Source organism: Aythya marila, assembly GCF_965140915.1.
Source record: "Aythya marila genome assembly, chromosome: 4".
NCBI lineage: Eukaryota > Metazoa > Chordata > Aves > Anseriformes > Anatidae > Aythya > Aythya marila.
The window spans coordinates 74,212,839-74,283,408 of record NC_139045.1 but is presented as its reverse complement, the minus strand read 5'-3'; the positions used below and the strand labels follow the sequence as shown (position 1 = coordinate 74,283,408).

The following is a 70,570-nucleotide window of genomic DNA, read 5'->3' as shown; positions in this document are numbered from 1 at the left end:
GTGCGCCCAGGCTGGCGGTGATGAAACCCAGTGCCAATGAATTATACAAATGCTCATGCAATTAGAAAGGAGCCACAGCCCAGAAATAGCCAGCGCAGGACCTGCCTGCCTTCACATCGCGTTAGGAGAGAGCTCCCAGGGCTGCCAACAACAAAATATCCCTGCCTGCCAACGCTGGAGGGCAACGTGGCTCAAGGGTGAAGCACTCAGCTGTCCCTACACCTTTCTACTGGGGAAAATCCTGCGCCCAAGGCTCGTGTCCCCCCCTCTGGGGCACAGGAGAGGCCCTTTCCAGCTCCTGTCCCACTGAAGAGGAGCAGGAGGAGGAGAAAAGGGTTTATTTCTGCTTTGAGCCAAGATCTTGGGGTCTTGCAAAGAAGACCATGGTGGTGCTGCTGAGTCCTGGTAGATATTTCTCAAGTCTTTCCTTGCATCCGTGACATTTCATGATTTTTATATGAAAATTGAGAGCCCAGGACTGAGGGAGCAGCTCAGAAGAGGTGTTTTTGTGCAATATCTTCACCCAGCCATCCCCACCTGACCCTTGCAGACCATCCAGTAAAGGCTCCTAGACCACGACACAAACAGCACATATTTCCTGCAGCATACACCTAATCTCTCTTGGGCCTTGAGGAGTTACATTGACTGATGATTAGAATAAGAAGCATCCAGGAAGATAGGTGTGCCGAGAGAGGCTGACATTTAATAGCTGATAACCTTTTTTTTTTCCCATTTTCTCCTTGTCCCAGTGACCCAGCATCCCTCCGCAGAGCTGATGGCCAGGTTGTGGTCATGTTTTTTAAATGAAACACGAATCTACCCCCAAATCCATTTGTGAGCGTTAAAGAGGGGGCCAGCAGCTGTTTTAAGCACAATGCCCTCAGTAGATTTGGGTTCAAATAGCTTTGCAATCTCACCATTGAAATTCCAACTGGTTACAGCACTCGCAGGTGTCAGGCTGGGAGCGGGGAGATACTGCAAAGTGATTTATGGCTGGCATCAGCCCAGGTAGCTGGGTGTGCTCGTAGCTCCGTGCGACAAGAAATGTCATAGGAGCAGGAGCCGGTGACCTTCCCCGAGTCGGAGCCATGCTGATCTTCTGGCACAGCGTACAGAAATACCAAGGAGACTTTATGATCAGGGGAAGAAAAGTGAGGCTTGAGGTAGCTGCAATTGCACCACAGCCTGCTCCCTGCCACCTCTTGGCATTTTCCCTACAGCAGCAAGTGAAAGGATGATCCTTTCCTGGAAAATCGTGTTCCTTCTATGATATGTTTTCCTTTCTCTCCCAGATTTAGTGTTGTTTGGCATCTGGGATGTGGGGCAGGAGGCTGGTGCTCAGATTAATTAAATGGGGAGCAGCAAATGATGACCCTGAAATCCTCCCCTACGTGTCAAGACCTCAAGCTACGAAAGCTATGAAAGTAAGATGTACAAGACCATGGGATGTCCTCGGTCATGAGTCAATAGTGACCTACAGGGTAGACTTATATAGCCAATAAAGAAGAGAAAATGTTTCTGGGGTGCAAATTATCTCCCTCTAAAGTTGATGCCCCAGTCAGGTGAGTCAGAGCTGGCTGTTCCTAAACCTGGATGACCACCTAAAACATTGGTGTCTCCAGATTCAATGTTTAAAACCAGGGGAGGCAGGTTCCCCATTGCGACTAACCTGGATCAGTGCTCTCCAGCCCAAGCAGCGTGAGAGATCTGGGTGGCCAGGGTGTTTTTTTCGGAGGGGAATTTTGATATTTACTCTGGGATACCAGGGAGTTTAGTCTGCATTTACTGCAGTCTTCCAGAAGGGATTTGTAGAGCCTCACCCTCTGTCCTGGCCAGAGCACGGGTAGGAGCTTGAAGGAGAAAGGAAGCAGAAGCTCCATCTGGGCTTGGCAGAGATGCTCCTGAGATCCTTGTTCTTGGCAAGTGCCAGCACGGCTGAGGCCTTCCAGGATGAAGTGGCAGCAGACCAAGCGCACCGACTCAGCTGCACTTGGCCCAGAAGGGGTGGCCGGGGGCCAGAAATGCTCTGAGAGCCCGTGGACGTCGCCAGAGATCTCGAATCCTTCCTGGCAGTGGTGCTGCTGCCAGAGGGCGGCTCCGAGGTGATGGAGGAGCCTGGCAATGGGAATGTGGCTAGGAGGTACGCGCCATCCTTGAACAAGTTGGTGAAAAAAGGCTGAATGATGAGCTGGATGATGGGGAAGCAAATGGTCATCACCAGGTCTTCTGCTGGTCCACCACAAATTGGGAATTACCCCATGGACACCTCATCTTCCACAGGGCACAGGTTGAAAGCCGATGAAAGCAACAGCCACAGGGAGGCTCGTAGGTGGCAGCTGGTCCTAGAGGTGCAATCCTAGCTGGGAAGCCTCCCCTGACCACCTGCATCCCACCTCCCAGATGGATGAAGGCATCTTGGATAGCTCCTGGCACCATGCTCAGGCAACCAAATTAATGGGGACACCGTGGTGTGGGTGTCCTCATGTCAGCCAGACCCCACGTTTCCAAAGGTGGTGGTGGCACCAGGATAAATCACCCTGTCCTTAAATAATACACATAATATAGGAAAATAAGATTCCTGGGGATTTTTGGTGGTCACCCATTGCAATGTTTCACGTCTCAGTTTTCCCAGGAATAAAACAGAGGCTCCAAGCCCTGCACCTGAGAACGTGTTTGCTGTTTGGAAGCAGTAGGTGTTGCATCCAGCCAGCCTGCCAGGGAATTTATGTTGAAGTTTTGCTCATGGAAAAAACATATTGTGGTAGATAATGTTCTCACTGACAAGCCAGATGTCAAAACATGGCAGGATAATGTTACTGAAAGCCTCGGCTGCTATAAAAGCGAAGCGAAGAGACGATTGTTCCTTCGTTAGACATCAAAATTTGATGGCATAGCACTGTCACTGAAAGGCTCATGAATGCTCAAAATAAAGCAGGGCTAAAAGTTCCCCAGGAGATCGTGTGGGGAGTTTCACGGAGGTGCCAGCGCCCTTTGGTGACACCCTTGGGTGCGTGCTCACAGCCGGGAGGTGCGTGGGGTTGTTGTTGTTTTTCTTCTTTTTTTTTTTCTTTTTTTTTTCTTTTTTCTTTCTTTTTTTCTGAACAATTGTCTTCTTATTTAACCTCACTTTTACATGCAGACCTCTTTAAGTGAGGGCTTCATGGGAGAAGGTCTCCCAGCTCCTTTGGGCATTGGATAGCTTCTCACAAGTCCTTCTTTGTAGACCAACTCATAGACGGCGCTGCCACTCAGATGGGAAGTTATTGGCGATGGGAGAAATTGCCTGCCTGGTCTGGCAGAAAGCCCTTTGCTCTGTGAAAATGCAAAGGCACAAAAAGCCCACGCCTCCACCCAAATTTGTTGCCCGGGTCATTTCCCTGCTGAGCCCCGCTGCTCATAGATTGATGTCTGGGCTCACTGGGTGGATGGTGCTGGAAGGATTACACCGGACAGATGGACATAAAACACAGCTGAATCCTGCCCAAAACAACGGGCAGAAACATCTCCTGTGATTTACAGGCAGAGAAACACAGAGAGGCTCAGGTTTGGTCACCACCAAGGACCAGGGGTGGCACCTTGCGGTGCCATTGATTTTTGATGCCCAATTCCCCATCACTTTCCGCTCAGACCGATGTGCAAAAAGCCACCCTTAGCTCTGCCATGAAAAACACAGCTCGAGGGAGCCATCCAGAGCTGTTATCCTCTCCTCTTTACGCCTCACAAGGACAAGCAGGGACTGTTCAGATTGCTCCTGAACGTTGCTGGTATCATTTATCTATGCTCAACGCTCCGAGCCCCATCTGTCTCGCGGAGATTTTCTCTTGACATCAGCCTCGCGTGGCCGTTCTTTATCAACTTCGTTGTGTCTTGCAGCACAAAGGCGTCCTGCCACGACTCTTCCAGGAGGCTTTGTAGCGAAAGAAAATGAAAACGCTCCTCTTCGTAACACTCTGCCTGCTTCAAGAGTGATTTATGGGCGTTGTTGGATGCACGCGTCGCTCACAGATGTAAAAGGCTCGTCTCCTGAATGCCTTTTAATTAGGGAAGGAGGAAAAATCCAAACAAAAAAAAAAAATGGAACAGAGAACATCACAAAATAAGGGGGGTTCTTTGGGTAGCTCATCCTCTGCAGGATCCCAGGACCTGCTCAATTACTGTCACCTCCCCATTTCACAGGTGAGCAAACACGGGGAAGGAGAGGTGAAATACTGCTCCTGTTTGCATTTGTTAACTGATTTTTTAAAATCTCACATTGGCACAGTTTTGGAGACCCCTTCATTGCGTAGAACAAAAAGCAATGGACTGTACTCTAGGACTGAGTTTCATTGCTAGTCCCCATGTCCTTGCAAGCCCACCTGGACCATCTCCTTTGTCACACATCATAAAGCAAAGCAACACTCGCTGCTCTTTCTCACTTTATTCAGCACTGGCTTCTCTCTGCACACCAGGAAGCCTCCCACCGTGACGAATGGCTCTTTGGGCACTACCAGCTCCTGTTGGTGCTCTCAGGGGAGAGCAGAGCAGGAGCACAAGGAAGGATTTGGTGCTTTTATTCCTAAAATGATCTACTGGGTTTGAATGACTTAGGAATACACAACCCCGTAACCTTCTCCAAACACTTTCAATGTGCGAGCCCTAAAACAGTCGGCAGATCATTTTCCCTGTTTTGCAATGATGAAGAGCAGTTTATTCTTCAGCTGTCACTTTTTATCACTTCCTTTTAGACACCTTTTTCAGGAAAATAAATGTGGGAACGCTCTTAATAACCCGCAAGCTTGATTAGTGGCTATTAGGTGGAGCTGGGAAGGTGACACCCCGCCACATCCTCGCTCTGCAGTTGGGGATCAAGAGGAGAAGTGATGGATATGGGGTCATCCAGGCTGGCTCTGGAGGGAGCAGGACACGAGGCCAGGTCTTTGGAGGCCGTGGAGATGGCTGAATTACAGGCTCTGCTCCTCTCCCTGCCTCCGAGGACACGTCCCCGCTCCATCATTACTCTGTGCCGACCACAAAAATTGTCCTTAGCGGACAGAGGTCCAAGAAGGGATGAGGCTGAAAACACCAAAACCTTCCCCATCCAGCTCTGATTTTTAAAGAGTCTCCTCGGCGTGGCCTTCCGCACACCTCACCCACGCAGCCCAGAAGATAAAAGCAAACCGGGCAGATCATGCTGAAAAGCAATCCTCCGCGTTCAGCGCTGATAAATTAAAAGCTCCTCGGCCTCGGAGTGAAAGGAAGTTTTCCCACACAATAGTTCAGAGCCCATTAGAGCAATGACAAGCAACCACTTTGTGCTTCGCTTCAAATTTAGCCGGGAGGGAAAATATTACTTCGGGTGGCAGGAAGAGATTGCTTTTAATTGAAGCTCGTTCTGTGCCGAGCCGCTGTTGACACTTAGTTTGCAATTAGCAGTTCCCCGGGTTTTCAGCTCGGTTCTGCAAGGCAAGGCTGCAAAGTGAGAAAAAAAAATAAAAAATCAAATCAGATCTTCTGGCTCATCTCGGAGAAATTCAAACTGAGTTCCTGCTCCTTGTCTTATATGTTTGATTATATCCGTTGTTCTCTATATATTTATAGATTATGTTTGTTTGTTTTTTTTTTATCTCTTTTTTACCACTAAAACCACCTTTGGCCATTTTTTTGGACCACTTTTCCTGCACTCATTTACTGACCACAGTTTACCCATAGCCTCGGGGTCTCCAGTACCCATCCGTTACCATCCCCTGCCAGCCCTCCCGTACCCCATATCTCCACTTCCCAGGTGCTTCACACACATGATTAATTCAAGAAATTTCTGTCAGGGCTATAGTGTCGGTGAGACACCCCAGGGAGGGCTGGTGGCCCTGGAAATTTGCCCTCAATCTTCCTGAGCCATTGTTTTCCCATTCTCTGCTTTTTTTCCTTAAAGTTTTATACCATTTTGCACAATTTTCACCCTTGACTCCTCAAGCTGCTCTCAACAGCTCAGCGATCATGCTTCTGCCTGGTTTTACTCTTCTTCTCTTGCGGGGCTTTAGCTCATGCATTTTTTTTCACACCTTAAATATGTCTCAGGCAATCTGAGCCAAGACCCGCTGCTTTGCCACGCCAAACTAGGTCTTGGGTTGGAATAACTCCAAGGCTACTGGGTGCCCTGGCTGAGTGTGAGGCACATCTCCCACCTCTCAGCTTTTGGGGTGTTCTGCCTCGCTCACACGTCGGGGAGCCACCACACACCTCACCCATGGGACAGGAGGGGCTGAACCCTGCTCGGAGATCCCAAACCTGCACACCTGGGAGCTTGGAGCAACGTGTTTCTTATGGGGGGTTGCAAAAAGTGCCCATAAATTGCTTTTGAGCAGGGATCGGTGGTTGTGGGATGGAGAAGCCAGATTTTGGCAAGGTGTCTGCAGTCAACCTTGTCCAAGCCATCCTCCTGGAAAGAGGCTTGGGGTTAGATTTCCCTTCCTTCAAAGGTTTATTGCTCCACACATGAAAAAACCTTCGCCATCCAGCATGGCCAAGGGAGGGCACTTCCAACAGGCTGCTGGAGGAGAAGGAGAAGGAGAAGGAGAAGGAGAAGGAGAAGGAGAAGGAGAAGGAGAAGGAGAAGGAGAAGGAGAAGGAGAAGGAGAAGGAGAAGGAGAAGGAGAAGGAGAAGGAGAAGGAGAAGGAGAAGGAGAAGGAGAAGGAGAAGGAGAAGGAGAAGGAGAAGGAGAAGGAGAAGGAGAAGGAGAAGGAGAAGGAGAAGGAGACGAGCAGCCCCTGCAAAGCCAGGCTGCTTGACAGAGCTCAAGTGGTCCAAGCTGCAGTCGGCAAGTCTTCCCAAAGACATTAATCTTCTCATTACGGCCTGACTTAAGCACTCGAGCTTTTATTGTCTTCAGTCCCTAGAGGTCAATAGAAGGAACGGCCTGATTGTTGGGCAATTTATTTGACTCGATGTAATAACATTTAAATGGGCCGTGAAGACAAAACAAGACGCTCCGCGCTTAAATCTATCCGGAGGCTGCCTGCGTCCTTCTTTTTCCCCCCCCCCCCCCATCCCTGGTGATAAAAGTGTAACTCTCACAGGTCTTTCAAGCTGTTTGTTCTGATATATTACCAGTCACACTGGGGATAAGTGCAACTCCGCTGATCTTTATTGTTTTGGTGCGGATTTTGGGGAGGGATGAGAAAAGGAGGAGTTGATTTTTGGGGTGTTTTTAATTCCCTTTAGTGAAAAGGGATGATTTAGAGATTGTGCTGGTGAGGATTACGTACCACATGCAGTCAGGGATGTTCATATAGATTTAGAGCTGGCCTTGCTCTTGATCTAGACAAATTGTACATCCTACTGGCATTTCAGCCCTCTGCAAACCAGGACACCCAGGTTCTGTTCCCAGCCCTGCCAGCGACTCTTCCCATGCCCCTGAGAAGGTCACCAGACTTAGATTTGGTTGGGAAAACTCACAATTGACCTATGTCTTGCTTTATGAGTGGTTAGAAAGAGGACTGACCCAGCTGAGAAGCCAGATCACCTCCTGATCGAGGCCGGGCCATCTTCTGACCTAGCAGATTGTCCACGGGGATGTCCAGCCCTTTGGAGTATCTGTGAGGACAGGGAGCCCACAGCCCCTCTGAGTCCCTTGCCAATGTTTGAGTGCCCTAATGATGATGAATTTTGTTCCTCGCATCTCTTTGGGGTTGTTTGCTGCCTCCCATCCTTTCCTTGCACCTCCGAGAAGAGCCTGGCTCCATCCCATTACCTTCCTCTAGGTGCCTGGAGCCCCACGGAGATCCAGATCCTGACTTTTTCTTATTAATTTTATGAGCCACGGGAACACAGGGCATCTCTTTTGGCTCTTCTGGGTTTAAGCTTTCTTGCCAACCTTCACAATTAGCTCTGCAGCATACGGTGAGGTTATGAAGAGCTGGTATTTGGCACGTGTCTGGGTGTTGGTGGCCTTCCAAGCAACAAAGTCCAGTCCACCTGATTTATTCTCTGGATGCAAAGCAGGCAGAGAGAAAGAAAAATAAAAATGAAGGGGAAAAAAAAGCAAAGCAAGGGAGATGGGAATATCAGCAGGGGAAGTTTTAACGGGTTGTGACAAATGTGTTGGCTCAGCTCTTATCTGGACTTCATCTTCCTTTTGAGTTTGAACGGGGAAGGATATCGCTCGCTGTGGGATTCTGGTTTTGGTGTCCGGCGTGGGTGGGAGAAGATGTGCGAGATTAGAGAGCTCTGAAGCTAAGAGCAAATTTTGGAAAGAGTTTGCAAGCTGTGATTAGAAACGGAGGTGGATTTGCCCTGGAGATGGGGGAGAAGGGAGATGAGGTGTGTGGCACGGGCAGAAGCATCCCCATGCCTCCTGCACACTTGTGCCAGGGCTGCTCGGCTGCTCCCGGAGGCTTTGTCCACACTTTCCCCTTCCCAAAAGGAAAAAAAAAAGACTTGTTTTGGCTGCTTATTTTTTTTTAACATGGCCTAACAAAGCTCCAGATAATGACAAACAAGTGAGCAAGACTTCTGGCACAAGCCAAGGAGATTTAATCTTGTCGGCCAGTGGGCGGATGAAGCAGGATGGTGCTGGCTGCGCTCTCTTAAGGTGGCTCCTTCGATCCCTGGAGCTGCTTAAAATAGAGCAGAAGGGAATACAGAATTATCCCCAGCGCTGACATACGCTGCTTCATCCCGAGGGCGTTGCTTTTGGTGGGGCCTCAGATCCCACACATTATATCCACGGTGGTGTCGGAGCCCCTAGCGCGTCCTGGGGCTCACCGAGGTGCATTGGGAGGACAAGCTCAGGGCAAAACCCCAGAGAGAGGGCAGAAAGCAGGGGCAGGGGTGACAAGGGAAGGGCCACCGAGCTACCCGAGGGAGCAGGAGGAAGATGGAGGCTATGACCACAGAGGGTAAAAATTTGGATAGGTGTCCGTAGGCTCCTTGGGGGACTTTGGAGGAAAATGGGTGCAGGATCTGGCCAGTTTGGCCCCAGCTGGAACCAGCTGGGAGCAAGGGAGCTCTTGCAGCATCCTTCCAGGCAGGTTTTATCATCCCCATTTTGCACCTGGGGAAGCCGAGGCACGGAAAGCAGAGCAAGCATCAGAATGAGACGAGCAGCTTTTCTTCTGCCTCCCTGCTTGCATCCTTTCAGAGTCTATGGGGAGATTTTTAAAGGTTTTTAGGGTTCTGTGGGGATTTTGGGAGCCAGCCTCTCAGCACCCAGCCCAGTACATCCCCGTGCTGCAGAGGAGCAGCCCCCAAGCCCTTTCCCTTTGCCTCGGTGGCTTCAAAAGGCAACGACCACAGGATGGCAGCAAAATCCATCACCGGGAGGTCTCCAAAATGAATTTTCCCAGTTCTCGGCTGGGCGCTGCTGATGGCACCAGGAGACACTCCATGTGGGTGCTGAACCCAGCGACGGCTGCAAAGGGAAAGGGCTGAAGGGAGGTAAAATAAAAATAAAAAATAAAAAATAAAAAATAAAAAATAAAAAATAAAAAATAAAAAATAAAAAATAAAAAATAAAAAATAAAAAATAAAAAATAAAAAATAAAATGGCATTTGGGGATTTTCCTGCCTGGGAACAGGAGTCTGCTTTCAGCTTCACTGTTCAGGGCTATTTTTGCTCTTCTGTTGAAATGCAAATCCTCAAAAAAAAAAAAAAAAAAAAAAAAAAAAAAAAAAAAGAAAGAAACCACACACTACAATATAACTGCAAAAACACGCCAGGATATTTCCACTTCTTTTTTGGCTGAATCCCCTCGGATGTGTCCTGAGGACGGGGAAAGATGGATGGGAAGGCTGAAACATAAAAAATGTTTACAAAAGCAGGCTTTTCCTTTCTTTTTCCTTTTTTTTTTTCCCCAAAAATTAATCTATATAAATGTGGCAAGGCGTGAGACCAAGGGGAGGACCTCGGCACGCGCAGGGCAGGGAGAACGGGTTGTTCTGATGGGCATGCGGAGAGCTGCGGCTAACGAGCTGGCCTCCTTTCCAGGAGGGCTGCCAGGATGAAACGGGGTCTCTCCTCCACTTATTCATCCGAATTGGCTGGTTAAAACCTCTCCATCTGTGCCATCTCTGTGATGAAAAAGAAAAAGGAAAAAAGAAATGGGAAGAAAAGGAAGGCACTTCCATTTTTCTCTTGGTAGGAATTTTGTCTGAACCCCATTAAAACTGAGGTAAATGAGGCTTTTTATCAGGGCTTTTTATCAGGGTTTTCTAAACCAATATCTACCTGTCATTCTTCCTCTTGCTATCCTTTTTTATAGAGCAAATAAGACAGAGAAGGAGGAAGGAAAAGAAATCTAGAGATGTCTTTCTCCTTTTTAAGCAGGACATTTTAGGGGTGAAATATATACATTTTTAAATGTACAAAATAAACATTTCCTGCTATTTCCTGCTGGACTACCCTTCCCTTTTATCCACCCTAAATCTATTGAATCCACAGAGCTGTAAGGGCTGAGTTCTGAGTTTGATCCAGGGCATCTCCCAAAGCCAGGGCAATGCAGGGAGCCCAATTCGCTCTTGGTGGGCACGGTGGGGATGTGGGTGTCCAAAAGGATGATGGGGATGAAAAGGAGGCAGATGCAGGGAATAAACCCTGCAGGGAATAAACCCTGCAGAGAGGCAAGAAGCCTTTACATCACCCAGAGAGCCCCAGCTTGGTTTGGGACAAGAGCAGAGCAAGCCGCAAGCACCAGCGCAGATGTTATCCACCCAAGACTTGAAATGGAAGGACAGCAAAGCTGCGTTATGTTGGAGGAGGAAAGCAGGGAAGGAGAAAGCTGTTTGAAATTCCCCTTGCACCAAAACATCCTTGGCTCTGGCAAAAAAAAAGAAGTTTTTCCCAGCAGGAGCTGTTTGGCCACCTCTGGTCAGTTGTCCCCTCTGCGTGCCATTTTCTGACACCGGGCTCTGCAGTGGGTGACACTTCAGCCTCATGGCTGTTAATTTATTTGATTTTTTTACACATATCTTCACCATGGGGTGAAACGGAAGCTATTATAAGGGAGGCTGGTAACCACCAGTGGGGTCTTAAAGGCTGCCCCCAGCCCCAAACCCGACAGATCCAGCTCAGAACCGGAGCAAAACCCCTTCCTTCTCCCACCGGCCATAACAATTACTTAGCACCTCAAGCGGAGCTCGGGGACAGGACATTTTCTCCCTGCCCTTTGCAGTTTCCAGAAAAGGATGGTTTTGGTTCCAGTGCAGTCTCCTTTAGCAGAGGGTGCAGCACGGGAGCAGCCCTGCTGCAAGGGGATGGCTTCGCCGCATCGCCTTGCGGGGTCAGCGCGCATCCAAATCAAACGCCCGCGCCTCCGGTGCTGAGAGATCTCTTAGGACCGTAGGGTGAGGATTGAAGAGCCTAATAAGGGGAAAGAATTAAGCCTGCAATCACTTGGACTGATTTAAATTAGCTTTTTTTTTTTTTTTTCTCCTCTTGCTTTGATTAAAGTAAGCCGATTTGCCTTTCCACCTGTGTTTCTCACGCAGGCAGAATTTCCATTAACTCCACTCCATGGTTTTTCAACTTTCTGAAGCTAAAAACTTCACGGCGTCCCTTCATCTGGTTGCCAGAGCTCCCTTAGCACATTGTGGCTCCTGGGATATTCATTATAACAGCTCACCGCCTCACATACCAGCCACCTCCGTAACCGAACAGACCTCCTGCGTGCCTTTCTGCTGTCCTATTAAGGAGCACTGACCTTCGTTAAAGAATTATAATGAATATTCATTGCTGAAAAGCCATTGTATTGAGCTCACGATGTCCCCAGGAAGATTTAGATCAGATATTAAGGAGATCCTTACTGCAACAGGGACCAGGATGGGCTGCGAGGGTTTGGGGTGGCACTGGGCAGGCTCCTGGCAGACAAAGAGGGTTGGACATCCTCCAGTAGCTTCCCCCGATAGCAATCCAAAAAAAGGAACAGCACAATGTCTAACAGCCTCATCCTGCTCATCCAGTGATTAAATTAAAGCAAAGAGTGTGTAATCTGGGCTGTCACCAGCAGCCATCGATCTGCTCCTCCTGCCCCATGTGAATGGCACGAGGACACCACCTCTGCCCGTCTCCAAAACCTTGATGTCCTTGTTCATCTCTGTGCGAGGCACTTTGCTGGGCTGTACCCAGAATAACGCCCAGAGACGGGATGAGATGTGCCCAAAAACCAGGCTGGGACTTCAGGGGTGAATTTGCAGGACAGGATTTTAGGAGCCCTCCATCCTCTGGCTGTGCTGACCGCTCTCCTGCCTCCTCTTACAGCAGGTTTTCCTGTAAATGGGTTCGAAAGCAAAGATGCAAACACAGGGAGGAAAAGTCCATCAAGGGCACTCACGGAAAAAACCTCAGGTCTTCTCCTGATTCCTAAAAGTAGGGGAAACGTCCTCACATGGCCAAGAGCTGACCACAAAAAAGCTGCAAAAGGAGCTGGCACACAGCAGAGCCTCAGCCATGCAACAGGGGGCTGCCCTCCCCATCTGATCCAGCCCCCGAGAGTCAGCACCTTTTGGGAACAAAGCTGGGAATCAGATTTTTATTTTTTTCTTGTGTTTCCAGCAGGAAAAAGAAAAAGGAGTTTCGTGTTGTTCCACCTCCTACCAGTGAAATAAACGGTGGCTGGGTTGTGAGAAGTCTGGCAAAATGGAACCGATTCCCAGGGCTGATATTTTGCATGGGGAAAAAAAAATAATACTAATAATAATCCTGCCACGGAGGTTGAAGTATTACCTTCAAATGAGTTAGTACTGCGGGAGTTGGAAAGCATAACTGAGCCCCGGGCTCTGGTTGTTGTTCTCAGAGAGCTTCTCGTAGCCACCAGCACACTCTGAAGCATGCCTACACCAGCTACGCTACATCTTCCCCAAGCAGGGTTTTATTTTAGATGAGAGCTTTTATTTTAGAGGAGAGCGGGAAACTCCGAAGCTGCTATCTCTGCATTGGGAGCCAGGAGCCCTCTGCCACCCTGAGCCAGCAGCTCCTCCCGAAAAGGGCTGGGGTGGTGGAGAGCCAGGGAGCTTCTTCGTGTGCCTGGTGTGAACCCAGATTTTTCCTCTTGTTTTTAATGTTTTAATTGTTGTTTTTTTTTTTTGTTTGGTTGGTTTTAGCAAAGACCCCTTTTGGCCCCAACCCCAAAACTTCTTGCAGGGCTTTCCCCCCGCCGACCTCTCCAATTCTGTAGGTGACATCTGCAGCCTCAGCACAGAAAAGCACAAAAGCCTCCGTGGACAGAAAAGCACAAATGCCATGCTGGATTTCTCCAGGCATATCAAATAATTTCCTGCCAGCTTTCTGGAAACGTCTCTTGGATCGTGCTTAAAATTCAGGAGGTTCCCATCCGTCTTCGTCTTGCACCTTGTGCTAATTGTCAGCCCTCATCAGCCCGGCGAATTAACTAATCAGGGAACAGATCCAGCAGACATCAAGCCATGGATTTGCCCCAGAGATGTGTCACGGAAAATATCCCTCGGAAAGCTTATTGCAAAAAAGCTGCAGGTAAACATTTGCCTTCAGTCAGACGAGAGCAAGCAGAAACGCTCCCATCACCGCCAGCCGGTGACAGCCCATAATAAACAACAGATCAAGTACGTATTTGCCCCCGGGGACTTGTTACCTTTGAAAATTATAACGGGGAAAGCGGGCATCAAGCTTTTATTTCTCAACACAACACAAAGCATGTATGCACAGCGCCAGGGTGCGTGTTCTTGTTTCAGATCATTCTAAGGAAGATGAGAAAATAAGGGAAAAACTTCAAACCCTCATGTAATTTTCCCTCCTAACCCCGAGCACAGATCCCAGGAATAAAAGAAATAACACTTTCTATGTTATTTTAAATAAAATAAAAAAAAATAAATAAAAAATTAAAAAAATAATAATTAAAAAAAATAATTAAAAAATAAATTCATTATTATTTTGATTTTAGTGATGTAATTGTGCATGATTGAACTTTATGCTGGAAAGAGGCGTTTCCCTTCCCTTCTAGTGCTGCCCCAAATCTTCCTCCTGCTACCGTGCTTCCCCTCTAAGCCAACAACAGCTACCGAAGCTTTGGGGTCTCTTCTTGCCTGTCTTGCCCATATGAGCCTACCAAATATTAATATTTTGGTATTTTTCCACCTTGGGGGATATTTCCTGGGGGTGACAACCTGCCTGCAGCACAGGGAGGATGCTCAGTGCCTGGGGCATTCGAACAGGTGCTCAGCAAGGGGTGGGCTATGCAGAAATCGACCTTCATACACCGCTTTTTCCCTAATTATTCAGTTTTAACTGGCAGATGAAACCCAGTGTGTGTCTCTTGTGGGGCTGCTGGTTTTCTGTCTCTCTCCAGGGGATCTGGTTCAACTTCTTCTCCTTTAGGCTCTGCTGCCCGAAACAAGGATCATTTCTAAGCAACTTGACCCCTGCTGAAGATAGATCTCTGCAGAAACAGATCCTGGCAGAAGCACTGCTGTGACTGCTTTGGGGGACAAATGGTGCCTGGGATTCCCTGTTCTTCTTTTGGTTGGTTGTTTTTTTTTTTTTAGAGGCTCCAGGCTTTCATGATTCGGTGCACACCGCGCATGTAAACCACACACAGGCAGCAAAAGGCTCCTGGTAGCCCCTGGCAAAGGGGCCACGGATCCATCCTGATCCCTTCCCACTTAATTGCTAGAGACCCTCTGAAACTGATCCCAATCTCTGCAAGGAAGGCAGGCAGGCAATATTTCGGGGAAAGGGGCTGAAATAATCGAGGCTTCCTCCAAATCCTTCTGCACAGCTCCTGAAATGACCGCTGGAAATGTGCCGTGCCAGGCACCAGCTAACCCTGAGCCTAATCCTGCCCGACAGTCCTTACAGTCCTATATCCCCCCGTTTATCCACGGGTCGGGCACAGCACAGACAGCAGGATTGGGAGCTCCAGGAGCCGGCCACACTGCCAAATTAATGCTAGCCAGGAGCACCCCTTGTTGGAGAGAGAAGGCAGCTCCGCCGAGACGCACGGCACGGGATGAACACGGTGCCAGCCAGCTCCTGCAGCTCCCAGTCATGCTGGGTGCTTTGATTTTAAGGATTGTTTTCCTAAATAAAGCCGCTCTGCCTTCTCCTGCTCTCCCCCAGCTCCCTCCTGCCATCTATACGGATTAGCTCCAGGGGGAGGACGGCAGCCTGCCGGCTCTCCAAGCTATGTGGACTCCACGCAGCTCAAGCAGAAGAGCAAATATTCCACCCTGGTGATGCCGCGTGCTTAGCGAGGAGCAGTCGAGGTGGAATAGCGGTATTTAAAAGCACATCCTGCCTTCGTCTCTCCTTGCACGTCGGGATCATTTGCAGAAAATAAAAATGCCCGAGTGTTTCGGACAAAAGGCACCTAAGGAGGTCTGCAGCCCAACCCCTCACTCAAGAAAGGGTCGACTTCAAAATTAACCCAGGGAAAATTAACTCAGAGCCTTGTCTGGCTGAGTTCTGGATACCTCCAGGAGAAGCTATGTCCCCTCCTCTGTGGGCCGGTGCTCCAGCATCTCACCAACCTCACGGTGAAAGCATTTTTCCTTCTGTCTCAGTGGAATTTCCCTCGCTGCAGCTTGCGCCCTTTGCCTGTTGGCCTTGGGCTGTGCACCTCTGCTTAATTCTTTTGGTGATAAAAACGCTGTCAGGAGCCTGGATCATTTCCCTGGCCTGTGCCATCCCTTGGTCCTGTGTGCAGAGGGAAGGCACGGGCACAGAGAGAAAGGCAAGAAGCCCTGGAAGTGACATTTGGGAGCAGCACAACTTAGCCTTGAGCCAAGGCGATGTAAAAAACATCTCCTTGTGCATCCCGAAGAGAAATGCAGGCTGTGACTCAAGCTGCTAATGCTGAAACCGCGATGCCAAACGGTGAGCCACACTCGCATTAAGTGGGTTTGCAATCCAGCTCAGCGCACTCGATGTGAGTAACTTGGCTAGGAGAACATATTTTTTTTTTTGCAGCGAGAGCCTTACCGCGAGCAGCAATCACATTAGATTTGCAAATTCCCCTCCGTCCCCGGGGACAGCCCGAGAGACACCACTGCGTGACAGCAGCCGCCCTCCTTCAGGTCAGGGCAGGTGGTGGCGGATTTTCTCCGCCTGCCCACGCTCCGCAAAGGAGCCAAGCTGAGTTTTGACATCTCTCTGCTTTTCTTTTCCTTCGTGGATGTGCTGAGGGAGGAGAAGAGCTTTCCATAATTTCCATCGCCGTGCTGGTCACTCACGTGGCTTCGTCGCTCGCTCCATCCAAACGGCGGTGGCTGCCCCGAGACCAAGACAGCTTTTTTAATTAAATGGCTTTTAATGGAAACAAGTGAAGCGACCGATGAAATTAAACCGGGGCTGCAGCGACAGCCTTCTGAACTAATGCCTCCAAAAGTGGCCACGATTTACATTCTGAAAAGACACGGGGAGCTCATTAAGGCTCTAGACAAACAGCTCGGCAGGCCGGGGTGCCGAGAGGAGGGCTGTGCAAGCCACGCTGTAAGGAAAAAGATCCCCAGAATGATATAGCAACCACCAAACCTTAATAACACCACTTGTCCTCACCGGGACTGGCTTCCTGAAGAAGGTCAGTAGTTTTCTCTTTGATTTTCAGCCACAAATGGCCAGGCACAGGAAAGGAACCGGCTTGGTGCTGGGGCCGAGCTCAGCTGCACGGAGTCAGGCACGGGTGGTTTCCAGCAGAAAGCTCTCCAGAAGGGCAACCTCCTGTTTGGGAACACCTCTACTCACGTTTAACTTCAGTTAGGAGCCGTCCTGTATAATTTACGGCCAAAAGAGATGAAGAAAACAATGTGGATGAGTTGTGGATGAGTTGTTAGAAGGACACCATGTGGTCCCAACCACTGGGTTTGGTGCATTAAAATTTCAGACTCCAAATTTCAGCCTCAGGGATTTTGCTTCTCCAATGTTGTGGGGTTTTTTTGTTGTTTTTTTTTTGTTTGTTTGTTTTGTTTTGTTTTGTTTTGTTTTGTTTTGTTTTTGTTTGTTTTCTCTAATCCTCTATTTACACAGCAGTCTCCCTCCCCAAATACTTCTGAAGGCCCGCTCGAGGAAATCCTTAGCCTCACCGCATGGCTCTTCATTTTACATTTTTATTGGCCTTATTTGTCTCAAATCTTCGACCAGCTTTTCAAGGCGAAGGAGGCTTTCATCCGATCTCCAAATCTCACTCCCTGCCTCTCCCAGCCTTTAATACCTGCCCCGGGAGCTGTGTTTGGACCAGGCATTTGGATCTGCAGAGCAGAAACGAGCTGCTGCAAAACCCAATGCAGCAGGACAACCCCCAGGGTGGCTTCTTACTTTTATTTAGATTTTTCTGCTTAAGATAAATCTGAAGGTTGCCTCGAGCACCTCCAAGCCATACCCTTTCGCTTTAAACAAGACATCCAAGTGGAGCAGGGAGAACACACCTCCCAAAACCTGATCCTGCAATCCCCTGAGTGCTTCCTGGAAGGAGCTGGAGACTTTCTGTGCCCACTGGCACAAAGCAGAGGGTTCAGAAACATTTCTGTTCACTAACACTCTTACAGGAAAGCACTTGGAAGAACACCAGACGTCCCCATCCAGGAGGCAGGGAGCAGGCAGGCAGAAAAGCCTTATTTTGCCCCATAAATATATTTTTTACACAAAGATTACACGCATGCCGCAAATCCGGGCATGCCCAAGCCCTGCAAAGTAATCATCCATGTGGGAAAATTGTTAGAAAGTTCCCCGGCATAAATTTGGGCGTTAATTTGCTTTTTCCTGGATAATTCCCAGGCACGGTTGAAGGCACAGAGCAGTCCAGGAACCACTCCCCGTGCTCCCTTTGCATCCAGCCGCCCTCTTCTGGAAGGCAAAACATTTTTACTAGCAAGGAAGAGGGCATTTTGTGCCAGTTGGCCACGGGGCTCAGCATACATTTCGTTGCTGGCTGCACATCATTTATTAGCACAGACAAAGCCGAATTGCCTCTGCTTAGGGTCTCATTATCAGACATCAGTGCAGGATGGCACCGTAAACTGAATTCAACCCTCAAGAACTGCACTGCCCGCTGGGTTAATGGATGGTGGTATTGCAAAGCACTGATCATTCACGAAAATATACATAATTCTTGCATAAAACGAGACATTTTTTGGAGGGGGAGGGAATGTGCTGCTTGAGCTTTTGTCAAAATAAGGAATAAGTTGAGAAGTCCCGTATTTACCCACAAAACTGCCTGTTTTGGGATCAAGCACTGCCTACAAGTTGACCAAGGAAATCGCTTGGGTTTGCAGGTTTGGGGTTACTACAGTCCCACCGTAGTGCAGCATTTGCAGGAGAGAATGGGATGAGTTTTACTGCAGCTGGTGGTCCTCTAACTCGCTAACACCCACAGCCTCACACGGCCCTGGCACCTCACATGTATTTCCCTGGTGTCTCAGTAGAGAGCCAGCCCCCAAATCCTTCAAAAAGTCCACGGTTATTAAAAGAACCGGAGGGGGTTTTCCAGATCCAAACTAGAGGAAATATAAAAAGGCACCCAAGAAATACAGCCCCGGGGATGTAAAATGTTTCTGAACAAACCCTCGCGGCGCAAAGCGAGCTGAGCAACCAAGCGATTCTCTTTCATCTCCTGTAGAATTTGAGCTGCTTCTACACGGCATAATGGTGACACCTACAGGAAAAAAACTCATCCTCTAGCTCTGCAGCCCTAATAGTGTCGGATGACATCACATCTTTAATATCATCGCTTTATTGAAGGCTGTATGAGCTCGGTGCAGAGCACAAGCCACTGCTTCGCCAGGCTGTGCCCGCTTGCTATTTTCTCAGCAGTGTTACTGAACTTGATACAGGACTGCAGGACAGCAAAGATTACTCAGATGCCTAATTTAAGACTCGGTCATATTTCGTAGGACGTTTAGGATGATCTCTAATCAAAATTAATTTTGATGAAGTGATTGAGTTATAGCTTTAGTTCTGTCAAAAAGCTATTTAACATTTGAGAGAGGAGGAGATAATCGAACTATTTTAGCCCCAAGTATTACTTTCATGTATTCTTGCGTTATCTCAAATTCAAAAATTATCTGATGTTAGGAGATTGAGGCAAATGACTCCTTTTAGAAACCAGGGTCATTCTCCTCATCACATTTCACTTCATCTGTGTCAGGATTTGCACTTTATTCAGCATCTGGCTACTGACAAGTGAAACATTCTGCAGATAAAATAACTAAAACCAGTGTTTTAAACTTCCATTAAATAGTCTCCACTTTTCAATTTTGCAGGCAAAGTTGTGGAAGAAAAATACAGACATTTTTCATTCATTCATTTGGATTTTATTTTTAAAACCAATCCTGACCCTTATATAAGACATAAAATAACCATCCACTGAAGCATACCCTGAAGATAACCACCAGGAAAGCTGTAGCTCATTATTTATCTGATTGTGTGTATGTGCAATTTTCCCAGTGCTTGAAAAGCTAGCAGAAGAAGCATTCTCTCCGACCAAACAGTGAGCTGCAGAATAACCCAGTAAGACAGAAACAGACCACAGAGAATTCAGTTTGAGCAAAGCGTTAACAAAGGGGCACTGTCGTTGTTTTTCAAAATGAGATTTGAAAGATTATTATTAAAATAAAACTTTGTAATAAAACATTCAGCCTATAGTTTAGTTTCTTCTGGAGACCTTCCCGCTGTATCACTGGCTCTATGTTATTAGCAATTTCTTAGTAATATCTGGTTGCTCTGTGGCAGAGAGATCTGCATTTATCTCAAGCACGTGATGGGATGTGCAGGCAGTGCTGTAGACCACAACAATGACTAATTAGCAAGCAGCTCTTCTGATTACGTCCAGTTGTCCAATAGCCTTTAATATCCATTTTCAACTCATTAAAACATTTCCCCCAAAAAAACATAATCCCTCCAACAACAAACAATTTTTAATAGGCTACACTAAAGCGCTCTAAGGCAAGAAGGGGCTAGATCAGTCAGAATGCTAAAACCACAATGCAAGTCAAAACCAGCAAAGCCTAAAATACTTTTCTCCTCTCTCACGCAAGGACTGGGGCTGAGCCCAACAAAGTTTCGGATCTAAGAGCAGGCAACTTCTTAAAGCAAGGGGAGAGTTTGCTCTCCCCTCCCCAGCTCCAAGTTCCTGCAGTATCTTTCATGTCGATGTTCGTTCTGGCTACAAAAAAAAAAAAAAAAAAAAAAAAAAAAACGCAGAAAAAAAAACAATAAGATAATAAATAAATAAATAATATATTCCATGCTCTGGAGCATTGCACGGTCACAGAGCAAGGGGAAACGACAGGAGGCAGGTCCTCCATTTGGCTGCACATTGGCCTTGGATGAGCTTAGAGCAGTTCTTGGGCTACAGCCAAAGGTTGCACAGCTAGCACTAGCTCTACAGGGATCAATGCAAACATGAGTTGAAAAAAAATATATATATATATATTTCTCTGAGCAGACCAGTTTTCTCCACTTTTACCGAATTAAGCCAGTTTACTACGTGAGACAAGTAGCTTTGGGTGGGTTCAGGGTCAGCATCTCTTTTTGCAAAGTTGATGCCGTTCAGGACATGTCACCACAGCATCTCTCCAGCTACATTAGCACTGCAGAGCCAGACAGCTCCAACCTGAGCACATTTCAGCTCCTTTACATCCCACACACCAAAATGGGGACAGAAAAAGCTCCTCAGGGGTGCAAGGCAAGCTTACACCCTGGTGTAACAGCAAGGGAGACACCTCAGTAGTGACCCCAGTGTTGGCAGGGAGTCGTACCCTACAGCCAGGCCTTCATTTATAAGTGATTTTCCCTCATAACTTTGAGGGTTTTCCCCTCGTTTTGGGGGAACTGGGGGGGGTTTGGGCTGGAGGAGGCTCAGGGCAGAGCTCATTGCTCTCTGCTACTGCCTGAAGGGAGCTGTGGGGAGCTGGGGGTCGGCCTCTGCTCACAGGTAATGGTGGTAGGACTGAGGGAATGGCCTCAAGTTGTGCCAGGGGAGGTTCGGGTGGGAAATGAGGCGACATTTCTGTCAGAAAGAGCAGTCAGGGGTGGGGACGGGGTGACAGGGAGGTGGTGGCGTCCCCATCCCTGGGGGTGTTCGAGGGAAGGTGCTTGGTGACATAGTTCAGTGGGTGACAGCGGTGGTAGAGGGGTGATTAGACCAGACGATCTCGGAGTGCTTAATGTATTTAATGTATTTAATGTATTTAATGTATTTAATTTATTTGATTTATTTAATCTATTTATTATTCCCTGACCCCGCCCCTCCACAACCCCACCTCAGCCCCGCCCTGAGGCGGCACCGCCCGCCTCTTCCCCGCCCCTCCCCTCTGGACCGTACCAAGTCCCGTGTCTCCCCCCCCCTCCTTCCCTCCTTATCTCCCCCCACCCCACAGCCTCAATGGTCGGTGCCGGGGCGGGCTGTGGCCATGGCCGCCCTGCTGCTGGCGGCGGCCGCCGCTCTCCTCGCCGCCCTCCTCTTCCTCGCCGCCCGCTTCCTCCGCCGGCCCGGCCCAGGTGGGTCTCGGCTCCGGTTCTCCCTCAATTCCCTTCCCCGGGGGCTTCTCCGGTTCTTCCCTTTCCTCCCCGTCCCGTTTCAGAGGGGCTCGGGCCCCTTCAGGCCCTGCTCCCGCCTGAAGGAGGGGGGGGTGGGGGGGGCGTCTCCATGGCAACCGCGAGGCGGGAAGGGAGGGGGCGTCGCCATGGCAACCGTGAGGGGGGGGGAGCGCCTCGCCTCAGGCCTTCCCCTGAGGGAAAAGGGGGTGGGGGGGGATCTATTTGGGATCCCCTGGGATCTTTTAGGATCCCGCAGCCCCCCCGAGGTGCTCCCCAGGCGTGGAGCCCCCCTGGATGCGGCCCCTGCTGGCGGCTCGGCCCCGCTGCTCCCCTCAGGAACCGTGGGGGGGGTGTGGAAGTGCGTTGGGGTCCCCCTCTCAGAGCCCGGCGAGCTCCTTTGGAGACCTTTTGAGGGGAAAAGGATTTAATAGGATCCTTCCCCAGCTATTATTGATCCCCTGAGATCTCCTGGAGCGCCCTGCCAAGCGTCCCCCTGAATGTGGAGCCGATATTCCCCTCACACACCCCCAGGGCCTCACGCCCAGCCAGCCTTACCCAAATTTTGCAGAATTTGCCCTGCTTCCCCGGCCAGCCCCACGCTGTGGGGTGATGCAGCGCTTCCAAACGCTGCTAGGGAAGACGTTAGATATTTATTTCTTCGGTAAGCTCACCGACACAGCTGTATTTCCAGAGGGAGTGAAGGGAAACACTGCGAGGACTCGTGCTCAGATGTTTAGCCAGGACAGCCACTGAAGCCTTTGGTTTTTGGTTATATAATAACACTAGTCCCAGAATTTGGGGCGTTTTGTGTCTGTTTCAGGTTGGTTTTGGTGTTTGGGTTCTGTCTTGGGGGGGGTAAGGTAGCTTTGATAGTTGTTTTTCTTTCTTTTTTTTTTTTTTTTTTTTTTAATAGGTAAACAAACAAAAAAACCACAACAATATAAACATAGTCACACTACTGCAAGAGTATATGCCGGTAAGGACTTTGTGTTAAAACCAGTTCTTACCCATTAAAAACTAAAGTTTCCAGCGTGTTTCTTTTACGCTGTTTCTTGCACAGACCTGCTCTAAGTCTTTCTTTCTCAGCAGCATGGAAACTGATGAAATTTCATCTGGTTTCTAGTTACTAGGGGCTGAGCTTCTGGTAAAAGCAAGCAATGAACGTCCCGGAGAAATGAGACTGCTGGAGATGTTTTATTTCCTCAGCTTTGCTCGTATCGTGACTTAAGCAAATCAGAAGCTTTGAGGTTGAGGAGGATTTCTTCTTCTTTTCAAGCGTATAAAATTCTAACGAAAGTGAAGGCCAAACAGGCATTTTAAATGATCTGAATTCTCCAGAAGCCTTAATGCTATTTTTGAGCAGCCTGGTTAAAGTTAGCTTTGTTTCAGGATAATTGTTTTGAAGTTGTTTTTTCAAGGGCATCTTTTTGATACTTTTAAATCGGTCTTGCCTATTTTTATTGTGTGGTTTATGAAAATTGGCTACCTGAATGTGTTGATTTCTATCATTCTGAAGTTCTCTGCGGAACTGCAGTTTGTGGGGATGACTTTATTCTCCTTGCACAACAGAAAATTATTTTTCAATACCACTGGGGGTGTTGCGGACTAATTACATTTTTGCAGAATTCAGTCTTAAACCAGAATTTGTTTTCCTTTTCCCATCTCTTATGTAGAAAATGGAAGTTGCTACAGTTCTAGTAAACTCGTCGTGTTGCATGAAAAGGACGTGAAACCAGGGAAGTTTGAGGTAGAGAACGGGTGGCAGCTCTCTTTCCTTGTAGCAGCTGGGGCTGCGTGGCAATGACGACCTTTCATGCTCTCTCTTGCAGAATTACTCTTACTAAACGTTGTAGAACAGACTGCTTTAGCTAAAGTGGGAGGCTAACCATCACAAGAGGTAAATCCTGTAACTTTGTATTTCCTGCGAGAGGTCATTTCAAGTAGCAGAGTGCTTCCAGCGCTATCAAGCCTGGACTTGTTTGCTGAGAACAGAAAAAAAAACGCAGCCTTGCTGCCTTCAGCACACGGCTGGCATATCTGGTTGTGACCATGCCCTAATACGATAAGCAGTGTGAGGCGAAAAGACCTCTTCAGGGACACGGAGCCCGCTTCCTTCCACCTGTTGGGTGTTGAATCACTTTCTCATCGAATTTCACAGCTCAGGTTAGCACGGAGGTGAAAGGCACTGAGGTGGCGGTGGGAAGTCCAGCCGGAGGGTGAGGGTGCAGCAGGTGGAGCTCTGTCCAGTGGAGATCAGCAGCCAGGAGCTGTGTCTGGATGGCCTGCCTCGAAATTTGCCACCCGGGTGTTAACGCTGCTGGACCTGCTGAGCTGATACACCTAAAGATAACGTGCTGCAAGCTTAGCAAGGGAAAATATATTTGCTCTGAGCAAGTAGAAATTTGCAAAGCTTCAGAAAGGAGCAGGTTCCGTGCTGGGGGGATGTAAAGTGAGGTCCAAAGAAGCTCTGAAAGGTTTTTCAGTGTTCTTTGTAATGAGTGTGCCACACATCCAGTTTAGGAAAGAGTTCTGCTTTCAGAGCAGGGTTCTGCTCTGTTTCTCTTTGAGAAAGAGCTCTGACAGCGTGACCACGGTCTCACAGCTTCTGTTCTGCACTGGCTGACAAGTGGCATGAAATAATCAGCTCCAGCCTCTGCTCTGGGCTGATGTTTCTGAAAAGACAGAGCTCCTCTCAGCACGGCAGTGACCTTGCTGTCCCCCGGAAGGAGATGTTCCCTGCTTTTGGAAAGGCTGAGTCAGAGAGTGGAGAACCTACAGCTTAGAACAAAAGCTGAACCGAGCTTTGAAGCCACGTCCATTTTCCAGACATCTGTTGAATTTTCTGGTTTGTTTGTAATGCCCATTAATTGAGGGCTTTATCTAATTAATTTCTACTGGCCTGCCTTTCTGCAAACTGTCAAGCAACTCCTGGAGTTGGAGGGGTTTTGAGATTCTCTGTGCTGTTTGAAACCACCAGTCACACCCTCTGTGTGCAGCTCCAGTCATCTGTGATGCTTCCAGAGCAGAGGGGAGGGGAGAGAACACGTCCAGCCTTCTGGGTACTGGGAGGACCGGAGCCACGTGGGCACGTTGGATGTAGTAAAGCACCCCTTTTTCTACTACCTGACAGTTTGTAGTGTGTAGGTGTCTTCTGCTCTTTGTCTGAGTGCTCTGGAGAGCTGAAAAGATGAGTATTGTCCAACAACTGCCTTGTACATCTGCCCTTTATATGGGTCAGCTTTGGTGGTTGGTTCTTGGTTTGGTTTTGGTTTGTTTTTTAACTACTTTCTGAGCCCTGTTAACACTGGTCAACTTTGAGAAATTGCCAGGTCACCTGGAGAGAATTAAATTGAGGAAATGGATAGCTTTGTTCAACACCTCAGCTTGAAAGGACTACATGGTTTATAAGTAGGTTCCTCTCACAAAATGCTCAGTGGTCTCTGTTTCACAGGATGATGGGAACGCAAACCAAGCCCCAGAATGAACGAGCATTGAACCTTCACAGCTGGTGCGCTGTGCACCTTTGGCAGTTACTAGGACAGAGACACTGAAGCTTTCAGGTGAAAGGATGCTGAGGTTTGGATGGCAGGGCATCTCAAGAATGCATTAAGAGAAATCCTGCGTGTGTACGAGAGGTCTTTTTTGCAGCCTAAGAGTATTTCTGGCACTTCAGTAATGTCCCAAGTAAGCAGGCTGCTGTTCTGCAGCGTAATGCTTCCCTCGCTGCTGAACAGCATTCAGAGCAATCATCAGCATGCTACAAATAAGCCTGGGCAAGTCTTGAAGCCAAACGATCCTATCCCTGGAGCCTACGCGCTGTAATTTCTTACAGACCCGGTTTGGTCCGCAGACAGAAGGAGGGGCTGGGCACAGGAGGGTGACAGCAGCGTGGCTGTGCAGTGACTCAATTCCAAATGTCACGGTGCTGCAGTTAGTGCTGAGTGTTTGCTGGGGGACTGCTCGCAGCGGGGTTGCAGCACTCCTGAACTCTGCTGATGGCTTTGCTGGCCAAATGCTTCCCCCAAGTGCTCTGCTCTGCAGCCTGGGCTGAGCTCGGTGCTGCTGCAGCTGTGTTGTTATCAGCTCCACTGCCTGCTGCTTTGAAGCCGGCTGAGATACCCCGAGATGAGCTGCAAGCACACCTTTGATCGTCATGCAGAAGCAGCCGTAATGAATCTTATTTTCTGATCGCAGATATGCTAATAGCAGGGTTTTTTTTAGGAAGGCATTGTTTGGATCAGCGGATGCTGGAGACTTGGCTGAGCGTGGAGAGCATTTCGTGCTCCTGCTGGGACATCACAGAATCCAGCCAAGCACAAAAATGTGTCCCGGGCTTAAGTAAAAGTTCTGCAGCTTTCTGAGACCGTTTGAATGCCGAGCTGAACAAAGGCCGTAGCAGTTAATTCTTTGCAGGACCAACCAAGTAATAGCACACACAAACATCAGTTGCCCTTATCAAAGGGATATGCAAAGCGGGTATCGAGGATGGTGATGGCAACATCATCGGATTGTTTTGGCATCAGTACCATAGCTGATAGCAGTGGGATCATGGAGGTCTCAAAAAGAACCTGTGGGGCTCTGCAGTGAGCCCACAGGTCAACCACTTGCTCTCAGCTGTTCCTCGCTTGTCAGATCTCAATTAACAACAGGAATATTTAGCGGGGTGACAGCACGAGCTGCAGTGACCTTTGGAGCTCTGGACCGACTTCTGCTCACGCTCGCTTTCCACGCGTGGATTTGTTGGAGACGTTGTTAAATCGGTGTGGTAGGATGAAGATTCCCTGTGTCTTTGGTTGGTGCGCCTCTAATTTGTGGTTCTGGCTTGCTGTGGTTCTTGCTTGCTGTTCAGGTTCAGTTTCGGGTATGCTGATTTACATATTCCATAGTGAAACATGTATGCAGCCAGGCTTGAATTCAGATGAATCTACTTTTAAGTGGCACAAATGCAAAATCAGAAATAAAAATCTGAATACTGTGGAAGGGAAGAGGGACTCCTGGGTCCTGCCTTTTGTAAGTCAGACGTGACTGGCAGGCTCACCACATAAAGAGAGATATTTTCATGGGGAAGGGAAGAACAGATTATTTGGATCAAATACAGGGATTTTTTGAGCAGTTTGGGGGAAGGGGCTTTTTTGAGGGTGTAGTCTGTCAGGTCAAACAACAGTAGCAGCATATAGTTAAACATTTTCTTTAGTGGTCAGTACGGTGGTGCAAAGCTGACTGCTGTCGGTGCATGATTCTTGTTAGTCACAGGAAAACAACTTGCAAGTGTCTCCTGCCTCTCAGGAAAAAAACACAAGTGAGGGGAGACGTTCTGTCATTTACAAAACAGCACTCAATAATAATATTTTAAAAAAATATTTTAAAAATAGTATCTAGTAGTACAATTAGGAAACAGTACTTCTGATTGCCAGGGTTGACAGGCAGAAGGGCAGCTGTAGCAAGCCGAGGTGACAGCGCTCTCACCGATTTGGTTTTCTTCTTGCAGCTGAAGAGGAACCCCAACAAAATGCGGCGGCGGCAGCAGTGGCCAGACCTCGGCCCCATGTCGAGGAGCGAGGAGATGGGATGCCGAGGCGCCGGAGGAACATGGGGAGCCGGCTGCTGGCCCAGAGGAGAGCACAGCAGGCAGAAGAGTGGGCAGAAGGTAAAGTTTGGTTCAGTTCATCTTCCAGCCATGTACATGGGCCTGAGCAGCAGATGTTGGGCTGCAGTTGAAGAAAAGTTTTCATTTTAGCAGCTTGGGAATCACTTGCAGCTTGACTCTGATCTGTTTGACTTTCCAGTTTCCTTACTTGCTTCACAGAAACTGCCTTTTGTATTTCCTCAGAGCCATACAGGTTAAATTTGGGTAACTAGAATCATCATTTTGCACTAAAACATCAAGCAAAGTACTTATCACCATGATTCCTCCCGCTCTCAGGTCGTAGGTGAAGCGCTCGGGGTTTCCACTCAAGTGCAGATAAAAGTGGACCTTGCTTCGCTCATGTTTGCAGCAGAGATCAGGGCGATGCTTTTGGCCCCTGCTAGGTGGGAAATGCTGAGCAGGCATTCGTGCGAGGCCATGATTAGGAGATAATTGCGCTTTTCCCCCCTGCTCTTCTTGTCTTGCCGTTGAGAGAAGCTCATTTTCCGCTCACGTTGGCAGGTGAACGTGCTCTCCAAGCCGCTCGTGTCCAACGAATGGAAAATTGACAGGCCTGAACTTTTCAACTTTGCTCAGTTCTTTTCATGTGATAACATCCTGTGAGGAAAATGAAATAAAAAGAAAAGCTTTCCCCTTAAACTCCAGGCATCAAAAGTTTCAGTGCCAAAGGCCGACAGTGAAGCTGTGAAAGCAAAAGGCTTATCTTATTTTGTCACTTTAGCTGTAAAAGAGTCTGTGTCATTGGGCTTTATAAATAATTCTTTCGCAGCTTCACTGTGCATCAGATGCGAGTGCTGCAGCTCTTGCATGAAGTTTCCTTTGAAATGATATTTCTGTTTATTTTTAATTTCTTTATGTTAAAACAACTTCTGGCTCTTTTGTTTTAACTTCTGCATGGTTTTTGTGTTTCGTTGTGGATTTTTTTCCCCATTCATATGCTGGGATGGTTTCTCCCAGTGCTGTAGCACCGGTGCACAGCAGTGACACCGAAGCCTTTGGGGAATGAGCACAGACATCAGCAGGAGAGCCATGGAGAGAAGCTCCTGTCCCTTGTTCCTGCCCTGAGGTGCAGTTATTTGGGATTATTTCCCTCTGGTACGGATTGGCCATGTCTGCTACACAGCCATTACCCTGGGCATGAGCTGCCTGTAGTAGTGTAGAGCTTGTTTGTTTTATTTTTTCACTTAAAGAAAGATGAATTACATGTTTTGAAGCCCCACTCTGTGAGTGCGTGGCAGGGGCCTGGAATAACTTCTTAATTTATTTCCTCTGGGCAGGGACCACGTGTGTTTTCACCGTGTCACTGCCACGTGGAGCAGTTTTGCCTACTGCCTCCGCTTACCCTGTTGAAACAGCGAGTCATCCCAACGACTTGCAGGGTTCTGTGTTACAAAAATTAGTTGGCTGACATGGTAACACCACCACATCCCTGCAAGATTCCTGGCACGGACCTCGGGAAGGGCGTGAGGATCCCCAGGCCACCTCTGCCTTGCTGCCACGGCCATAATGAGCTGTCAGGTGGGAACTGCTGCTCCCACCAGAGCACTCTGCTGGCCAGGAGCCTGGTCTGCTGCCTCTAGGAAACATCTCAGAGCAGCTCTTGCAGGCTTTGGAGTTGTGGTTAGGGTGAGGGTTTTCTATTTTCCAGCTAACAATCAGATTTCAATTCCAGAATGAGCCTAAGCTTTGGGGGTACAAAACCTAGCAGTTTCTGCTGCCTGTGCTAAGTTGTGGCAGAACTGAAATCTCTCCTGGAATAATGGGATAAGGGGCACAAAAACTGGGAGCAGAACCTCAGTGACTTTGAATTGTCCCTTCTGTAGTCAAAATCTTATTTATTTGCAAGTCTGGGTGAGAAGGAGTCATGTAAAACAAACGAGGATGGTGAATGATGGTTTTGAATATTCAAATCTCTGCCCATTGCGAGCGGAGCTAAATCAGGTTGTAATTTCTTCCTGTAGCTTGGGTGGGGTGAGGCACCTAAATGACTTGCAGGTCGTCGGTACAGACAGAAAAAGCAGAGGGGGGAAGCACTAAAAGCCTCGACTTTCCTACCAGACCTGCAGCCCACGCCTCGTGTGGGCTCCTCGTTCACGGCTTCCACGTGGGCTGCGCTGCGCCGTGGGGGCAGCCCGCTCGCCGGGTGCCCACGCTGGCTCGGTTTGGCTGAGTAATGATTTTCAGTGGTGAGCTGAGGACTCGGTAAAGTCACCGCTCATGAGAATAGCAGCGTCTATTAATACTAGCCGATGACCACAGGTTGATGGGGAGATGTTTGTAAGCGTTGACGAAGGAATTCTCAAAATGACTGAGACCCCCTCAGCTGGGTTCCGCTGACGCGACTTCCAGGCTGGCTTAGCAAAGGTGGGTTTGGCTGGTTTGTGGCGCCCAGCTTTGTTCCAGCCATCACACTGCTGTCTTTCCTGCAACCCAAAGCAGTCTTGGAGACTGTCGTACAAATCAGCATGCCTTGGAGGACATCTGCCCTGCTACAACGTGCCTCTCTGCCTTTCCCTTTGCAGCCCGAGTCTGGAAGGAGAGCGGTTGGTGCTGGAGTTGTGTGCTTGTGTGGTTAGCTCGCCTCCGATATCCCAGCCAGCAGGCTCGGTTAGCTCTGGGGCAGCTTAATTTAAATTGAACCCAGACAGAAGTGGCTTTGTGGGGCTAACTCCAGCAAAGACAAAAATAAACTCACTGCGAGGCATAAAAGGGGGCGGATGGCAGGCGTTAATCATTTAGGGCAAGAGAGGCCGAGCTAGGGAGGGGAAGGGGATAAATTGGAGCCAGGTTGTGGATCTTTTGTGGCACACAGCAGTGAAAACAAATAGCAGCAGCCGTTTATCCCATTTATTTGTTGCCTGACCCTTTTCTCTGCGTGCATCCACTCGGGCTCTAATTGCCTTTGGTGCACGCAGTGGTGTTTTGTCAACAGCTTTGCTTTGGTTGCTGTTCATGTGCAGAAAAAGCAGTTGTCTGCTTCTGGAGCTGAGCTGGTGCTTCTAAAGCCGCTCGTGGTGCCTTGAAGGCTGCAAGGAGCTCGGTGGTGACGTAGGAACCTGCCTCGACGCTGCTTTTTCACTTCTTGGAGCAGAAAGTTCCCCAGAGTAAAGGCTTCAGGGCTGCAGTTTCCTATCAGGCCATAAGAAACTTGCAGGGATGAACTTCCAACAGCAGCTATGGTTGGATCGCCTCGATCCTTCTGTGGTAAAAATAACGAGGAGGAGGATCCGAGGCAAATGCCTTCGCTTGAGGGACTGTTCAACATTATTTCTGACAGCAACTTTGTACAGACACGTAGTGAGAAAACCTGCTTGTCTCAGCGCATGGTACAAAGAGTTTGTGGAGAGACAGAGGCGTGCCCGGGCAAATTGCTTCTTCCAAGGGCTGTTAGCCAGCCAGCGAGGGGGGCATGGGTTTTCCAGTCCAGGTTTTCTGTCACTTGGAGTGGCGTCATGGGTGAAAACCGGCTGCTGATGCCCATGGAGGGGCCGGTTGGGGTGGGAGGAGAGGAACGTGGGCTGCAAAGTGTCGCCACCACACCATGATTTAGGGCAGTTATTTTTTAAAGCAGCCTTTTTTTTATGATAATGATCTCCAAACCACCGAGCAGAGCAAAGACCACTGGGCATCCTCTGGATGGAAGGCTTTGGTGGCTATCGGCAGCGAGGCTGAGCTTGGTGGAAAGAGAAACAAGAAGAAAGAAACAAAAAGAGAAGGATGTGCCCGAGCTGTCTGCCACGATCCCGAGGACAAGGGTTTGCTTTTTGAAAGGGGCTCACCTTCACATCCCACAAACAAACGATTTAGCTGATCTGGTCAGTTCTTTCCCATGTTGCAAAATTAAAATAAATGGGATTTTGTGTGCATTATTATCTTTCAAATATGCATTTTTAAAACAAAGTAGGGACTGCACCAAAGGAATAATCTGGTTTAATCAACAACTTCTATTCCTAACTGAAAGAAACTCCAGACTGTCTGCTTTTGGCAGCCCTGTGACTCATAAACGTTAAATTTCCCTACATCTGCATGCCTTTTGAGCCCTGCACATCTGAGCACAGGTATGGGAACACCCAGCGCAGTGAATGTTGTCTTCAATTTAAATGGCTTTACTTGCACAGAACTGATAATGTTAAAGCCGACAGCTTTTGTTAGCCCCATCATAGCCTCTAGCTTGTAAAATAAGAAAAAATAAATAAGGAAAAGCCATTGGTTCCAACATAAATTAAATTGTAAGTCCCTCTTGTCTTTTGCTTGGCAAGAGTTGGGGATCAGAATCACGTTCTTTAATCACTATTGAGAAATAAATCACAAAATTGGAAAGAAAAAGTCTTTAGAAGCTTAAAATATATAGTAATTGGCCCTGTTAACACGCCCTTTATTGCTTTTCATAGCATCTAAACCCAGCATTGAAATCTTACATCTGAAAAGATCTTACATGAATGTTTTGTGCTGGTTTGGGGGGGAAAAAAAATATTAAAAATAAATTATCTTAATATCCACTTAGTAGTGGATGGTGTACATAGCTTAAAGAGAAGAAGGTATCTGTGCTGGAATTTGCCAAAATAAGCAGCAGTTATTTTCTGAGCAGAGCATCTATTTCATATAACACTGCATCTCCCCATATTCTGATGTGCTAAAAGATCAGGAAGTTTTATAAAGCTGTAAATGTTGACGTGGCCCCATGGTGTTCCCGTGAAACAGCTGCTACTAGCACTCTATTAATAGGCATAACTGAAATAATTTTAGTGCTTAATCAGTAGAAAAACCTTTCTAGTACGGTTAAACTTTGACTCCCCGTATCCTCACTGGTAAATCAGAAGTTAATTTTGACTTGCTCCTACTCATACAGAAAGACTCGGTGCTATCAAAGTATCCACGGCGTGTTTCTGCCATTGAGACATCTCGAGTGCAGATGGCGTGTAGAAGCTGTAGGTGTGTGGTTTCTCAGTTATGCCACATGGCTTGATTTCAGAAAGAGCTTGAAGTCACTCGTTCTGCTCAGAGGGGCTAACGTCCTTTGTTTACTCCCCTTTTTCTGGCCTCAGCACAGGCTGATTTTTCTGGCTACAGGTTAGTAAGCAGGTTGTTTCATTTGGTTCCTGAGCTGGATGGCCACTAGATTTAAAAAATGAAGTTGTTACTGTCCTGCTGCAGTGCTCGTGAATGCCCACGGCTTTCCATATGGTTGCCTGATTCCCTTCTAGGAGCTGGTGTCATGCGATCATTCGATCTTTACAGCACACAAATGTCTTCTGTCCTCAGGATGAACCCTTTGTTTTGCCTGGCATCTTCCCTCCTTTTTCCTATTCTGTTGGGTTTTTTTTTAGGTGTTGCGTAAATAGTAAATCAAGCAGCTAGCAGCGCACAGAGAGCTTTGTGTGATCCTTTCTGGTGGAAAACTTCCAAAACTTGAGGAGGCAAGATGGGCTTTTTGACCTCGATGTCAAGGGCAACCAAAATATACGATGGGGTTGTTTCATTTGGAGATTTTGCATATCCTGTACACGGTAGCTGGTAAATTCCTGTCCTGAGAGAGAACATCAGCACTCCGGTACGCTTTCTTTTCTAATATTTTGAAGTATTTTTGAAAAGGACTCTGTACATTTGAAGAGTTTCAGCTATCTGTTATGACTGTTAGCTCTGTTTCTTGTTGTCCTGCCTCTTATGTCCAAAACATTCAGGAGAAATGAAGAAAAAACTGGTGGGTTTTGCTCAGCTGCCACCAGTTTGTGTAAATCAGGATACGGTGGTGGTGTGAAAGTGGCTCTGTAAGTCAGACCTTTGCTGCTTTGTCTCAGAGCTGGGAGCTGCTGGGAATGCTCCACAAGCTCTGGAAATGTTGAAATAGTTGCACTGAACTCTCCAGAGATGGACCAGAGCATCTGGAGACCCTGATGGCAGGTGTCTCCTCGTGTCACATCTGAGCAGTTCAGTTGAAGAGGGTTCTCTGTGCCTTGAGATCTGGTGCTCTTTACCTGACTGATAAAGAATTGGGAACAGGTTCCTGCTGAAAAACTGCTTGTGTCAAATGTGGATTGCTCAACTGCTGTCCCTTTCCTGCCGCAGCCCTCCGTCCATCCCAGAGCTGCCACATTTTAAGCCTTCAGATGAGCTGTACAGAAAATCGCCCTTCAAACAAAACAATTCTTACCTTCAGCAGTACGGAGATGTCTGATGTTACGCTCCCTGAGTGAGTACAGGCCGCTCAGCCCCGCTGCTGCGGGTGACAAACTGCTCTCATAACACACGAGGACAAAGCATGCAACAGGCCTGGCATCCCAGCTGAAGCACAAGAGGTACCACGGCCCAACCCCTCTCAGATCTGCTACTGAAGTGACTGGAATTAAATCAATAACTTCTTTCAGTTTTTGGATGCTTTGTGCAGCAGCCGCCCTGCTTTTGTGCAGCTCTTCTGTTGTAACAGCTCATGGATTCACCAAACCCTTCTGCCAAGAGCTTATATCCTCATCAGTGTGTTGGGGTTTATTTAGCACGTGTTAATTGCGCCCAGGTTTAGCACGTTGTTGACCTTTCGTGCTGGGCTGAATCATGGGCTGTCTGCAGCGCCAAGTCTTGGCTTTTGTTCGATGCGATCCCATCCACTAGAAAAAAATAGGAGGAGGAGGAAAGCAAACGTTACTGAACAAAGGCATACTTGATCCGGGACTGGAAAAGTGCCTCGCTGCACTTCTGCCTGACCTCTGGCTCAGGTATTTTTAATGTAGCTGAAATCTGAGAAGCGCTCAGAGCTTTGGGTTGAATAGCATCATAGATAGCATTTTATATTTGTCATGTTTTCCCAAAGTAAAGGCCTAAGGAAGAATACCTGCGTTAAACTGTGAATTAGGAGTACTGCCTGCTGATGTCAGGTTGTGCTCATTGCATTTGGAACTCCCCTTGGCCTAGTATTTAAAAAAATGGAGTTATTTTAAGGTTCAGCAAAATCATAAAAGCAACTGTGTCAAATCTGAGTGTCCCTGTTGCACCCGGTTGTGGTGGAGGAAGGGGGAACCCTTTTGATCATCTCAGTAATCAGCTACCAGCGTTTGTCTGAAGCCCAAGCTAGCGAGCCTGCCTCGTATTAACTTCCAGATCCTGAAAACAGCTAAATTACTTGAGAGCCACCTACACAGCTCTCAGTTGCACTTGTTTCTGTTGATGTGTCTCGGTGGCTTAACCATAGCACCGTGCTGTGTATTGGAATTAGTAAAACAAAAGGGTTTCAAACCTAATTCCACATATAAAAAAGAAGGGTGAGTGTTGTTCATGTGCTTCTTTAGTAGCAATTTCTCTGGGTTCCTTCGAAAGGAGGGGGAGAAAAAGGAACTGTGGTCTGTGGAGAGGGAATCTTGGTTGTGTGGGGTTCGATAAAGCGAGTGGATGGTCTCTCTTTGAGGGCTGAGATCAGCCTGCAGTCCTCCTGTGGAAGAATCAAGGGCTCATTTACACTAGTGAATAATGCTCGCTAAATATTTGAGGTGGGGGGGCGGTGAGGGAAGGAAAGGAAATGGCTTTTTAAAAGCTCTTTAGCCTTGGTTAGCCCCTAGGTGAGCAGGAACGTAACGCATTTGCTCTCCATTTGTGCACAAAGCTTTCATATCCCACAGCTGCAGAAATCCTCCTTATGAACAACCCCTCGTCATACAACAGTGAGCTACTTACGTATAATTTCGTTGCAGTCAAGCCCAAAATTTGCACTGCAGGGTTGTTTTCCCTCCTCCTATAAATGCTACTTATGCCAAGCTAGAACCACTGGACAAGTGGCATGTTCTGAATTCTCCTTTTTGGATGGATGTCTCTCGTGCTGAGCTGAGGGAAGATTTCTGCAGCTGGGTGAGGAGCAGTGAAGATGCACTAACAGTTGTCAGTATGTAAAGGAAATTATATCTTGTAATTGTGGAAAGCAGGAAACATTTGTAAAACTCTTCCTTCAAAATATCAAGTACATTTTTACCTCTGAGTTGAGTATGCGTTGCCTTTTTTTCTGACTTTGTGGCTTTGGCAGTTCTGTGTGAGTTTCTTTTGCCTTTTTCCATCTAATAGATCTTGTCTGAAATACGTGTGTCTCCTTTCCATCTGCTGCTGCTTTCCTAGGAAGCAGTGAAGTTTCTTGAACGCTCTTTTCACAGATGATCTAAATGTTGTTGTTTGCTCTTTAATGTCATCTTGCAGAGGAAGACGATGCTGAGGAGGTGCCAGAACTTCAGGTATCTGGGAAAATTGGAGCAAAAAAGCAGAGGAAATTAGAAGAGAAACAAGCCAGGAAAGCACAGAGAGAGGTAAGCATTTCCTGCCACGTATAAAGCCCAGAGCAGAGTCTGAATCGTGTGATGCTTGGTTAAGAACTGGTAGTAACAGACACCCAGGAGAGGCAAAGGCAGTGTGATCACTACAATTGTTATGATTTTGTTTTAAAAACATAAATTGAGCTTTTTATGTCACATCTCAAGGCTGTCACTCGCTGGCTTTCCACTGGGTTCTCTGGATTTTTAAGGGGAGGGGAAAGGAGTTACTCCTGGATGCTCTTTATGGGCTGTTTGCACTGGCTTGCAGCTCGATGTCAGTGCTGTCTCCCCTTAAGGGGGAAAAAAACATCTCTCAAAAGCCCACACAGCATTGTTGTAAAAGTGGGTCTGCGATCAAAGCCGTGGGCAGTTGTGAGTAGTGGTTCATGTGCTTTCTTAGTGGGAAGACTCCCTACAAGTTTATCCAGATTTGCTGTTCTGTTGGAGGGTGAGGAGATAAAGAGCAGACCCTGTAATCAGCTGAAATCTACGTTGCAGTCAGTTTTTGCTTGAAATTTGGTTGTTAAACAGAGGCAAAGTGTATACAGCAAGCACACTAACTTCTCAGTTGCTTGTTTTTAAATGTAAAGTGTGTAAAAACTACTCATTTAAATACTTCTGCATTTCTTTTTTTCAATTTTGCCCACCGCATTGCTCTTAATTCCAGGGAGACAACGGGTTTTGTGAAACTTGCGTTGTGCAGTGTGCTTGTGGATGGCTGCAAGTTTGCATTAATTTCTTCCAGTTCTTCTACTTGTTCTTTTACAAACTCGGTATAGTTCTGTAACGTGGAACGTGGGGTTGCAAGGAAGGGAAACAGCCCTGAAACAGCCTTTGCATAAAAGGTGAAGTGCACAATGGACTTGATGCATCTGTTTTTTAAAAAAAACAAGTGTTTCTGACTACATTTCTAATATGTAGAGGGTCCAAACAAAGCCAGTGAAACCCGTGCTGAGACTTTTAGAGTAACCTGAACTTTAAATGCCATTTCTCCTTTACACCGGTGTGTTCTATAGATAGGGTGGTTGGTAATAAACAAACTAGATTGTTATATAAGCTTCCATTACGATCCTTTTCTCACTCATTCTGTGCTAACCATTTTGTCATTACTTTCCGTGTTCATTCTGTTTAATTACCCCCTTTTTTTTTGTGGAAAATTTGAGCAGAGTTGAATGAAGATAAGCATCAGCTGGTAGAGTGAGGAATTTTTTTTTTCATTTTAGAACGTGCTGATTTTTATTTTCCCATGTAGACAAATAAATTCCTTGGTTAGGTCTTTTTTTGCTGAAACAGTCAAAGCCACAGATCCTCCATTTCAGTGTCTTCTGCTTGTTCTCCCAACGTATTTTCAAATTTAGGTGTACTAAATAGGCTAAAAACAACTTTTAAAAAATAAATCTCTAAAAAGAAGACCCTAAGCACTTAAAAAAAAAAAAAAAAAAAAAAAATCTTTGCTAGGTTTGGTTTAAAATAATAGTAAAATGATTTCAAGTCATTTACTTTCAGAGATTCTCCCCAGGTTAATGATAAAGTTTGAATGTATTTGGTTTTACAGATCATCCCCCTCTCCGTTTTTTCTTCACCTTAGAATCCATTCTAGCTAAATTTTAAGGGAAAAGTCGTGTTATTCCATCATATCTCTATACAAATAATTTCATATGCATGTACCCAGCTTGAAAATGCTTATTGAGAAGCAGATAACGTAAGGGTAATTTTAAAACTTAGGCAATGTTAAGTATTTTGAAGGTCTAGGGGGAAAAGAAGTTAAATCATAATTACTTGTTTTATTAGTTTTTTTAAATTCTGAACAGGCATACAAGGAAGATAGTGAGAAAACTCCCCATGGCCTCACAATATGAAATTACAAAATCTATATTCAGGAGGATTAAAGCTTCTCTTGCATAACGCTACGTGTTGTTTTTTGTGTTTTTTTTTTTTTTTAAGGCTGAAGAAGCAGAGCGAGAGGAACGGAAAAAACTTGAGTCAAAGAGAGAGGAGGAAAGGCGGAAAGAAGAGGAGAGAATACGTCTCGAGGAAGAGCGACAGGTGGGATTGGTTGTAGTTACAGATGGAAATTCCAACCAAGTTGGGCTTTGAGGTTGATTAGAGGTTTTACAGAGAAGCAGAATTCCCTTTGGTTTTCAATACTATTGTATACGTCTTTTATTATTTTTTTTATTGCTCCATTTTATATGAATTGCAGTAATGCTCGGTGATTTCAGTTGTGGGTCGTAGCGTTGCTCCCCCAGGTGCTTGGCAGAAGTGAAAGCCCCTGCTCCAAACACCAGTACGCACCAGTACACAACAAAACCCAGTCTCCTGGCAGTGGATCCAGCAGCCTGCCTGCTGCAGCTGTGTGCCGTAGTGACAGATTTGATGGTCAATTTGTTATGTTGACAAACATAGCTGTTAAAGTTGGCTGTTGGTCTGTCTGGGATCTGTCTAAATGTGAATATATGAAGAAAGGAGTTGCATCAAACAGCAGGTGAAGTTCTGGGGGTGCCAGCTTGGTGACTGATAGAAGTGTGGGTATCAGAATCGTAGAATAGCACAGGTTGGAGGGGACCTCTGCAGGTGCTGTGCTCTGTCCTCCTGCTCCAGGGATGTCCAGTCACAGCAGGTCGCTCAGAACCTCGTCCAGCCAAGCTTTGAATGCCTCCACGGATGGAGATTTCTCAACCATGCAGGGCCCCGCTTGCAGTGTTTGATTACACCCCTGATAAAACTTCTCATGTTGCAACTTGTGCCGGTTGCTGATGCTCATTAGCTCTGCCTGTCCGACAGCTGTAACCAGCAGGGCAGAAAGCGAAAGACGCTAGCAACCGATTTTGCAACTGTCATGTAAAATTATACAATTTTATTCTAATTAAGCACGTTTGCATGCACTTCACAATTAAAGATTTTGAAGCTGAGCGTATATGAAGGTGTGTGGTAGCGGGAGTGACCCAGAAAAACAGATCCTGTGCGACTGAAATGCCTTTGTTAAATAGCTGCATCAGTGGGGGTGGCAAACTTATTTCAAAACTGCTTTGCGTATTCTAGGCACCAGTGCTGCTGGCTGAGAACTAGGAGGGAGCTTCATGCTCCTCACTGCTTGAGCAAGTCGTGTGGTAGCTCTGCAGAGTGCTTCTGGAGGCAAGGGCCAAGGTGTTCTGTGCTGAATAATTGCTGTCCCAGGGGAGTGGAGCCATCAGCTTTCAGCACAAATTTTCCATGATATATGTGATTGGAGATCTGTGTCTGTGCTTTGTTGTGAGCAGATTTATTTTAATTTGTTCTACGCAGGAACTGTATGAGTAGGGTGGGTTGTTGATAACATTTTTAAAAGACATTTTTCCCTTCTGCTGAAGGCATGAAGGCAGGATAAAGACATTTTTTAATCATTTTTCCATACATTATGCACATATGAAAGATCTCATAGATACAATCTATTTTCTACAAGGTACATTTTATGTTTACACTCCAAAAAAATCTATTTTTCTTGAACTGTCTTGTTCCCTTTCCTTCAGTAGAAGGCTACTGAATTTCAGAAAAATTGTATGAGGAGAATGTCAGTTCTACAACGCCAGGCTATGTAACAGGGTCCAAGACTTTGCTTAAAAAAAATTAAAGAAACTTCTAGGGGACCAAGTATTCCAACACTGCAGTTCTAAGGAAAGATGTACCAGTTCAGAAGTATCTAACAGTGGCCAAGGCATAACCCTGAGGTTGGATAACTCATCTTGGCTAGTCTGAGCCACTCCTGTGCGTAGCTGAGCTGTTTTGTGACACAGAACCATCAAACCTGGTTTCCTATGGATCTCCGTCTCCTGCTTTTCCCCTTCTTGTGCAATTCACTGGCACCAGCTTCTGCCTTGTGGTCCATGTGACTGCTCTCCTTTTCTCATACACGTTTCCCATTTTTCCCCCTCATACTTCCAGTGCAGAAAGAGACAAGATGAGCTCTGTTTGCCTATAAAGTACCCATCTACTGCACATCCTGCTTGCTGTGGGATTTGTCCATCTTACAGGCATAAGAGACAACTCAGATGGCAAGTCTTCCTCTAGCAGTGTATCCTTAAATGTTTTGTCTTCACCCAGCTCCCTGACTTTTTAAATTATTTTTCTTAAGATTTTGGGAATTTATTGATTGAAATAAAACATGAAGAGCCCGATGCTCCAGAGGGAAGTAGGAGGGCACCCTGGCTGGGTGCTAGCATTGCTTCAGCATCGCTTCGTTTAGAGGAGGCCAAAAAAGAGGTCAGTTCCTTTCAGTGGCAGCCAGCAAGGCAGGGGAATTGCTAATCAAACAGCAGTTGAGCTTGGACAACCTGTTCCAAGTGGGCTGTAGTGCCAGACGAAGATGTTATCCTGGTGATTCCCTCCGAGTTGGGCCTGGGGTTTAGCAGTGCAGCTGGCTAATCAAGAGCAGTCAGCCATGGTTGAGGAGTTGAGTTGCAAATAAGGGTGCAATTCTAACTAGGTAGAGATCTTTTCACACAGAAACTGCTCATTAACATATTTAACTTTTTTTTTTTTTTTAAGTTGCCTTCTGTTCAATTTAGGGCTGAGTAATTTATTTTGGTCGAATGAGAAAAATGTCATTTGTTTTGAATTAGATTTTCAATATTCCTGATAAAAACTGTACTAAAACGCTTTAGGTGATAGCTTCCTTGGCTACTTAATTCTGTAATTTTAACTTTTTTTTTTTTTTTTTTTTCTGGGGGATGTCTTTCTCCCCAGTAATTTTTATCAGGACAGCAAGCCACCCCACCAGGCTACATCACATTATTCTACTACTGGATAAAAGTGTATTCAATTTTAATTATTTTTTGCCTGGGTCTAAGACAAATAAGATAATCCATTTCCAGTGTGGATCAAATAAATGTCTCTGATGATAGTTAATAGTCTTCCTCAACTGTTTTCTAATATTTTTAAGTCTGTGTCCATCGGAGTCTTTAACAGGAAGCAGAACAATTCAAGACATGTACGTGGTGAGGCTGTGTTGCTTGAGTTCCTGCTTCAGTCAGCCCAGAAAGCAACCTTACAGGGAGCGTGGTAATAACAAGACTTCAGTGCTGGAGACTTGACTTGGTGATAGGAGGGAAAATGAACTAATAGATACTCGATTTCTGCATGTGTAAGCACAGCCTGTCTTTATGATCATAACACTTTATCTTTAAAATCTTGTTACAAACTGATTGTATGGTGTAAAAAGTGCTGTCTTTCTATTCCAGGCTCATATGAAAGGAAGAGGGATTGTTGGGGGTTTGGTTAGTTTTTTTGGAATACATAGGATAAAATGTCATTTGTGCATTCCTCTAGAGAAAGGATTCTTCATTTCCACAAGTAACATTTTGTCCCCAGTAATCTCTTGTGGACTGTGCTTGTGATGCAACTATTCCTCTGGATAAGTTTTAAGATGGAAACACGAAGTGATGAAAGGTAGCTCAAGTGGTGATTGATAGTCATGAAATTACAAAACAGACGGTAGCTGACTACGATTTTGGAGGCAGCTTGGTTCCTGACATTTCTGTAGTTCACATAATCCCACAGAGCACCAGAAATTTCGAGTTTATTGCTGAAGTTTGTCTGAGAAATGTTACGGTTGTCAGATGGCTTCATTATTTTTCCCCTTCCTTTTCCAGTACATCAGATTATTTCTGCAGGTATAGTGACAGCAGGAAATCTGTTCTTAGTTTTTATTTCTCTACTCTCCTGCACTTCAGGAAATGTATTAGGACCAAGGATGAAGGCTTAAAACCTCCAAAATAAATGTTTTAACTGCATGCATTGGCCATGTTCTTCCGCTGCACGTTCAAAGGTTTGAATTCAGGCTTTCCCATAAATTTGGTGGTCAGGCTTTATTTAATTTAAATGCAAATAATTTTCGTTACTGTATTTACAAGAGAACTTAAGTGATGAGCAGCTAGTCTCCAAACAGCTTTGTTAGCTAAACTTCAGTTAAATGTTGTGTTGTTTTTTTTTTTTCCCAACCTCTCTCCCAGAAGCTGTTACCCAAATTTTGCTAACTTCTGTGAGCACAGAGATTGGCTTTGTGTCAAGGAGAGCTTCCTTTCAGCTGCACCCTTAAACTTCTGGCTGAAGCCTATCCAGCAGCACTGGATTATTCCTGCCCCGTTAAACGCTGCCTAAAAGTTTGTCAGATAATGAGGGAAGCCAAACAGAGGAGGATACAAAATCAGGGCGTAGATCTTGTAGAAATCCCCCGGTGTTGATCTTCGATAAAGTCACCGGGACTGTTAACCCTTTCACATGCATCCCACGCAATGGTTTGAGACATGGAGTGTAGTGGAAATAATGAATTCTCGGGTCAGATGGAAACCCACTTTCCTCTGTATGCAAACAGACACCTCTCTCCAATTATTTTGGGCCAGTTCTACGCAATGACCTACAAGTGGGAACTGTAGCTTCAGGGGGGCTACGGGGGCTAACATCTCACATATTCTTGAGAAAAATATCTCCCTGGTTCTATTCAAATATATTTGTAAGCACATATAAATAAAATGTGGTTGCCCCCTGGCTCCAGTGTTGCGGACCAGATAATATATTTTTAAATTCAAGTTTCCTTTCCAGTGTTCTGCTGACCTGATTGGCTATGCATGCGAGGAAGCTCCTTTTATAATTGGCATTTGCTTCAGCTCTGCTTTACCCTGGGGATTTCCCTTTCACTCTTGGAGTTTTTTAGTGGTGAGATGGTTTACCAACCGACACCTTATCAATGAGAGCGAACTTCCTCTGATGTTGCAAAACAGTGTCTCTATACAAAGCCTCGCATATTGCTCGCCTAAGAGCTTTTTTTTTTTCCTGTGCACAGGGATTTTTGTAGATTTTACTCCCTCAGCCTACCTTTGCTCTGCTAAGGAAACTGCTTATGCAGATGCAAGGCTCGTGGTGATCTCCTCTATGTTAAAATGCAGCCTTGCATGGGGTGTGCTGCCTGCAAATCCGTTGCAGTGTGAGCTGCTCTTGAAACACAGCTTGATACAGCAGAGAAACTGCCAAGCTTCCACTGAGCAAGCTACCCGTGGTTGTGAAATAAAAGGCCACAGTGGGAGTGGGGTCTGGTGGTTGTTCACTGTTGTATTAAAACAAGGTCTATGTTGCTCAAGCACAGCTGTGCCCAAAGTTTCCAGAGTCAGGAAACCTCATTTAGGGGTTCTGCTTTGCATTTAAGTACCTAAATGAAAATGGGCTGGATCTTCAGAGCTGCAGGAATGGAGGATTGGATAATGATCCCGAGGGTGCTGCTGGAGCTTTTGGAAACTAAGACCGCAAAGTTTCAACTCTTTGACATTTAATCATGTAAGAATGGGTACCAAGTTTCAAAATGTTGGGTTTTTTATTCCATGTAGTGTTACATGAACATCAAGGTGTGTGTGCTTCTCAGCAGAGGCTTCCACTGACTGGTTGGTGTTTCAGTCTCCTCCTCATCCACAACCAGGGTGGTCCTGGAGGCTGGTGGAGACGACTGAGTTTCAGGTGAAGCATCAGTTTACACACTTTCCTGAAAATTAACTTCTTTATTAGTGCAAAATGAAAAGCTTGCTGCAGACTCTCTCTGCGCTGAATTTGGTGGGATAAGGACTTGTAGGAAATGCTTATTCTGCCTTTCTAAAGGTTTTATTTTCTGTCTGAAAAGTGGCAAGGGAGAGGAATCTCAGAAATAAACATGCTGTGTCATATCACTTACTTGTCAAGTCCCTGTTTGCTTCCTGCAGGACCTGCACTAACAGCACAAGAACTGGATTTTAAATGAGAAGGGTCTCTTTGGTCCATGAACCTCAGAGCATTTGGTGTAGGAACTGATGCTCTTTCCCTCATTCTGCCTGTAACAAAACAGCTACAAGCAAGGAACAACTGATAGCAGTTGGTGACTGAAGAAAGTCCAGCCTTTGCTCTACCTTCCTGGCTCGCAGGGAGATCTCTTCCACTTAGCAGTAGAATAAGCTGCCTATAAACACTGTGTTTGTCAGCAGCTTGGCCCTTTATCTGATCTGGAGGAGCCGTGGTGCAGCACACAACCAGCAGTTTGCTCTCAGGGAAAGCTGCTTAGGAGAAGCTCTCAGAAAAGCTACTTACCATCCAGGCCGATATCGCTTAGTGTCGGTGTCACCTTAAATGGGTTACTGCCTTGAAAGCTAGAGGCTGCTTCAATATCTTCTTGCAGGACAGTGCTGTAAGGGTCCTCACCCTTTGTTAAAAACGGTGATGCATGATAAACGTTCAAAGGCTGTAAGCTCTCAGCCAGCCCAAACAGAGCTCAAGGAGCATTCCCAGGATCCAGAAGGGTTTATGGTGCCAAGAGCTGGGGTCTGCTTCCAGCTGTAAGCCTAAAAGTTTTCAGATTCCTCTGGATTTCAGCTGATGGAAGGCTGGGATCTCGTGCAGTTGGCACAACTGATATTTTTGATGTCATTAAGATGATCGTTGAGCTCAAGGTAAAACGTAGACAGAAGGCAACGATCTGAAAGGAGCCTCACAGCAAACCCAGGTCCTCGGTGGGCAGGTGGAACAGAAGGAGCCTACAGAGCAGTGGAAGGACAGGGTGCGGTGGGAAGTCAGAGCTGACCACACCTGGTATAAGAAGGATGCTGAGAAGTGTCTCCCAAAGTGCCAGAGATGCACAGAGCGTGTGGGACTTGGGAAGTTGGGGCTCTGCCATGCAAGGTGTCTGGTGAGACTCACAGCAAGCAGGCAGAGTTGGTCCAGTAGTGACTGATAACGTGGCTGTTTGGTCAGAGAAAGGAGAGAAGGAGGAAATATTTGAGTGGTTTCCTTTCATTTTTTCCCCCTCCTTCTAACGAAGACGTGATCAGTGTGGGAGAGTTTGTCCTTCAGGTGCGTTACAGTAAAACCGATCGAAAACAAATCCACACTGCGGCAGGCCCCCGGTTTGGGTAAGATTTAGGTGGGTGAGGACAGAAACGAACGTGCTTCAAAAAAAAAAAAACAAAAAAAAAAGCGGGCAGCTGAAGGTGAGCATCAGCAGTTACCAAATTTCCGTGCTGCCGGGATTTCCCCAGCACCCCACCCATCACCAAAGGGAGGTGGCCCAGCAATCCTCTCTCCCCTAAGCACACATGCATTACCACTAAACTCCACCACAGTTGATATGAAATTAGAGTGGGGAGGGGCAAAGGAACCTGACGAGTAAAGATGTGGGGTTTTTTTAATTCAATTTAATTCATTTAATTCATACAGGGGGCTTTTTACTTGCATAAAGCCATACATGGGCTCTGTTTAATCAGTAGGCTCAGTGTTTTGGGGGGTTTATGCATAATCCACGAGCTGTTTTTTCATGGGAATGCAACCTGTCTGAATTTGACCCTACACCTCCCATGCAGCTGCTGTGTGCCTGGCACTCTTCCACATGCCCCAGTGTGGTGGTGTAAAACTCACTGAAATGACCCTCTAACAGACAGTGGGGTTGCAGCAGGTTTTCCCCTGCCCACCTCCGTGCTGGTTGCTTTTCCCAGTGCAGTTGTACAAAGTCATCTCTCCTTTTGCTTTGAACCAGCTCACAGATCAGCTTTTCTTTTTACAGCTTCAATCGTGGTTCGGTTTAGGTAGTAAGGTACGTGAGGCAGTGCAGGGAGTGGCCGGGTTTTGAGTTGTTTGCTGAAAAAGCTTCTGGAAATACTTAGCGTTATGGAGGCCTCTCCAACCAGCAGGAACCACGAGGGCTGACATGCTGTAGCTATCAAAGCCTTTTTGCAGACCACCTGGAGACACGCTGCTGCTCACAGTGTGAAAATGTAGGAGCTGGAAAACAAGCAGATTTGGGTTTTTAAGGAAACCACAAGTGCAGGACTGGTAGCTGAGTGCTTTGCTGGTCTCGCAGCAGACACACCTACAAGTGTGTGGTGAAAATGGAATTACTGATATGAGTGTGCAGCTGTGCTTTAAAAAAAATAAGATTCTGTTCTTCAAGCAGGTAAGGAAGGTGGGAATGGGTCTTGTTTGTTTGTTGTTAGACCTTCCAGAAAGGAAAATAGTGCTCAGTTGTTGCTCTGTTGTAAATCGGATGCTGTCTTTTTAATATTTTTTTCATAGACCTATCTAGAAATTATTTGCCTGAGCACTTTTTCAATTTTTGCCATTTTTTTCTCATTTCAACTCACGTTAAATCACAACTTCTGTAATAGACCAGGGGAAGAACCTTATTCTCGTATTTCCAGGATCGAGATTCAATTTGATGTACTTACAAGAAAGAACAATTGCTGTCGCTTCCAAATGAAATGTGGTTATGTTGTTCTTGGCACCTGTAACGCAAGGAAAAAATTACTGCTGGGCTTTTGCTAATAATCATTACGGTGATGAATGACCCAGAAAATGGTCTCGTTTTGTCTCAGGAGCTTCCTCAGATCTGTAATTTGTTTTTTTTTTTCGATGAGATAGAGGTTAAAAATGGCTTTGACTTTTCAGATGCAGTAAGATCCTCTTAGTCCTGCTTTTCTCATCCTTGAAAGTTGCTGGCATTCCTTTTCGTGACTTCTCAGGAGTTTGGTTAAGTGTGGCTGGGACCTAATACACTTTCTCTCTCTGCAGTTTTAATTGAAGAGTGACACTCCTGTGCCTATTTCTGATACCTGCTGGGTTTGTTTTACATGCTCTCTTTTTAAATGCAGCCATTTTTCAGTATGCTTGATGACCTGTTCCTGTCTTAATGGAACAAGTGTTTGCTTTCGAGCCATTTAGGGAAGCAATTACCAATTAGTGTCACAGATGCAGGGTGACAAGTGTTTAGGAATCAATACAGTTGTTCTTTAGGGGATCGATTCCTGTGCTGATAGTAAAGGAAAGCACAGAGGCTCTCACTTAAACTCGAAGAACTCACATTTCTAGGTATTAATCAGTCCTTTGCGATGTGACAGCAAGCAGAGGCTGGTGGAGCTGGAATCTCATTGTCCTGTGTGCTGCACTAACATAAATTTCTCTGCAGCAGAAACTGGTGTAAGGAAACCTTCTCCTTCTGGGTGAAGGTAAATGTGTAAGCTTTTGAGACTAGCAAAAGAAATGTTGAAATAAAATCACAGAAAGCTGCAAAACGATGAGTGCCAAGTAAAATCCTGTTCTTATTTGACATACTTTTTATGTAACCTGTCACATTAAAAACTTGACGTTGCAGTCTGGCCGTGGATGGGTGACTCTTCTACATTGCCCAGTGTGCATCACCACTCCCCTGATTCGGGGCTTAGAGTTTTCTGGGTCAGCAATTTATTTTTTGCATGTGATTTTGAAAACTTTGACATTTTTCTCACTTTAGGTAACCGAAAGTATTTTTATTGCACATAACTAAAAGTGGAGCCTGTAGGCTTTGATTAACAGTCAAACTTGTAAAATAACTTTTTTTTTTTTTAATGCAATCACATCTTTCTCCCTATGTACAAAACAATTGCTATGGTTCTTTACATCCCATGCAGACATACCTTGCTTGCATGTCTTTAGAGATTTACCCGAAACTCTTACTTCATGCACGCAAGTGGGCACCAGGATAACTCTTTGTGATCCCTCCCATCGGACCCCAGGCAGCTGAGAGCAAAATTGGGGCTAGTTGCTGAAAATGTGGATGTTGCATCAAAGTGCAGTTAGGGGCAGGAACTTCCTGTCACGGGAGCTGCAGAAGAAATGTGTTCATGCAAATTAAGACAAGAGTTTGCTATATAGGAGGGTTTTTTTTCCCCGTGGTAGACCTCTTTAGAGCCAGCCTAGGTGTATTCTGTGCGAGCTTACATCACCGTGTCAGATGGTTTCTGTCTTAAGGGTGGCAGAGCAGCTTGTGAATTTAATGATGCCATCGAGGGAGAACTTAAGATGCATTCTGGAAGCTTTTTGTCTGCTGTCACAGTGCAACCAGGCTGCAGATAAAGGAGATGCTCCTGTACTTAGAGCTAAACCTCCTTTGGGTGAGGAGCAAACTGATCACTTGTCGTCTTTCCTGTCCAGGAAGAGGAGAAAAGGAAGGCAAAAGAAGAAGAGGAGAAGAGAGAGTATGAAGAGTACCTGAAGCTGAAGGAGAGTTTTGTAGTTGAAGAGGAAGGGGTGGAAGAAAAAATGACAGAGGAAGAGGTAGGTACCTTAGTTCCTTACTGCAGCTTCCTTTGTCTTTGTTAGACTTGGATTGTCCTTGCTACATTCTGCCTCTTGTAAAATGGGATCAAACCAAATGTTTTTGCTTTTAAAAGTTAAGCTGTGTAGATGGTACATGTTCACCTGGAGTATTTCCTGGGGAATGCTGCAGTTCCTCGCTCCAGACTGTCAGTTCTAAGGCAAGTGCATGTCTCTGGAAATGAGTCCTCTCCTCCCTTCGTATAAGGACAGAAATAAAACTCATCCCAGGAGTCAGACATCCTTACACTGTCGTCAGCTCTGCCCTACCCATGTACTGTGTGTTGGTGAGCCGGGTGAAAGCAGGGCTAAATTTGTCCACATATCTTCAGGGAAATTGTTAGTTTTTTGGTGGTGTTTTCTAGAGGAGCAGAGCTGCTGTGAAATCAAATGAAAAAATCAAGCTGGGACAAAACTTGTAACACTTCTAGTAAGAGAAATAACAGGACACAGCTTAGGTGCCTGTGGGTTTTCCACTGGAAAGCTGTCCGTTTGGTGTTGCAAGTGACTGTTGGTTTTGATAGCGTTTCGAAGCCTGCATAATGTTCTAGCCTGCTCCTCCTGTGGCTGCCTGCAGGCGAGCTGCTGGGGATGGTGGTTGAAATGTGATACTTGACATAATAGCGCTGCAAACTTGAAAAGGTTCTGTTGTGGGAGGCAGTGTTCTTAGTCTGCTGAGAAAAAAAAAAAAAAAAAAAAAAAGACACGTTAGACTAATTTTAATTGCTGTCAAATGCTGAAATGGCTCCGGGGTGGCAGCTGTCAGATTGGAGCCATCCTATTGATTTCATGATGGGTAACTTTTTTTTTTTCAGGGTCGTGTGTGTTTGTTCCCCTTGCTCCTCAGCTCAATTCCCCTTTTTGAACTGAATGGGTTTGCACTTAGCACGACTGGGAGTGGCTTTGGGCTGAGGTGTTTGTAATTCATCAGAACACCTTGACCTTAGCCGTATGTTCTCCCTGAGGAACCCTTCCTTTTAGCAGAAATTCCTCCATCGTGCTGGGATTAATGCCGAGAAGTTGTATCTTGCTATTGAAAATCCCTTCAAAACCAGGAGCTAGGAAGTGTTTATTGACAGGCAACTGCGTGAGCACAGACAAGGAGAAATTAATTTTTCGATATGTGGGAGCAGGGAAGGGTGTTCCTGGCTCAGAGGAGCCTGGGAGGCAGTTGATGATGCACAGATCTCAACATAAAATATCTTTGGTAAGGGCGGGGAGGTAGAACTTTAATAGCAGGCGATTTGAAAGTCGTCTTCAGAAACAATCACAGGTACACGGTTATTTGGAGGCATCCGCCTTTGAAAGATGCCAGGCCGTCCTTCTGTCTGCTGGCTGATGATGCACAGAGGCGTTTTGGTGTCCTGTTACAACGGCAAACTCTGCCTTGTGGGTTTGGGGGCAGCCTGCCGAAACCCCTGCTTGAAGTTAAGGGCCTGAGCCCGCAGTTAGGCAGTTAATTAAGGCTGATTGATTTCCAGGGTTGCAGGGTAACCCGATCTCCTGTTAGCTGAAACGCACCTTGTTTGCATTGCCTTTGAAAATTGAGCCACTTCTATTAAAATACCGGATTTCAGGTGCATAGCTTTGAAAAGGGCTCGAGCTTCCACATGTGCTGTGCAGCTGTGTGCTCCACTTGACCATCTGCCTGAGCCATCTCCTGAATCACTCTGTACTTCACAAAAGTGTACAAAATGTCCTCGGTGTATATGTGTAACTTAATACATGATGCACAGACTCACCCAGATGTGGTTATTTCAGAGTACGTATGATGTAAAGAAGAAAAGATTCCAGGATTTCCTTCCTTTCAAAAAAAGCCTTAAACACAAATTGTGCTTGAGCAATGTTCTGGCTTAGAAAATACCTATCATATATTTCTAGTTAAGATTAAATCTCTTTTTTCTCCATTTCAAAATCTCCTTCTCTGTGTGTTTTTGTAAAACTGTAGAAGTATGCATGCTAAACACTCTTATAATATTTGTACTAAGCAAGTTTCTGATGCATTTAATGTTTATGAATTTAAAATAATGATTGTTTTCCTTGCTGTATCCAGTCTCGCAGCTTTCTAATGGAATTTCTCGAGTATGTTAAGGTAAGTTGGCCTTTCTTCACCTTCCATGTGTGAAATAGCTGTGTCAAAGAGCTGACTTGCAGAAAGAAGGGAAATCCTTACTTCCTCTTCGATTTACTTAAATATTCAACAAGTAACAAAAGTGATGCCTTAGATAAAGCCTTCATTATTCACTTAATCATGCATGAATGTGTCCATCATCGTTAACGTGACATTAATTATAGCTTTGTCTTGGCTTTTGGGGGCAAGATCGTAGCTCTTACCCTAATTCATAAGGTAGGTGTGCATGAACTCTGCACCTGGTGGGGCACCCTCAGGGTTTATGAACAGAAACGTTTGCTGCTGAGTGGGATTTGGGACGTTTGAGCTTTTTGTTTGTGAATATCAGCTACTGATGTAGAAAGCAATCTCCACATCTCAGCTCAGCATGAATGAGAATTGCTGTGCCAGCATGTGGCCTGCCATGCAGGATGTGTTTGTTTGAAACACCGGCATCATAAAGGTCACTCAAACCTTCTGCGTGGTTTCTTTTCTTGCTTTTATTTGTGCAAATGACAACGCTGTCTCGATGGTATTTTTAGGGGTATTTAAGGAAAGGATAACTTGTTTTTAACAGGGTGTGTTTTATTCTACCTCTCATGATATGACATGGTTGGTTATTTAAAACCTGTGATGTGTTCATGAGGTTTTCCACTTTTGATCTGTAACAACAAATGCTTCTTCCTCCCCTATCGGTACATCCAAATTCAAACGTGCTTTTCTACTCTTAGTCTAACAAAAGTCATGCAAATCTTTTGTCCTCATTAGTCCCTTTGGGCCTTTAGTGGAAACTGGACTCTTGTCTGAGAACATATTGCGACTGTGTGAAAAGTTTCACCTAATCATAATAATCAACCTCCTAATCATTCCGTTAACCCAAAATCCCACATTCTGGGTTGGTTTTGCATCTCCACTACCCCACAAAGAACTCGGAGTTACAGACGTGTTTGTGTCTCCTGGTAGTTTTACACCAGGAATCAATTTGAGTGATTGCTGTCCAAGTCTGGAAAATGCCTTGATGGTTCCACGGTTACCACAAAACTATACTGCAAGCATCTTCTGCTGTGCTGCTCTCTGCTTTGGCTGTCTTTGGGACTTTTGGTATATCCCATCGCCGTAGGGCCACAGTGGGAGGTTGTGTTCTTTTCACAGAATCTATAGAATGGTTTGGGTTGGAAGGGACCTTAAAGATCATCTGATTCCAACCCCCCTGCCACGGGCAGGGACACCTCCCACCAGACCAGGTAGGTGGCAAAATGACTTCTGTCAAATGCTTTCTGATCTCCTGATCAGAAAGATCTCCTGATACCTGATCTCTGGTGGTAATTTGGAAATGTTTAAGCTAGCAGCACTCAGAGTTAGGGCACATCTTCATTGCTGCAACCCAAAAAAAAATAGCCCCCAATCGCTTACTACGTCCCCAGCATAAGCCAGTCAGCTCAGCTCAGAAACACCACGAAATGCAGGTGAGATGGCTGAGAATAGCATGGAAAAGCTCATTAAAAAGCCTAATTAAAACTATAAAGTGAAAGTGAGCCATCAGTGCACTTCATTTCGGAGCCATGCAGTGGTTCCAGTGCTCCAGAAGGATTTCTCTGAAAGGGGGGGGAACTTGGAAGTGTCCACGTCTGCTAAAACATCCTCTGTTTCAGTCCCTTACTGTGGAAAGGGACTACGTGGTGTGGTGTGATCCCAGTCGCATGTTCCCTTCTGTGGCTTTTGAGGTTAATTCAAACCCTGAATTAACGAAATTGTGCTGCTCTTGACTCACAAACAAGCTGCCCGGAGATAACAGCAGGTGGAACAATAGGTTATGTCGGTGTCCCTTGGGATCTCCCACTAAAACTGGAAGGGCTTCCGAGGGATCACACAATAGGCTCTTGTTCTGCACGTTGCCCCGGTGGCTCTAATGGCTGGAACAGATTAGTCACAAAGTCTCAGTTCAGTGTTTAAGCACACGTATAGTTTTATATTAGTCACTTTTACTTGACGTCAGAGAAATTAAGCCTGTGCCGAAGCACCAAATTCAGAAGCGCTTCAACACCTGGCTTCCTATGCAGAAATCAGTTGTAGAACTGGGGCATCGCTTTCTTTTTACAAGTCTTATTACTTTTTTAATCTTGAGAGGATGCTTCATGCATAGGCTCTGCATTGCCCCCGTCTTCTGTTCTATTCCCAAAAACTATTGACTTGTTATCAAGAAGCAGAGCTAAGCTGCTAGTGGCAGTCTGCGAAACTTACAGAATTGAAAGAGCAATTGGCACTTTAAAAAATAAAATTGGATTTAGTCCTTTCTGTAGAATAATCTGTCTCACTGATATTACTGGCTGGAGGTAGCTCACCTCATGCTTCATTCTTAAGGGTGTTTGGAGTGAGATGCGGTCTCTTTTCTCCAGCCCTGCCTTGTGGGATTGCTTTAAAAGGGATTTTGCTCAGAGGCACCGAAAGGATTGAAGCCCCCTGCTCTGCCCTTCTGAAAGCTGAACATCTGCCTTCCGTTGGGGCCCCCTTAGTCAGCGGTGCACATGACACACCTGTGAGCTATCTCAGCACCTCGGAAAAGAAAAATAAGTGGGCAGAGGTTAAAGACATGACAGGGTATCATTGAGTGCTTCTGAATTATAGGCAGCAGATTAAAACACCAAGCTCTGTGGTCGCTGTTGGAAAGGGATAGAGAAGGACTCTGAGGCTTTATTCCTTCCTTTCCTTTTATTTTTTTCTCCAACAAAACTTATGCTTGCAAAATAAGGAAAAAAGTTCTCTTCATCTTAATCCTGGGAGCTCTTGCTTTGTTTCCAACCTCTTTGGAGACAGCAGTGGAAGCACACCTGAAGTTAAATGGATTTGGTAAAGCATGGACGTTATATATATTGCTCTCTGAAAGTGAAGCCTGTCTCTAAAACGTGGAGTGTGTGGTGGTGTCGTGCTGGCTTGGGACCTGATAATGTCATTATATTTCAGAGTGGCGGGGGAGTGGGTCCTGATTCCATCCCATCCTCTGCTCTCTTACTCACAGCAGGATCTGTAGTAGAAAGCTTCCAGTGAACTTGGTCTCTGAGGGTGAATATCTGGAAGCGAAGGTTTAAATCCTGGTTTTCTCATTTGGATGTGGCTTTGCACCCCCTGCCCTTTTAAAAGAAGATGTGACGAACCTTGGCAGTTCCCAGCTCTGAGAACTGAATTCCATGGACTGGTTCCAAGTCCATGTGTTCAGTCCATGGTATTCAGTTCTCTAGCTTGGCTGCATCAAACTTCACAACTGCTAAGTCTGTGTGTGGCTTTTTTTCTTTTTTTTTGCCTGGTTTCATTAACGAAAAAGGTTCATCTATTTCAGCCTCTTTAGTCTTTCAGTGTCCTTCCAGTGTGCTCTCAGGATCAGAAACAAATGTGTTTGTCATTTGTAGCATTCCATCCAGTAACGTAAATGTGGCTTTACGTGTACAGCTCCTAGGAGTGCCCTCCAGAACGCTAACTGAACCGTTTTCAGAAGTTTTATATTTCCCAAATTCCTCACAAACAACAGTGCATCCTTTGTCCGTACAAACAGCGGTGCTGCACAAAACAGATGAGTTTCTAAAACTTTTTGCAGACCAGAAAACAGGAACCAAGTAGCTCCAGATGAGTGCACCAGGTGTTTTCTGTGTAATTCTCTGGAGCTACAGAGAAGCGTAAAACCAGATGTGAGCCCTGGTGACTGGCTCCTGCCTGAGAAAGGCTGCAGCAAGCCTCTTTCAAAAGCAAAATGAGAATTTGCAGTTTCTGCATCTGCCTTCGTTCTCAGACACCATCACGCAGCTTATGCAGGAGTGGGCTAGCAGCGCACGCCCAGCTCTGACTGGTTTAACAATATCTTCATTAGCTTAGGAAGGTGATTATGCCGTTAATACACATGGCATTCATAAAACAAACTAAAGCATTTAACATTTAACCTCTCTGAAGTTCTGTGTACAGGCCAGCGATCATTTTAAAAGGGGTTTTGAAACATCTCTCAAACAAAAAGGGATCTTGCCAAAGCACACTGGGGGTTAGAGGTGGCAGTTGAGAAATTTGGGGGCAGGGAGAACAGAGGCTTAATGCGCCTGTGCTCACGTGTCCTGTAAGGGAACAAAAGGTTCAGGATGAGCCCTGGCAAATGTATTCGAGCCTTCGCTGAAGTGGGTCAGAGCATCCAGTCTTGCCACGGAGCAGACTGGTTTCAGTGATGTACCTTAAAGGTTTTTGCCACAGAGAAGTGCTCACTATGAAAAGTTAGAACGACAGGTCCTACTTTGTCCATTAAATGTGTTTTTATTCGAAAGGAAAAAGATATGCTAACCCTCGAGTTCATCAGCTGCACGTAACTCTTGTTTGTTTCCGTAGAAAACAAAGGTAATTCAGCTGGAGGACTTAGCTTCCCACTTGGGTTTAAGGACACAGGTAAGTACTGCCTTTCGGAGGGCAGTTATAAGCAATAACTTTAAAAGCATGAGAGAGAAAGTGGGTAATTAAGGATAACATCTCCGCAACTGCTGAAAATGCTTGGATTTTTGTGCAGGTCAGCAAAGCCAGCGCAGGAAATGTGGCCATTTGTCAGAGAACCATCAAGCCAGCAAGAGATTGCTGGCGTACCGGGATGTTAGTGAAAAGTGCTCGGTCTGCCTCTGGCACAGCTGCTTGTTGGCTAACGGAGCTTACAAATTTTTGCAAATCCAATAACAAAGCAATTTGGGGTATTGGGAATCAGGAGCAGAGGTAAAACAAGCTGAGATTCTGCCTGCATAACTGTACACGTTGTTATGTTTGCGTGCAGTCAGTAGATAGGAGCTGTTTTGCTCCACTTGGTTGTGTATTCTTGGAACATGTAAGAATTTGTAACTTGTGGTGCATTACTTAAGAACATGGACCCTCTCTGCACCACGTAGAGCCTGTCAAAGTGAGCTCATGGTGTGGATGCTCCAGCCCTGGAGGTGTTCAAGGCCAGGTTGGGTGAGGCCCTGAGCAACCTGATCCAGCGGGTAGCATCCCTTCCTATGGTAGCAAGTGGGTGAGAGAAGTAGAAACCAAGGTTATCCGAACTTAAATAGCAGTTTAACACGTAGTGGAACTGTGGGCTTGGAGTAACCAGAGAGTTAACCCAGCAATAAATTAAACAAAGTGCTCTTTGGCCTGGTAGAAGAGGTTTCCTGTGAAACAGAGCAGAAGAAAAAAAATAATAAAATAATTAAAAATTTTAAAAAAAAAGCTCTGGAATGTAATGAGTGTAGCCAGGTTCTGGAACTGGCATATTGCACTGGCACATACAGCCTTTCCCTGGGAAGATGTAATAGCCCCCCCCTTCCATGATACACCCAGGTAATTTACAGGTAAAAGCCTCTTTTGAGGGTAGAGAAGTTCTGTGAACACCCCAAGTTGCAGGGGTTCACATCATCCATCTAAGAGCAAACCATTTCTGACAAAGGGCTTACTGCATCCATCTGTGTGGAAACGCTGATGTGTGTCCTTCACTGGAGTGTTTAATGCTGAGGAATTAAGTGTAAGCAGCCTTCTCTAGTCTGTCTGAACGTGTGAAATGGTTTTTTTTTTGCCTTCCTCTTGACCAGTTTATTCCTTTTTCTCTCCTGAACAGGAAGCAATTAACAGAATCCAGGACCTGATGGCAGATGGCACTCTAACAGGTGACAGCTAAAACACAAGTGGGGGTGTATTTTAGCTGGTGAATAGGTGGTGCAGAAAATGCCTTTACTGTGGCTCTGTGAAATTTCTGCTTTAAACTTTGTTAGGGGGGTTACTGAGCACCCAGCTGCAAATCCTGTCCTCCAAAGTCGGACTTTTAAAGAATCATTTGGATGTTTTGGAGGTAGTTTGCACGCCTGTTTTAAAGATGAAGTGGCCAGTGCAGGGGTACGGCGTGCTGTGGGATAAGCAAACACTGCGGAGCTCTCCGAAGCTTAGAGCTGCAGGAAGTGAAGTGCTCGTTCCTAGCCACAGACCTACGCAATCAAAGTTGGAATGTAAGCAGGGGCTGAGCACGCAGGTAGCTCCTGTCTGAACAAGATGCTTTTATTGCTGGTCGGTCTGTTTCTTTCTGAGAATGAAGTAGTGGAGGTGCCAACGCAGACATTTACTGACCTGATAGTTGTTTCTCGCTGGGTGCTTGTGGAAACCCATTTAAATGACCTAAAAGTGATCTGAATTAAAACATAAGGACTTATACTGTGCTGGGTATGACTGTGGCATGCCAGTAAGTCTCCCTGCCTTACGTTTGATCCCATAATGTGTTAAGAACAGAGAGGTCTGTTCTCACTCTTGATGGAGCAACCAAAATACAGAAACTGAGCTTTCACAGGGTATGGTGGAAAGGCTGAGCTGGGCTCTGGAGGAGCTCTGAATCTCCTCCTGGGCCCTCCTGCTTTGCTTTTTTTCCTTCTGCCTGGAATGTCAGCACCAATGCAAGGTAACTGAAGTAGCTGCTGCGATACTCCCAGCCAGCCACGCACAGTGAAAAAAAAAATGCATCACTTGCTGAACCAAATTACTCTTACCCAGGCACTCAGGTATTGTCAGAGCCCCATTCAGAAGCCCAACAACAGAGATGGAAATAAAAGCCTGGCTGCTGGCGTGCTGTTCTGCCTGCCCTAGATATGAAATGCAGCCTCAGCACTTCAAACGGCCCTTCCAAAAAGAAGTAACTGATGTCTGTCGGGAAGTGAGAGGAGCCAAAGTGCTGACTTCGAGGTCCTTTCTTTTTCCCCCGTAGGTGTGATTGATGACAGAGGAAAGTTCATCTACATCACGCCAGAGGAGATGGCTGCCGTGGCTCGGTATATCAAGGAGAGGGGACGAGTCTCCATCGCCGAGCTGGTCCAAGCAAGCAATTCCCTGATCAACCTCCAGCCTGACAGCCAAGCTGTTGCTCCAACTGTGGCATGAAGCCATGACACGAGAAAATACAGAGGGAGTTTAACCTTTTAATAAATAAGCCACATAAATAAAAAGCAAGCAGGGACCCCTCTAGTCCATCTGCGGTGTTTGGAGGCAGGACGCTTTGTTTAAAGATCAGCTGCAAGACTTGACTGAAAATGAAAAAATTGAAAATTAGCTGCAAGACTTGATTGGAAATGTTGCTTTTGGTTCTTTAGAGCTGATGTAAAAATTGTACAGCAGAAGCTAGCAAAGAACTTGGGACTTAAACACTCACGTGACCTCAGGGATATCAGTAATTGGTACCTGCCTACTTTATCTTGGCAGTCACTGTGGTGTGACTGTACCCATACTTGTTGTTGTTTCCAAATTCTGATGTCTCAGATGTATTTTAAATACATTCGATAATATATTTGATGATATATTTGGCTCTGATTGCATTCTGGATTCTGCAGGCTGGCTTTGCTCTCACGTAGCCGTATAACTGCGGCAATGACAAACACAGCCTGGAACAGTAGGTCTGTGGGGATGAGGCTTGTGGATTTTGCCTTCTGCATCGAAGTTGGAAGGATATAGCAAAAAGAAAACACTGCACGTGCGTCTCTGTTCGTACTGAAATGCGAAAACCTTCTGCAGTGCTTTGTTTTTAAAACTTCTGGAGGTTATTTCAGAAAACCTTTGCTATGTCAATGTTTTGTTTGCTTTATACGATGTCAGAAGTTTACTTGCAGCCAAGCTGTGTTATTTTTCCGTAGCCAAGAGACAGAGACACCTCCAGGGAAAGGCTAACTCGCCGCATTTATTGTGCAGGACAATCCTAATGATACCAACCAGGTTCTGATGATTCATCCTCCGAAGTAAGAGCCAGCTCAGTGTGTCTGAAGGCCTCAGACACCCCCGCTCCGTGGCCTTTGTGTTTTGGATGTATAAAAATTCAGGCGGGATGAGTCACGCAATTAATGTTACAAGTAAACGATTATTAATATCTTAATTATAGCTGTCAGTGTATTTCCTGCATAAGAATATTTATTTTTTAATAGCCTAATTGATGCTTTGTTAATTCTCTTTTCTGTATTCAACAGAATCTCTGTGGATATGCGGTAATTGGGGAGGACAAGGGAGCTGGCTTTGTCGCTGCCAAACTTAGAGGTGAATTAAGTAGACTGAAAGCTGTGTTATCAGGGAGGTGAGATAGCAGTAGAACAATGGAAGGAAGCACATTTCCTGTGTAATCTCTGCACTGCTGCTCGATGTGGTGCTGTGCACACACTGATGTGAGAGATCGGTGTCACTACCGTGTTGTGCAGCGGTCACCAGCAGACATTACTTGATTGCAGGCTTGTGAAGCCTCTTCATTAACCAAAAATTTGATTTTGCCATGATTTTTCTTGTTCTGTCCTAAACTATTCTTGCAGTAAAATAAATGCCATTGAAAGAGTTGCAGAGATGAGAAGTTGTCTTGTTTTTAATGTGATAAAGGAGCCAACAGACTCGTGTGTGCCAGTGGAGGGCTGGAGGTTTTCCATTCAATCCCTGGGATTTCCAGAGGGCCCTCAGTCTGTGCAAGGGTAACAAATAGCACCGTGTTCACCGTGCACTGCGAGCTTGTTCTGCTGTGCTAGGACAGCTGCTTACCGAAAACAGCACGCAGGCTTTGTGTACACACCTCTGTGTCTTGGCTTGGACAAGATCCGCAGCTTCTAACACAAATAATCCAAACTAGGTCACAGGAGCCTCAAAAGTGCCCATTGCCTAAGCTGTTTGGAGCTTTGAAAGATTGCTTCCATACAAAGTGAAACATTTGAGGCAAGGAAGGTGGCAAGACCGAGCCTTTTCTTTTGGTTATGCATCACTGGCCACATTTTGTACATCTTTCTGCACAGGCTTTCTGGAGTGCTGCAGAGCCTGGGTCTGTGGGAGCTGTGGACAAGTAGAAGGGGTTTCTGCTGCGACCCAGCAGTCGTGGTCTGCCTTGGGAAGCAGAGCCACTGTCATTAATTTGTAACTGCTTTGGGTTTGGGTTGGTTTTCTACTAAAGGGAGTTCTGTTTTGTTGTTTTTTTTTTTGTTTGTTTGTTTTTGTTTTTGTTTTTTTCTGGGAATCCACCTATAGAATCCAAAGAAATGGCTGAAAACCTCAAATAGAAAACCTTGAATAGAATTACGTGGGGCCCTCCGTGCCAAAAATGATTTAATTGACACACAACTAATAATCCATCTGATAACTGGAAAACATATCTCCCATGATGAGAGCTACCCCCTAAAAGGAAGGTGTTTATCCTGCAGGTATGATCATAGAAGAGGCCCCCAGAAGTCGTGGCCGTGGCAGGAGGTGGCTTTGGTGCTCAGAACCAGCCCCGACCCCTCCTGCAGGGAGCTGCTGCTGCAGGAGAACCCGAGGGGGACTCATCCTGAGCGCTGCCTGACCCAGGCAGGGCGCTGATCCTGCCCACGTGCTTATGGAAAACTTTATGGGGTCAAGCACAGAAGCCAGCCACCACGCTCATCTGTGTCAGCGTGATCCCTTCTGTCGTGTCTGGCACGGCAGCAAAATGCTGTAATGGAGGGAAATCACAGCAAAAATAAAACGTGTGTGCTACCGACTCCCTTAGATTTGGGGTTTTCTGCTTGTAAGACCTCAACCGCTCTGGTTTCTGCCCTCTTGAAGTGCCTACCCTTTGAAAAATGGGAGCAGGTCCTGAAGGGTCTCAGCTCCCTATTTTCTCTTAATTTTTGCCCAGCGTTTATCTCTCTTTTTCCTCTCTGAACTAGCGCAAGGGCTCCAAGGTACTCTCCTTGTACTTGGAATGAATAATAATAATTAGCGGCTCATTTGAGCGAGCTTGTCCTCATTTTGCTATTCCACCTGAAGGCAAAGGCCAAAAAAATTAAATCCTTGTCTTCATTTCACACGAGGCGAGCTCTAACCGAGGAAAACTCCGGCTTCTTTCTCGTGCATCTGAGTGAAATAACAGCGCAGCTGCAGCAAGATGTGAAACATTTTCCTATCATAAACATTTAAAAAGCACCAAATGTCATCTTCCCAGGTTATTTATTCATGGGACGAGTTTGAGAGCCTGTCAGCCTCCTGGCTTTCAGCTTCTCTCTCTGACTACGGATACCGGGGACAGGTTCTGGGGTGTTTAGGGAGGCTTTTTGGGTATTTCCCTAAATTGCTGGTTTGTGTTGATCCTCTGAGGAAAGCGCTAAATATCACAAGGCAGTAATGAATCACGGAGCTGCAATTTTCCCTCCTGCACAGAAACAGCCACGTTCCGGCCGCTCAGATTTATGTTTTTAACCCCAGAAGCGACTTCGGAGCATCAGTGCCCATGGGGGGATTGATTGCAGGGATCCCCCCTCAGGCAGACTAAAAAGCTGACAGCCAGGGAAGTTTGGTGCCTGAAGCACCGTAAGGTTTGTGACTTCATTCTTTTCATCTTCTCTGATTAAAATGGGGTGAAAAAACTCCTTTTCCTGCCCTAAAGAGAAAGGAGCATTCACTGATCTCCACGGGTGCATCACAGCCCGTGCCCAGCCCAGACTCAGACTGGTTTTTGCCTCCTGCATCCTTCAGAAGGCTCCTTGCTCCCGGGCGGGTTTGGTGGTGAGACCGAGGAGCAGCTCCAGGTTTATTTGCCAGGTTTATCTGCGAACCCAGAACTGGGGCAGCTCCCTGTGAAGCTCTGGGCAGCATTTGGGGTGCCCCAGGAGCGAACAGCAACTCTCCTGGCACTTTTTCCCTTTATTTTGGTGCTGTGCTGGTTTGCACTGCCCGCTGCTTGTTCCACTGCCTGTTCCTCCTTCTGGTCTCCTCTCCCAGCGCAAGTCCTTCCCTTGGATCTGAAGGATTTCAGCCTTCAGCGACAGCTAAAACCAGGCTTTCAGGATTCAAAAAATCCCAAAATCAGCCATTTTAGGGTTCAGACATGGACAATCTTAAGAGTGGAGCCCCCTGGGCTGCAGACACCCCACACGTTGTGCTCCGAGACAGCTGCTATTTGCGGAAATTCGGGGGATAACCCATCCGTGATGCTGGAGCCAGGGTTTATGCGGGACCGGGGGAATTTAGGAACATTTGGGGGCAAAGGAACGAAGCGGTGGTGGCAGCCAGAGGCACGGCCACCCCCTGCGGGAGCAGAGGACGGACACAGCAGGGCTCGGACAGCCACAACCCAACCTTGGGGCACCCGCAGCGTAGCAGCCTGATGGGCTGAGCTGCTTCTCCCTACAAATCTGCATCCCCGGGGCTACAAATCTCCCTACAAATGTGCAGCCCTGCAAATCCCCGTGGAGGTGGGAGGAAGGCTGCGGGCATGGGGTGAGCGCTGCTGAAACGACTGCAGGAGGAGCTGCTGCCTTTGCTGACGCCGAGCCAGCAGCGAGGATGCTCCAAGCCTTTCTCATCTGCTTTGGTGTAAAATCAGCCCGGAAAGGGGGCCGAGGGGACACCGCACCTCCTGGGGACCTTTTTTTTGGCAGTGATGATGACCCAGCACGGCCAGGGGCATCACATCCCCCTGCTTAAAGGTGTTCGATGCTGCCCTGACCTTGGCCATTGGCAAGCCCTGTCAGGCCCCCTGTCTGTGCTCAAAAGTCCTTTTCAATTTATTTTTTTTTCCAAAAAAAATACTTTTTTTTTTTTTTAAAGTCCTCTGGGTGGTGGGGGTAAGCCCACATCTTCAACCCGCTCTCCTCAGTGGTGTTCGCAGCTGCTGCATCCTTCTCCTGATGGAGAGCGGGGGCTCTGCAGAGAAAGAGAAACCACCTCGTGGGCCGTGAGGACCTTCAGATGTCTGTCAGCTGGCTCCTGTGACACTGCAGGTCCCTTCCCTGGAGGGATTACGGCTGCTTTTTCTTTGGAAGAAAAGAAACTGACCTGGTGCAAAACACCGAGGCAGCCTCTGCCTTCGGGATGGAGGAGCCAGGATCTGAAGCCTGAAGTCTTCACGGCCCTGTAGTGCCCCTGGGGGCACTCCCCCGGTCTCCTGGCTCACTCACCCCTTCCCCAGAGGTGCTTCATGGCTTTGTTTTTTATCCCCTTCCCTCATTTTCCCTATTATTATTTGCGTGACCAGCAGAAAGGACCCGCACTGAGCCCGTTCACATCTGCAGCCACCCCGGAGAACCGCTGCTCCCCAGCAAACCGAGACATCTGGGGAAAGCACAAAGCTGGGATACAAAGCGAGCAGAAAGCACCGGCAATATTTGGTGTCCTGGGCTAGAAGGTTGCTTATGCAAGGCAAAGTAATAAGTAATATTCCATGGTTCTGTCCAAAACAGCGTCAGGAATGACTTGGGGGCTGAGCTTAGTTTGTAAACTCTGAGGAGCTGCGTGAGGAGCTCAGCTGCTTCCCACAACAAGGGCCTGTTCTTGAAATCCCAGAGCCCATCTCCAGCAAGGACAACGAGCTCCATCCCTGGCAGACCCCAGGAAGAGGGCTTCACCACCTCCCTGAGCTCCTCAAACCTTCTTCCCAAGCCCAGACACCGATTTCGGACACGAGAAAGATGAGACCATGAGGGAGGCCGAAAGGGATGGAGGGAGGGCTTGGGAGAAAGCAAGAGCTTTTGTAGGATAATAGATAATAAAATAAAATAAAATGGATGAGAATAAAAAGATTATCCATCCCTTTGCCCCCAAAATATCAAAATATTTTTGTTTCATTCTAAGCTTTAGGTTTGAAAATGCTAAAACTTCCTTTAAGCTTTAAAACTTTGTTTTGAACTTTAGGTTTTGAACTGGGCGATGCTGTCGGGCAAAGCCTCGTAGCCTCACGTTTCTTTTAGGACAACAGTTGTGGCTTTCAATCTAAATTGTTTTTGTTTTTGTTTTTTTTTTTCTGGGAAACCTCCTCCTGAGATGCCCACAGCAGGGGAGGCGAGGCGGAGGGGCCGGGGCAGCCACAGCTCCTCGGGGCGGCCTGGGCAGGGCCTCACCGCCCTCACAGTGACAAATTTCTCCCTAATGCCTAACCTAAATCTGCCTTTTTTCAGTTTAAAACCATTCCCCTTGCCCTATCACTACACAGAGCCCCTCCCCAGCTCTCCTGCAGCCCCTTCAGGCCCTGTCGGGCGCTGTGAGGCCTCCCCGAGGCCTTCTCTGCCCCATGCCCAACACCCTCAGGAGAAAACACCCAGCCCTGCTCACCCAGCACCATCACTTTGGGGCCTTTTCCTTGGCTTTTATAGGATTTGATGGCCTTATTTCCTGCTCTTTCCCTTGAGGAAAGGCCTCAAATGCCTCCTCCTGGCCCCCTGGGCATGGCCAGGTGAGCCCCCACAGGAGGTACTGGGGGGAACAAGGCGTCCCCTCCTCCAGCAGCAGCAGGAGGAGAAGCTGGGGAAGTGGAAACCTTCTTCACAGCCTCATCTAAAAGCATTTTTTATTTTTTTGTCAGCCTTGCTTTAACGAAAAGCCGAAACTTCACGCAGCAAGCAAGCGCCTCATCCCGAAGAATTATTTTTTTTCTTGTGGAAAACCCCCCCACTCGCCACCAAAGCCGTTTCTGCACATTTTCCAGCACACACCAAAGGGGGAATTAAGGGATAAAATGCCACACCACACTGGTTTTCTGCCCCCAGGGCTCTGCCATGACCACACGTGGCCATAAATCCCCCCACCCCTATGTGCTGGGTTCCCTCGTGCCAGCCCTCCTGCAGGTGTGGGATCTGTAGGAAGCGAGACCCCCAAACCTGAAGGCAACAAAACCCCCATCTCTCAGCCCTTATTCATTTATAATTAACCACTTTAACGAGAGGGAGGGATCTCAGAGCCCATGGGGATGCCCAGCCCGAGGGGGTCGGAGGTGCTGCCCTGGATTTCCAGGCCGATCTCTCCTCACCCCTCTCCTGTTTCCAGGGCAGCGATCCCGATTTAATCCGGATGCTTGCTGGCCAAACCCACCAGCGCCATGATGCAACACGGCTTGCACAAACTTTTCCAGATGGGGAAATTAATCTTTTCAATAGAAACAGAGGGGAAAAAAAAATAAAAATAAAAAGCAGTGAGCACAGAGGGCAGGTCGGGATGTCCTGGAGTGGATCTCGGTGAGACGGGCTGCAGCACACGCTGTGCTGGCTGCTGCTGGTGAAATTTGCTGCTGGCTCCGGCTGTGTCCTGCTGCCTGGCTCCAGCCCTACAGAAAACGGTGCTGGTGCTGCCCCAAGCCCTGGGGATGGTCTCTGGGATGTTCCTGAGCCCCCTCCTGCTGCAGATCCAGGGGCTGTCGCCTAGGAGGAGAGGGTGAGGAGCCACCAGGGAGGTCCTCACTTCTGGGCACCAGAGCAGGGAATATCCTAAGAGAATTTTATCCAAAAAAAAAAAAAGGTTTCAAATCAAAATTCAGCAGCTAGATAGGTGAGGCGGTGTGTCCTGTGGATGAATTAAGGGAGACCGGTGGCCTATTCATCCTACAGGACCATCCCAAGGACCACCAGCTAATGGCCCTTCCAGCACAGCGCCCCTGGGAGCAGCTGTGTCCTCCTGAAGTTTTGGGATCCGTGTAAACCATTTGCAATATCCTGCAGCAACAGTTCCCTGCTTTAACTGTAGATGTGATGAGGAGCAGCTTTTTTTCCTCCCTGCCCTGCTCGGTGGTTCTGGGTGTCCGGATGCAGGGGCCACCGAAGAGCTTTCCCTTACCCACCCCTAATTCTGCAGCCCCCTTCAAACCCCGCTCCGTCCTCCTCCATCAGGACCCGTCACGTATCTTCCAGCCTTCCTCACCTTCCCCTTCATCTTCCTCCAGCTCCTTAACGAGACCTGATGAGGGCGAGCCAAAAGCCACCCGTGCCTTACCCTGGGACACGTCGCCGGCTGGCTGATCCCTTACGTAACCCGTGACACTGTTTGCTTTCCCTTTGCTGACTTTTGTGAGTGTGATTCCCCCGTTTGCTGCTCCTAAAGCTGCTTATCCCCGCGCTAAACCCCCAGCTTAGTCCTGAGAGCCTCGCTGAGCCGCCTCCTTCGCTCCCTTACAAGAAGCCTCCTCCTCCTCCCAGCAGCTTGGGAGGACTTGGATGGTCTGGCACCCCATTTCCACGCCCAGCACCCCATTTCCACGCCCAGCACCCCATTTCCATGCCCATAACCCCATCTCCATGCCCATAAACCCCATTTCCACACCCAGCACCCCATTTCCATGCCCATAACCCCATCCCCATTCCCACCATCCCACCCCACAAGCGCTCCCACCCATTCCAACGCAGAAAGGATTTTTCTTTCCCCTCTTGCTTGTCCCAGGTTCGACGTTTTTCTGGCTTCCCCCACATGCAGCAGTTCTGATTTGGGATCTGCTGCACAAGAGCTGGCCAGGTGGCCTCTTAAAGGGTTGCCCAAGGTCTTGCTCATCCTCACAGACACCAGCACGCAAAACCCCAAAGGGGCTTAAAAGTCTCTTTTACTCCTCATAGGGGCACAGCCAGGAGCTGACATGGGATATTTTGGTGCTGCAAACCTCACTGCAGCCTCCCCAGCCCCATTTCCGACCCTTTTTCCCCCAAGACCGGTCTCACAGCGGTGCCTCAGCTCGGAGGCAGCTTTTTCCCTTTGTGATGCTAAACACCTAGGGAGGGATAATCAAATTACATCCACACCATTACGCCAACAAGGACGCCAAGCATCCCATGGAGAGCTGGCCCCTGGCACTCCCAGCACGGTCTCGAGGCGACCCCATAGGGCTTGTGGGCGATGTGAGCACCCAAATTCTTGAGGGAAAACCCAGACGGAGCCCTCAGGATCCCCAGGAGAGGCCCGTGGAGGTGCCACGTATTGCCTCACCCCAGCTGAGCTGAACCCTGCATCTCCCCTTCCCCAGAACACACATTTACGTCCTCCCTAACCCTATTTACACCCTCCCTAACCCTATTTACATCCCCTCTAACCCTCTTCACACCCTCTCTAACCCTATTCACGCCCCTTTGTCCATCCAGCCCTGGGCTGGACAATTCCCTGACACCTTTGGCACTTGCGGTCAGCAGCACCTTGCGACGTGGAGCCCCAGGATTTTGGGACAGGGAATGAAGTGCTCCTTCCCCCAACACCTATCCCAAATTGTGTCCCTCCATCCCACTGCAGCCGATGGGGGCGGCGAGTAGGAAACAGACGCTTCCCCGGATGAATCAGCAGCACCTCTGGGCACTGACGGGGCTGGCCGTAACATTTTCCCCTCCATCCCATGACATTTTCCCCTCCATCCCATGACATTTTCCCCATCCCGTAACATTTTCCCCTCTGTCCCATGCCCACAAGCCCCAGGAAGGCAGCAGGGTTGCTTGGCAGAGGAGCAGAAGGGAGAGGAAGCAGGGGAAATGTGAAGTGCTGCCGTCGGAAACTAGGTCACGTCCCTTGCCCCGTGTCTTCTCGATAAAGGGGTGAGAAATCAGGTCTGGCTTCTGCAGCCGGTGCTTTCAGGCCCTGCCCCGAATTTGGGTTCAGGGGGGATATCTGGAGGCTGCCCTCTTTCTCCTCCTGGCTCCAGGTTTTGAGGTGGAGGGTTCAGAGCCACACAGCATGGAGCTCAGGGTCCTGCAGGGCTGGGTTGTAGGGAGCTGAGCAGAATGGGAGGCTGGGGGTGGAGGAATTGAGGATGGGGATGGAGAAATGGGGGCTGGGGATGGAGAAATGGGGGCTGGGGATGGAGAAATTGGGGATGGAGATGGAGAAATGGGGCTGGGGATGGAGAAATGGGGCTGGGGATGGAGAAGAGGAAGTTGGGGATGAAGAAAGGGCTGGAGATGGAGAAATGGGGGTTGGGGATGGAGAAATGGGGGCTGGGGACGGAGAATTTGAGGCTGGGGATGATAAAGGGGAGGCTGGGAATGGAGAAGAAGAGGCCAGGATTGAGAAGGGAAGTCTGGGGATGGAGAAGGAGAGGCTGGGGGTAAAGAACTGGAGGCTGGGGATGACAAAGGAGAGGCTGGGCATGGAGAAAGGGAGGCTGAGGACGGAGAAGAAGAGCCTGGGGGTGCCAGCTGGGTCACCTTTCCCCCTCAGCTGCTGGCTACGTCTCCCCCAACCCACCACCCAAACCTACAACCCCCATCCCAGGGTCGATCTTCACCAGCAGGCACCCGAAATTACCTTCCTCACCCTGCCACCCTCCTCCTCCATCGCTCCCAACGCCTCGGGGACCCCTCTGGGCAGCCTCACCCCACACCGGAGGGCTGGGTGCGGGCAGCGGGGTGCCCACCATGGCCCCACTGTGGGAGCAGCCCCCAAGGGCGATGCCGGCCGCAGGAAGGGGGAGCCTTGGCGGGGGGCTGCCCTCTCCCCACGCGGCACGGTCAAGTGTCTCTCCACATCAGCATCATCCCTGCTCGGCGAAGGGATCGGCCACAAGCAGACAGGACCGGAGGCAGGAGAAGCGGCGCGGAGAGCGTCCCTTCCCCCACCGCCCCCGAAATCCAGACCTTTCCCGGCGAGCGAAGGGAAAGGCATGGAGGAGGGGGGGGAAGGAAAGATTTTGGTGGCCGAAATTCAGCCTGGGGGTTAGCCGGTCCCATCCTGGGGGTGTCGTTTCCTTGTTTTCCCTCTAAAAGGATCGGGAAATCAGCTGTGAAGTCACGGGGTCTTGCCCAAAAGGGAAAAGGGATTTGCTCATCCCCTGCACGACCTTCTGCTAAAAAAAAAAAGAGGGAGCTGGGGCATTTTGGGGAGGTGTCCACAAACGGAGAGGTTTGGGTGCCCGGCTCCAGGCTGTGCCACCCCAAGGACCCCTTGGCCAACGGGGCCCGAATACATCCCCCAACCCTCCCCAGCAGGAGGGGGGCAGCAGGCAGAGGGGGCAGACCCCACACACAGGGCTCGGTGTGCGCCTCGTTAGCAGTCACATCGAGATAAAGCAAGTCATTTTCTCCAGCCTCGCCGCAACGAGGCCAGCATGTAGCATTCGAATTATCCAATTACCGCAAATTCCCATTAATAACGCAATTAGGATCGTTACGGGCAGACTTCCTCCCATCTCCCCTTTCCTCCGCCGCTCTCCTTGCCCCTCCAGCAGCCACGGCGAGCCCCCAGCACCCCGTATTTCTGGTGTCATTGTCACACCTCGCCGTGCCAACACATCTTTGGGGTCGGTGCATTAGGACACGCAGCTTTCTGCCAGACCTTTGCCATCTGGAGGAACGTTTTTAGGGCGAAACCACCCAGTGGCTCCTTTCTTTCTCCTTTCCTTCTCCCTTTAATTATTACCAGCAGCGTTCCTTTAACGATTGGCACCGAATCTGTTGGGTTTTTGGTGTTAGTGCCCACCCGTTTTCTCATTATCATCACCCAAATGTGCTGCGTGCCCTCGCCAACCCTACCCAGGAGCCCCAGGCCAGGCTGGGAGGAAGAGCAGGAAGATTTTGGGGAGGAGAAAACCCCGCGTGCGGCGTCAGCTCGTGGCAAGGAGAGAGTTTTTTGAGCTTGTCGCTAGGAAGCATATGGCTGCCACCGAGCTCCGGGGCTTATTTAGGATTTAGTGCCCATTTGATCTATTTTAATCCAGACTTTGGGCTCATCGCATAATGAGATCCCCCCAGAAAAGCCATGTTTCGGCGCCTCCCGGGCAGCCAAAATGTGCCGAGCACCTTCCTCGAGGCCAGGAGGGGCCGAGCACCCGGTCCCCATCGCTGCCCACGAGAAATAGGGTCCTGGTTTTCCCATCCTCGGGGTGATGCTGGGATCGCTGAGAGATGCTTGGAGCGCTGAGGTGGATGGGGAAGGTGGCTGTGATCTCTGACATCCATTTTTCTTCTGCGTTCGGGAAACATCCCAATATTTGTTGGGTTTTTGTGCCCTATTGAGGTGGGAATTGCAGCATGGGGCCGGGCACAGCGAATTTCCCTGCCACGTCTTCCCCTCTCCCCACCTCACACCGTACTGGAGCTCTCCGTGAATCCTTCTGATTGTGGGGCTCTCACACCTCCTGACGTTTAATTAATGGGATTAATGGGTTTGGGGGTTGCGGGGCTAGGAACCTTGACAAGGAACAAGCTGCAGGGCACGGGGGGAGGATGGAAAACCCATTCCCATCACGGTAACGAGGTGGGGAACCCCTCTGGCCACCGTGTGTCCCTCCTGGCGTCCCTCCCTCCATCCCAGCTGGTGAATCCCATTGCAAAAGACCCCACAACAAGTCAGGGAAAACATTTTCCAGGTTGGGTTGCCCCCTCTGGCCAAGGTCAGCCGAGGTGATGCTGCGAGGGGGGTCCTGCTGGATCAATCCCCCTTCTCCTGGGGCCCCGGAGGAGCTGCTGCACGGCTGCTGAGAGCGGACCCCTTCCCCCTCGCCGCCCCCAGCCGTGGCACGTGCAGCTCATCAGCGAAAAGCCTGGTGTGGGCAGGCAGCCCACGGTTGTTTCTCTAAATAAACCTTCCCCTCCCTGGCTGACTCTCCATCTCCCTCTGCAGCGGGATGGATTTCTCCCTCGAGTTCACGGCAGGGCCTGGGCGTCTCCTGGAGCTTGCTCGGCACCCGTAACACATCTCAGAGCCTCTGGCAGCAGAAATAATTCCTATTTCCAGCACGAATATTGCCCCAAACCCTTATAACATGGGATCACCCACCTCAGAGCATCCCTCACCCCGGTGTTTCTGCACTCCGGTGCTTCTGGAACCCACGGGATCCATGGAAATGCCCCCAACCCATGACTTCCAGGCATGGTTCCTCTCCCAAAACTTGCAGCCAGCCCCCCAAAAAACCCTAAAGCATCACCCCTGCAGGTCTGAGCAGCCGGGCGATGCCGGGGGACCTCATTTGCAAGGAGCTCTCCGCGCGGCGATCCCGGTGCCGGCAGCATTACAGCAATTTGCCGCCTGACCCCAGCTCGAAAATGAAATCTCTCATGCTTGACTTGACCTGCTGGCCGAATCATCATTATGTGGGGAACGCTTTATTATTTTTTTATTTTTTTTTCCTCTTTCCACCGTTTAAAAACAAGAACGAGGGGGAGGGAGGGAGGGAGGGAGCACGAGGCAGGGGGAGGCACGCTGCCTGGCCGTCTCCTCCTCTCACGTGTTTTCTGCTGCTGGAGCACCCGAAAATGCTCCGAGGAGGGGGCTGCAGGGTGGGAAGCTTTCCACGGGATCCTGATGTCTGTCTGTCTGTCCCTTGCCTGTTGTCCATGCTATTTTTTACAGTCCTTTTCACCAAAATTATGTAGTTTCATGAATTCAAGGGTCAGGTTCAGACCCGCTGAGGCGTTAGCGAGAGGACCAGCACTGGGAACATCGACGAGGCTCTGCCAGGACGGGATGGATCGAGGACTGAGAGAGAGCCCGACCCTGCAAGAAAACATCTGCAAAAGCTTTTAGGGAGCCCCCATCACCCAGATTGAGCTCAAGTCGTCCCAAACATTTTCCAAGGGAGAGGGACGGAGAAATCCCGACGGATTTCCCGAGAGCCCTTTGTTCACCCAGGGTTTCTGGCGCAGCTGGGGATGTCAGCGGTTATTTATGGGCTGGTTCTTTTTTAGCCTGCTGTGATCAATACGTGTGACCCCTCGCACAATCCAATACCGGATCAGCAGGCAAGGCAGGAGGGTAAAGATTTTCCTCCCTGAGGCCATAACGCCGTGCACGGGGCTGTCCTTCGAGGAGTGGAAGAAGCCCCTGTGCTGCCTGTTTCCACCAGGCCACCTCTCCATGATTTAATATTTCCTGGGGTTTAATGACCCCAACCAAATCAACTACTAAAAATATGGAAGTTTGGAATGAAGGGGGAGAAGCAAAATCCACCTGGAGCATATCTGGCACTGCCCGTGCTGCTGAAGCTCCTGGTGGCCCGGCCTTGGGGTTAGGGCATCTCTCACCTCCAGCAATGAAAGGGAAGGTCTCATCTTCCTTTTCCGAGGTGAGACGCTTTTTCTGGGTCCATTTGGGGTGATTTAATCCCCGTCAGAGACCATTTTGCATGCTGAAGGTGGCCATCCTATCCAATCCTTCTCAAGAACTGGTGAAATTGGGAACCAGGTCCCAAACCCACCGCTCCCCTGCACGCACACCCCCTGCAGTGCCCAGGATTTCTTTTTTTTTCTTCTCTCAGGGATCCCCTGAC

General features: G+C 47.6%; 1 protein-coding gene across 2 annotated transcripts; it reads left to right on the top strand.

Moving 5' to 3' along the window:
* The first annotated feature begins 21,307 nt into the window (after positions 1 to 21,307).
* DDRGK1 (DDRGK domain containing 1) lies at positions 21,308 to 57,972 on the top strand. Of its 2 annotated transcripts, XM_082759382.1 has the most exons (9): positions 21,308 to 21,437; positions 26,965 to 27,123; positions 35,296 to 35,402; positions 37,353 to 37,454; positions 47,358 to 47,480; positions 49,573 to 49,611; positions 53,989 to 54,045; positions 55,235 to 55,283; positions 56,366 to 57,972. In XM_082759382.1, exons 1-9 carry the CDS (start codon positions 21,350 to 21,352, stop codon positions 56,536 to 56,538), a joined length of 897 nt encoding a protein of 298 aa, XP_082615508.1. In that variant the 5' UTR covers positions 21,308 to 21,349; the 3' UTR covers positions 56,539 to 57,972. The 2 variants fall into 2 exon arrangements, with proteins under 2 accessions (XP_082615508.1, XP_082615509.1); XM_082759383.1 differs by lacking the exon at positions 53,989 to 54,045.
* The last annotated feature ends 12,598 nt before the right edge of the window (positions 57,973 to 70,570 follow it).

Bases quoted from the DNA above. Each gene is read 5' to 3' on its own strand.
- DDRGK1 (XM_082759382.1), top strand. From the start codon at position 21,350: ATGGCCGCCCTGCTGCTGGCGGCGGCCGCCGCTCTCCTCGCCGCCCTC. The intron at 37,455-47,357 runs GTGGGATTGGTT...TTTCCTGTCCAG, and splicing joins GTCTCGAGGAAGAGCGACAG to GAAGAGGAGAAAAGGAAGGC. The intron at 55,284-56,365 runs GTGACAGCTAAA...TTTCCCCCGTAG, and splicing joins GGCAGATGGCACTCTAACAG to GTGTGATTGATGACAGAGGA.